General features: G+C 45.8%; 5 protein-coding genes and 1 long non-coding RNA gene across 9 annotated transcripts in view; 3 read left to right on the forward strand and 3 right to left on the reverse strand.

Annotated features, from left to right (window-relative positions):
- LOC147218065 (uncharacterized) overlaps positions 1-2,048 on the forward strand; it is a 2,836-nt gene extending 788 nt beyond the window's left edge. The window contains exons 2-3 of the long non-coding RNA XR_015108879.1: positions 1,304-1,394; positions 1,937-2,048. This is a non-coding gene — a long non-coding RNA (uncharacterized LOC147218065). The remainder of the gene's footprint in view (positions 1-1,303; positions 1,395-1,936) is intronic.
- The window catches only part of gpib (glucose-6-phosphate isomerase b), a 12,995-nt gene extending 2,767 nt beyond the window's left edge, over positions 1-10,228 (reverse strand). The window contains exons 1-14 of the mRNA XM_086174936.1: positions 9,968-10,228; positions 9,655-9,745; positions 9,494-9,562; positions 8,392-8,511; positions 8,172-8,255; positions 7,413-7,559; positions 6,726-6,797; positions 6,606-6,650; positions 6,465-6,518; positions 4,479-4,539; positions 4,228-4,271; positions 3,697-3,849; positions 2,584-2,713; positions 580-656 (exon numbers count right to left, since the gene is read on the reverse strand). Coding sequence (XP_086031062.1) covers positions 580-656; positions 2,584-2,713; positions 3,697-3,849; positions 4,228-4,271; positions 4,479-4,539; positions 6,465-6,518; positions 6,606-6,650; positions 6,726-6,797; positions 7,413-7,559; positions 8,172-8,255; positions 8,392-8,511; positions 9,494-9,562; positions 9,655-9,745; positions 9,968-10,086 — 1,266 coding nt within the window. The 5' untranslated portion in view covers positions 10,087-10,228. The remainder of the gene's footprint in view (positions 1-579; positions 657-2,583; positions 2,714-3,696; positions 3,850-4,227; positions 4,272-4,478; positions 4,540-6,464; positions 6,519-6,605; positions 6,651-6,725; positions 6,798-7,412; positions 7,560-8,171; positions 8,256-8,391; positions 8,512-9,493; positions 9,563-9,654; positions 9,746-9,967) is intronic.
- Positions 10,229-12,533: 2,305 nt separating this feature from the next.
- On the forward strand, positions 12,534-50,787 carry garre1 (granule associated Rac and RHOG effector 1). 3 transcript variants are annotated; one of them, XR_015108880.1, is made up of 14 exons: positions 12,534-12,573; positions 28,070-29,446; positions 37,058-37,270; positions 38,867-39,007; positions 39,328-39,423; positions 39,510-39,671; positions 40,210-40,368; positions 43,887-43,984; positions 45,266-45,391; positions 45,756-46,803; positions 46,895-47,060; positions 47,142-47,279; positions 47,441-47,516; positions 48,751-50,787. XR_015108880.1 is itself a non-coding variant. In XM_086174938.1 (14 exons), the coding sequence occupies exons 2-14, from the start codon at positions 28,937-28,939 to the stop codon at positions 49,114-49,116; spliced, it is 3,303 nt and encodes a 1,100-aa protein (XP_086031064.1). In that variant the 5' UTR covers positions 12,534-12,573; positions 28,070-28,936; the 3' UTR covers positions 49,117-50,787. The 3 variants fall into 3 exon arrangements, 2 of the variants coding, with proteins under 2 accessions (XP_086031064.1, XP_086031065.1); XM_086174938.1 differs by having other exon boundaries at positions 45,756-46,807; XM_086174939.1 differs by lacking the exons at positions 12,534-12,573; positions 28,070-29,446 and adding an exon at positions 31,435-31,501 and having other exon boundaries at positions 45,756-46,807.
- A 5-nt stretch (positions 50,788-50,792) lies between these two features.
- ss18l2 (ss18, like 2) lies at positions 50,793-52,484 on the reverse strand. Its single transcript, XM_086174945.1, has 4 exons — positions 52,326-52,484; positions 51,968-52,044; positions 51,321-51,393; positions 50,793-51,117 (listed from the first exon to the last, which is right to left on the reverse strand). The coding sequence occupies exons 1-4, from the start codon at positions 52,392-52,394 to the stop codon at positions 51,058-51,060; spliced, it is 279 nt and encodes a 92-aa protein (XP_086031071.1). The 5' UTR covers positions 52,395-52,484; the 3' UTR covers positions 50,793-51,057.
- Positions 52,485-53,743: 1,259 nt separating this feature from the next.
- On the reverse strand, positions 53,744-60,019 carry lsm14ab (LSM14A mRNA processing body assembly factor b). Of its 2 annotated transcripts, none has more exons than XM_086174941.1 (10): positions 59,696-60,019; positions 58,791-58,954; positions 58,127-58,280; positions 56,805-56,984; positions 56,623-56,697; positions 56,199-56,372; positions 55,833-55,992; positions 55,716-55,742; positions 55,366-55,606; positions 53,744-54,742 (listed from the first exon to the last, which is right to left on the reverse strand). In XM_086174941.1, the coding sequence occupies exons 1-10, from the start codon at positions 59,817-59,819 to the stop codon at positions 54,719-54,721; spliced, it is 1,323 nt and encodes a 440-aa protein (XP_086031067.1). In that variant the 5' UTR covers positions 59,820-60,019; the 3' UTR covers positions 53,744-54,718. The 2 variants fall into 2 exon arrangements, with proteins under 2 accessions (XP_086031067.1, XP_086031066.1); XM_086174940.1 differs by having other exon boundaries at positions 56,199-56,375; positions 59,696-60,018.
- A 5,577-nt stretch (positions 60,020-65,596) lies between these two features.
- LOC147218069 (transcription initiation factor TFIID subunit 4) overlaps positions 65,597-69,270 on the forward strand; it is a 91,062-nt gene continuing 87,388 nt past the window's right edge. Inside the window, exon 1 of the mRNA XM_086174937.1 lies at positions 65,597-66,987. Coding sequence (XP_086031063.1) covers positions 65,610-66,987 — 1,378 coding nt within the window. The 5' untranslated portion in view covers positions 65,597-65,609. The remainder of the gene's footprint in view (positions 66,988-69,270) is intronic.

The following is a 69,270-nucleotide window of genomic DNA, read 5'->3' on the forward strand; positions in this document are numbered from 1 at the left end:
AACAATTAGAAATAATTATTTGCAAAATGTCATCATAAATATTTATTTTGCCTGGTTTATGGGACTTCTGCACACAGCATCTGCAAATCTGGGCTATACTGGCTGCCGCGAGTGTGACGTTTATTTTGAGCGTCAAAAAATATTTTATTTTAATATTTCAAGTTCACCAATTTAGAATTAAAATTAAAAAAAAAAAAAAAAACTGACAAATAAAATACACTTCAATTTATTTTCCCAAGCCACTCTGAGCCGCGGGTCGCCGACCCCTGTGCTAGATTGTACTGTTTGACTACCGACGCTGCCTCATAACACAAAATACCGCTTTCTCTCCTTGAAGCACAAACATGTATTGGACTTTTCTCTTCCTGGACATTTAGGGATCATTTGTAATTCTCTATTACACTTGTTGAAAATGGCATTTAATGGCGGGTAACATGATCGGCATGAATGGTGGGAAATGTAGTTTTCTGATCGATGAACGCGTTGTTGTTACTTTTAAACAAGCCTTTTTAAAACGTTCTCGCCGGCCACATTTGGCCTTGAGTTTGACACGTTACAAACGCGGGTTTTTCCTCCTACCTTGTGGTGCAGGCTGTCTCGGATGGGGTGCTGCGACTGAGCCGGGATCAGGAAGTCACAAGGCACCATGCGGGTTCCTGAGTCCAAACACACCGAGTTGAACTTCATGCAAGCCACACTTACAGCAAAAAATGTTTGCAGATGAAATAAGGAGCACTCCTGGTTCTAGTACAAAAGATTTCAGTTTGCTTGCAAGGAGGAAGTTGGAAAAAAATGGATAAATACACAGCTCTCACATACAAAAAAAAAGAATGGTGTGTTGTTCCCCGAGTGAAACAAAAGAACATTAACAAACTGCCAACCTTGAAAACAACCCCCTCTCTGGCCTCTGGTCAACCCAAATGATTTGAGACGAGCCCTGCAGGAAGCAAACCACGTGGACCAACCCGACGCTTCATCACATATTAAAAATAATCCCGCCCAAACGTTTTATTTCCATCATGGGCCTGCTAAGTCTCATGCGTGACATAACTTTGATTCTATCAAATTAGCAACCTCCGAAAGAGGTCTGACAGAGGTGGCCTGGCAGCGATAGATGAAGAAGTTGATTTTGACGATCTGGCGGTCATTTTAAGCAAAGTCCTGCTTCCGTGCGTCGGATCCTGAAGTGTGACGCGTTCACGTCTTGATATATTTCTGCTTAGACGTCATTCTGGACCCTTATATTCCCTATTAGCACCTTCACCGCCTCTTAATTTCCATTCATTTCTGCTTTTTGGTGCAGCTTTCAAACCATCTCTCCATCGTATCCTGGAAAACCATCAACAATCCTCAGACAAGTTCCTTTGCTGTTCGTCTGCGCTCTTCGTACGATGGTAAGTGCAACCGGATTTTTTTGGGGGAAAAAAAAAAAAGAATTGCATTTTGCAAATGTAATAAAAAAATGTATGCATATTTTATTTGCATAGAAAAAGTAATATGGTACTCGGGATGTCTGTCAGATGGATACTGCTCATTGATTGGCTGAGCTGGCTGGTGGGCGGGGCTAGTGAGTCAGAAGGCTAGTGTGGCTCACGAACAGCTAAACTAGCTAATTCGAGAGAAGCGAGGAAGTGATGAAATGTCCCGAGTATTATTGTTTTCTTTAAGATTATCTAAACATTCAGATATACAAGCCTTCTCTTTAGGAAGTATCTGAGAGCGGCTTAAAAATTGTGGTACGGGTGCTTAATAGTCCAACCGTGCATTTGCTAGCTAACGTTAGCCTCGACGATTAGAGGCTATTAGCTGCTACGCAGCTAAATCGAAAACGTCTTTATTGAGTCGTATATCGCTTGAAATCAACTTCTACTTTATTTTTACCGGTATTTTATTTGAGCTACTGTAATGATGTCCCACGATTTCACGGGCCGTGAAGCTACCCGCGACAGATTTCCCGTCGTCTGACGTCTAACGGCTAACGGCTAAGCGCTACGGGATGACGCCACGCTGCCGGACAAGGCGCGCTCTCCCCGGCTTCATCCTGGAAGGTACCGGTAACTGTTTTAACTTTCTTTTTGTGGCAAGAAACCACTGCTGATTTCAATATTTGCCAAACTGTGTGCTTGTGAGTGTGGGTGTATTTAATGCAAATGTTTTTATCTTTTCAACAAAGACAAGCGCATCTGTTTTTAAACAATTCGGGGAAAGCGAAGCGATCTTACTGTTGAATATTACCCCGTTAAATTCATATTCCTTATTTTAAAATTATTTGAGCATACCTCTTGAACTGGCAGTCGTAAAAGTGCTAATCGGATTGAAGTTAAGATAAGTGCATTAACACTTTAAATTTAATAACTTCTTCCCTCGTTAGGTCCGGGATAATTAGCCTTTACCAGCTTTACAACGCAAATAGTAACAGGCCCCCTTTTTCCCCCCTCAGCAGCGCTTAAAGTAAATCACGGTGTAGTAACGCGTTAATCCGGTGACCTTTAACCCGCTGAAATGAGCATCTAATGGCGTCTGAACTTCTGGGATCATGAAGGTGCAGAACTTCTGCGTGGTGGCGGCGTTTAGTGACGGTACCTTGATGGATGAGCTGGTAAAAGGCGTGCTGGCCGTTGGTTCCCGGCTCGCCCCACACAATCGGCCCGGTGTGGTAGTTAACGCGAGTCCCCTGGTTAGTGATGTACTTTCCGTTGGACTCCATGTCGCCCTGGGAAACAAAAACACTTAAATGCAAGAAACGTCCCGGTGTTGCATAACAGGAGGTTTTTGCACAGATAGAGATTTTTCGACACAAATGCCCATCCACTTCCTTAGAATGATTAATAATCTATTTGTTATCTAAATAATATTGAATCGAAAGGTACAATGAAATGATCAGATGTCCTATAAAATTATTACGCAACAAATAAACAAAATGCTTCATATTACCTATAGAATACTCTTTATTAATGTATCACATATTTACTAATGCAATCAGGGTTTGATTGCAACTGTGATACCATGATTTATAAAAAAAAGTCAGAAAACTAAATAGGGAATAAATTGACAAAATGACAGGAATAATTAAGATGCATTAAATCAGACCTGGGCATTTAACATCCCGCCAAACTATTTTCTTTGGTTATTTTAATAAGTATTTTCATTCAATATTTAATTTAGAAACTCCTTATTTCTTCCCCCCATTCTGTTTAATTTTGTATAGATGATTGCATACAAAATAATGTCTGTACATTTATGTGATCGTCAACGATTTAAAAGTTGAGATAGAATGCTAAAACATTTAAATATTTCAATTGCAATTTTCATTTTGTTCAATTTACATGATACCTAGTTGGCCCGCGCTTAAAAATTAACTAAGAAATCTGGCCCATCGGCCAAAATAATTGCTAAACCCTGCATTAAATTGTAAACCATAAAAAGTACTGGACGTGTTTTTAAAAAAATAAAATAAATAAATAAATAAAAATTTTAATCAATAAAAAATAAATGCATTAGAAATTAAAATAAATAAATAAAAATAAGTAAGTAAATAAATAAATGAATAAAAATCGCCATTTTTCATTGGTGACATTTTACAAAAGCCTCAATATTCTAGCAGAAATGGCTCCCTGACACGTTTTGATGCGAGTCTGAGAAGCCTCTCGAGTTAAAGCCAAAAAACGTGACGTTAGCCCAGCGTCGGGCGCAGACCTGCTGGAAGTAGGCCGTGAAGCGATGCATGTACTGGTCGTAGGGCAGCATGGCGTGGGTCTCGGCGTGGAAGAAGTTGCCGTACCAGATTCCCAGCAGAGCCAGCAGGACCGGCGCGTTTTTTTCCAAAGGGGCAGTGCGGAAGTGGTTGTCCTGGGAGAGAGAAAGCGAAAGACGGTGGAATATCAACAGTAAAAGGAGCACGTCAGCACGGATGCTGAAATCCATAGCTATTTACCAATATAATAATCTTTTTTTTTTTTTTTTTTTTTTTTTTTTGTGGTGCATGGTGATAATTCTCAAATTCAACTTTGAAAATATTCTCAATAATGCATATAATTTTATTTTTGGTTTTTATTAGAGGGTTAGTTATGAAGCTTCTAAGAATTAAATGACACCATACAGATTTTGTAAAGGAATAAAATGAACACATATTACTCATGAATATTTCCTCTGGGGGAGTTTCCCAGTGAAGTCACTAACGTGTCTGGAAATGTCAGCTCAGTATCGTAGGCGGTGTCGAGTCCTTACCATCCAGTGAGCTCCTGAAAGAAGCTTCTCAAAGTTGTCAAAGCCTGATGAGGAAAAAAAAAGTTGCCATTATTTTTAATTCTCCCCTCCATTAATATCATCAAAATACACCCCCTCAGTCAAGTTATTAATTATCCTGGATGGGTTGAGTGCCGCGGCAGTGCACGGTATTTAAAAAGGTATTAAATGTGCTTCTCTAAACATTACTTTTTCAAGATTTGTTGAAACGAAAATAGTCTCCCGGTACGTACCGATGTGCAGGGCGATGCTCATTCCAATGGCCGACCACAGGGAGAAACGACCGCCCACCCACTGGAGGGGAAAAACAAACAAAACGCTGAAAATGGGGATTTATAGGGCACTTTTTTGATAATACCTCTGCACGTCTAGACTTATGCAAGTATAACTGATTCTAGGTGGGCAGCCATGAATATTCAGGACGCTTCATATCCACAATCCTCAGGCTTAGGAGTCTGATTATCTCCGTGATTTATAACAAGGTTATTTTTTGGAATAAATCAGTCATTTGAAAATGTACATTAATCAGGCAGGGTGACATCAGGTTTAGTCTACAGTCATTTTAGTCTTTCATTATAAGATAATGGTCTGAATTATAAAAGGTGAATGTCCATTACTCAAGACTTGCACCTGCATTTCTCTCCTGCTAAAAGGAATCAATTACTCTTAGGTTTTTTTTTCCCCACACAGATTAAATGAAACATAAATCACTTTATATAACATGTACTAATTTGGTTAGTTACTGCACTCATATTAAAGTTTTAAAACTTCCTGCATTAACCTTCTTGCTAAGAGAAAAATCCATACAATAACAACAACAATAATAATAATATTATCATAATATTATATAATATAATATTATATATAATAATAATAATAGCAACACATTATCCATAAGTGACCAGTGACAATAATGTCATAGCATACATAACTTTGAGGCATAATTGGCTCATATTGGGCAATAAAGCATTTTGAATCATTATTTATAATACATTATTACAAGGACATAATGTGTTTATGTGTTACAGCGATCCCTCGCTATAATGCGGTTTACTTTTCATGGTTTTGCTACTTCACGGATTTGCATGGTGCATTGTGTTCTGCATTCTGATTGGCTAAAAAGTCACTTCTTCTCTACCTGTGCGTCAATAACGTTGCAGTTTAATATGCACACGTACGTAAAACAGCTTGACAAATTTACATGACGCACGGGCAAATTCTCTTGCAATTTCCAGTTTCTTTAAAACCCAGAATGTTGACAAAACGCTCTGGAGCGACAAAAGGGCCCAAAAGGCAGCGGAAGATGCTATCTATGGCAGATAAAGTTAAACTTCTGGACATGCTAAGGGAAGCTAAAAGCTATGCGGCTGTAGGTCGGCATTACGGAATTAGCGAATCTTCCGTTCCTTCCATAAAGAAGGAAGAAAAAAACCTAAGGACGACAGCAGCGATAAGTTTTAATAAGGATGCAAAAAGGGTTGCAACTGTTTTTTCCTCATCATTTTTCATTTTCTCCCGTTTAATCCAATTCCTGGGGTCGCGGTGGGCGGAGCTAATCTCCGCCATTTGAAGCCTTCTGTTCACATTGATGATTAAAATTATTATTTGACAGTACAGTACAGAAGTTATTTGTTGAAAAAAACGTTTCTAAAGTACAGTACTTTTATTTGTGAAACAAATGATTGAGCCTGTAAAATGGTTTGTTCTTTCTTTTCAATGTATATTAGAGTATTCAATTGTATAATAATTGTAAAAAAAAAAAAAAAAAAGGTTTCTACTTCACGGATTTTGCCTATCACGGGTTCTTTTTAGAACGTAACCCCCGCGAAAAACAAGGGTATACCGTATATAAAAATATAATATGCTTTGCGAGATTTGTCTCGATTCGACAAGTCAGAAAAATCAGCGTAAAGTATGAGGAGCGAGTGTAAAAACACTGCCAGACGTATTTTCCGAGGTATAAAGGGCAAATAGTAGCCGTTAGTCTATAAATACCAACAATGTAAGTAAACGCAGCCACTTGACCTTTGATGGAACCCGGTCTCCGCTTTAACCTCCGCAAGAGAGAAGGTCACTACCAATAATAACCGAGAAGCGCGGCGCTTCTGATTTCCCCGCAGCTGCTGGTCGTGCAGCGTCCGACACAACCTTACTTCTCAGGTCAAAAGACGAGCGTAAATTTAACCTCGGCGTCCGTCGCTGAAAAGACGTGCACTCACATCCCAGAACTCAAACATGTTCTCCGTGTCGATGCCGAAGTCCTTGACTTTGGGCTGCAGAAAGAAGCGAGACGGTGAATGTCACGTGTCGGTTTGAGCAGAAGGGTGACGTTCGATGTCCGACGGTGTGTTTTGACTCACGCCGTTGGTGGAGAGGGCCACGAAGTGCTTGGCGACGGCAGCTTTCTGGAGAGACAGCGCTTTCTTTTGAATCGTCCCTTTAATTCAAACTACCGTGTCGTCGGGCGGCTGCAAACTCACGTCTTTAGCGTGTTCGAGGAACCATTCCTTAGCGGACTCGGCGTTGGTGATGGTCTCCTGGGTGGTGAACGTCTGGAAAAGGACATTTGTGATGGTTTAATACAGGGGTGGGCAAACTTTGACTTTTAAGATTTGACAAATGGGCCGGGTCAGCACATGATACGATACATATAAAAACAAAAAAATGCATTTGTTAACAGCACCTATTGGACTCATCTGACGTTGGACTTACATTTGCTTTGAAAATAAAACCGGCTTGGTTTTAAAGGCTCTAACATTTGCTTGCATTTTCATGCGCAAAGCGTTTTTTTTTTTCCCTTGTAGCTTAACGTCCAGCTCATTCATGCGTCAGTACGTCCACGGTAAAGGCTGAATCACAAAGCCAGGAAAATTCTCAAGTGTTCTGAAGTAGTTCCAGAAATGAAATAATCTCCACATTCATTGACCCAATCGTTCACATCAAGTATGAATTCTGTGCCGATCTTTGGCGGGCCGGATAAAAAAGACCAACGGTCCGGATTTGGCCCGCGGGCCGTAGTTTGCCCGCCCCTGCTTTAATAGAAGAAGGCGGCGTCAAGTTAAAGCGTCGTCACATGTCGGGAGGTGGACAACCAATGAAAATGCTCGAGCCGCAGGAGAGCGAGGTGTATTTTCCACCTGGAGATGAGGATGTGGAAGGAGGGTTACCTTAGAAGCGATGATGAAGAGGGTGGTCTCGGCGTTCAGCTTGGCCAGGGTTTTGGCAATGTGCGTCCCGTCGATGTTGGACACAAACCACACGTGCGGTCCGCCCTTGGAGTACGGCTTCAGGGCCTCGGTCACCATCAGGGGGCCCTGGAGATCCGGAAAATCCAGCTGAGCACTCAAACAGTCACTTCCTCGTCCTCGTTCCCTCTCCGAAGGGCCCTTAAGCGTCATTTGACTTGAACTTTCACCCAAAGCTTGAAGGTTTTGGTCTTTTGGTTACGTTTTTGTTAAGTTACGGTTATCAAAACGAGGAAGGAGCGGATCGATAAAACATCTCCGAAGGGTTTATGGTCAGACAGGTGGTTGGTTAAAGTCCAAACATCTATAAAACCGTCCGTCCATCTTCCCCGGTTTATCCCGAGACCTCCACGGCCACATGGTCCAGCTCCTCCAGGGGGACCCGAGGGGTTCCCAGGCCAGCCTGGAGACCCTCCATCGTGTCCAGGGTCTTCCCACATGGACAAACCCAGAATATCTCCTCGCCCAGGAGGCGTCCCGACCTGAAGCCACCTCATCCGGCTCATCCTGCAGGGGGAAACTCATTTCTGACGCTTGTATCCGCGATCTGGCTCGTAAAGCCAGGATGGGAACGTAGATCGACCGGTAAATCTGGATTTTTCCCGGTTGAGTAATCTCGAATTCGGAGGCGCCGAGCCTCATCTCGGAAACATGAATATTTTGGAAGTAAATATCACTTACCAGGTCGGATCCTCCGATTCCGACATTTACGACATCGGTGATGGCCTTCCCGGTGTAGCCCTTCCACTCGCCGCTGCGAACTCTCTACAACACACACACACACACAATCGTCAACAACATTTAAACGTATCTCGATTGTTAGATCGTACGTCTCGGTGTCGCTTTCCGGAACCCGAAGCTTCGCCGCGAGGCTCGTGTTTCCCGCCCACGTTTCACTCACGTGACAGAAGCCCTTCATCTTCTCCAGAACTTTGTTCACGTCCGGCATCACATCTTTTCCGTCCACCATGATGGGCTTGTTGGAGCGGTTCCTCAGGGCCACGTGGAGCACAGCACGACCCTGACAGAAAACACAACCAAGAGGAGATGGTGGACTTCCCATCCAGAACCCGACCGTCCTCACCTGTACGCATCCTGCTTATTTTTATTTATATTGTCGTTTCCTTCTGGTTGTGTATTTTTCAGTAAAATCATTACCTAGAAGTAACGCTAAGTCCAAATTTTTCCTTTGTTTTGGTGTAAAGGAGGTAAACAGGTAAATTATAAAAATCTTTATATGTCATGAACTGTTCCTCTAAAAAAAAAAAAAACATGACGAATTAATATTAAAAATTAATCATTGCAAAAGAATTGATGAAATTACAAAATGACAACCTAAAAATATTGTTGAGTTAAAAGAGAAAATTTGCCACTAGAATTTATTAGAAAATGGATTGGTAGCATGTACAAGAGGAGGTATAATGTTTACAAGGCTATTCATGTTATTAAATCAATCTTTTTAAATTTGCCGTTTTTTTTTTAATAGAAATAAGATCATTTTAACAATGTCACTAAACAGTTTTTTTTTGCAAAAAATCTTTTTTTTTTTCACATTTGAAGCAAAAAATCTCTTGCTTCTCTTGCTTGTTTTTTTTTTTTTTTAAACCAACTGTATAAAACCAACGGATGCATGAGAGAGAAAAAAAAAAAAACAGCACAAAGATTTAATTTCATGCACAAAATATCATTCTGCTTTATGTTGTCCATTATTATCCCTGATGTTGCTGCTGCTCATTCTAGATGTCTCGCCATCATCTTACTATTTATTTTACTTTTTTAACTGTCACTCTGCTGTGACAAAGGAATTTCCCAAACGGGGATCGATAAAATCAAAACACGGCGAGAATGAACTGATTTTTTTTTTCCAGGATGGATGTTTGAAAGCTCAAAATTTTCCATTCCTGGCTGCAGGTGGGTGTGTCTGAGAGCGACTCTGCCACATGATCTAAATGCTGTGTCACCCCTGCAGAAGCAAATGTCAGGGGGTTCATCCAGATAAGCACCTCCGTGAAGTTGATCTTCTCCCCGGTGAACATCTTCTCCCTGGCAGCTTCCATGCCTCTCGATTTGGCCTGAGAAGGACAATAACCGGTTACTTTTTTTTATCATTATTATTATTTTCCCTCAGATTACAACGAGAATAATAAACAAGATGCTAATTTACCAGATCTACCAGCATCTTCATGACTTCATCGGTGATGAGGTTCTTGGAATAATCCAGGAGAAGATCTCCATCTTCGGTTTTCAGCGTCAGGCTGCAGACACACGAACATGTCATAAATCAGCCGCCTTTAAATTATACTCCAATTTATTTCAACATCGTGGCTCTTTCGCTTCGAGCATTAGCTTCGAGCAAAAAAAAAAAACAAAAAAAAAACCCTGCATTTCAAATCCACGCCTGCGTGGATTTCAACCCGCGTACGTGCGCGTCTGCATCTCCCCACGGCGGCAGCATCCGCCCAGGCTTGCAGCCATACCTGAACTTGTTGAATCTCTCCTTGTCAGCCTCGAACATGTGCCTCATGTTGAGGCCCAGGGCGTGGGCGTTGTACCACTCCTGCAGCTTCTGGAAGATCGGGTCGTGGGTGAGTCCCATGGTGTCCGGAGGGTTTTTAATCTTGAACGCTGTGCTCCGACGTGTCGTGGAAAGCCTGGCTGAGTGGGACCGTGTAGGTCAGCGCAAGGGCTTTTTGAAGGGCATTCTTTGCTCACACGCTTTCGCTCCGCCTTCTTGATCTTCTATTCAGGACGTGATGGCGTCACAACCCGGCTCCTCCTCCTTCCTCTTCCTCTTCCTCTTCCTCCTCCCTCCGCGTCCCTGCAGGATCTCAACTGCGCTTGCTCTGCAATACGCCGCAAGTTGCACGTACCTCGGCCATGTCTGTTGCTTTCGCATTCATTCTTGCGCAGCCGTGCGGATTGGAGGTTAAATTCGACGTTAGTGTCATTACACATGTTAGGATGCAGAGTAAACAAATGCTGTTTGCATCGAATCCGATGCACACATTGAGCAGTATTTACAGATTCGAATAAGAATAAGAATAAAAACAACTTTATTTATCCCGAAGGAAATTGTCATGCGAGAGTTTCAAGTAAAACATAACAAATGTAGATAATAGTAGGAAGGAGGGAGAATAATATATACAAATAAAAATATAAATAAATATAAATATAAATATAAATATAAATATAAATAAATATAAATATAAATATAAATATAAATATAAATATAAATATAAATATAAATATAAATATAAATACATGCAGTGTTAAAGAATAAATGCAATTTTCATAACATTAACAAAAATAGATAATAGTAGGAAGGAGGGAGAATAAGAAATGCAAATAAAAATAGAAATAAATATAAATATAAATACATGCGGTGTTAAAGAATAAATGCAATTTTCTGCAAGTGCATGTAGAGGTGGATCCTTATTATATTACATTACATTACATTTGGCAGATGCTTTTATCCAAAGTGACTTACAATAGAGGACATAAGAACTGCAATACACTTGGAAATACAAGATACACAGGAAATATACAGAACAGTAAGCTTGGGTTAGTAAGTTGTTTTTTTTTTTTTTATATTGTAATATTGTAATAATTGTGAATATTGTAATAATGTAACTCTGGCACAACAATTTCCTTCGGGATTAATAAAGTTGTTGTTATCTTATCTTATCTTATCTTATCTTATCTTATCTTATCTTATCTTATCTTATCTTATCTTATTTTTAAGAATAAATGCAATTTTCTGCAAGTGCAAGTAGTGGTGGATCCTTATTATATGCAGATTATGTGTAAATTTGACCGAAAAGCTGCGCTTTGGCTGCAGCGTCAGGCAAAAGATACAGAAGACGGCAGCTCTCGGCGTTTATTTAGCCCCTATATTGATCATATTGAATCACACATTACATTTAAAATCCCTTGCAATGTGAGGAATAATCATTCTGCACATTTTTAACTGTTTCAGGCATTTTGCTGCTAGTTTTGAACTGCTGTTTTTTTTCCTTTAAAAAAAATGCTGATTTGTAGAAATATGATTTCTACCTATTTTGCTGATTATAGTTATTCCCACTGATTTTTATCAGTGTAAGATCAAGTCACACATGACACTCCAGCCCCTATAATAATTGTTTTTGTACGGCGTGATTTGCATAAATAAGAGCTAAAAGGCTGGAAAACTAGTACGGTAACCTGATTTCGTTTTCATACATGATAAATATCCAGCAAAATTGTGTTTTTAATGAAGTGCATCTTTCAAATTCCCCTCTCCGAAAGGAAACTTGTTCGTACTCGACTCAAGGCAGCATTCCGGTTCACTTTTTGTGCATTAGCGCCTCCGTGTGAGTGTGTGTGTGTGTGTGTGTGTGTGTGTGTTTACCCTTTTAAACATGGAGCTGTAACGGTTTTATTCCGACGTTAGAGGGCGACGACAGCTCAGGCACGACTGTCGGGTTCAGTCAGGCCGTTCAATGGGAACGACTGGAAAGACAATATGGCTAAAATTTGCCTTTTTAAAATTTACACACATATTTATCAGTCATTTGAAATGTGACAATTAACTTATTTACTTAACGAACATAGAGAACTTGTGGATTTCCAAAGGATCCATCGGGATTCAAGAGGAAAACGTGCACAAGCATGATATAGGTCAATTTTAGAATGCATCGTCTACAAATTAAACATAAAAACATGTGATTCCTTAAAAACTATTTAAAGAATGACTGATTTAGAGCTTTGTTTTTAATTCTTTATATATGTTAGTGGAAACATGGGGCTGAAAATTCTTCACCAGCTTTGTCATTGTCATAGAAATTAAAAACAATTTGCTTCTGTCTGTAAATATGATATATTTCCAATCCCCAAGTTGAATCTACTCTGTATATTTAGGCTCTAGGCTCAAACACACACACACACACACACACACGCACGCACATGTTGTTAGTTTGAAAACGGAAAACTATTTGATGGGATTTTATTTTGAAAGTTCCACCGGAAGTAGTTGTTTTAATTGCTTCTGCTTGACGCTCGCCGCACAGACGGGATTCGCTGTCAAGAGGGTGGATGCCTAGAGCTGGTAAGCGATGCGGTTATTAACTTAACCTGTCGTAACATTTTTCTCGGGTTTTACCCAAGCTGTTCGTTGTCCGCTCGCTTTCGCCGGCGCCGAGTGATGTCGATGCGCGGTATCCGGCGTTTTTAAGTTAGATCGCAGAGTCTCAGTGTGACTACAATCGTGTCGCAGAGAGCTAGCTGTTAGCCTAGCTACGTTGCCCGTGTAGCGAGAGCCCATGGAACATTGATGCGCCCATTATCGGACGCATCGTTTTGTGCACTCCTGACATGCCCGCGCCCGTTTTCGCCACGAAGGTACGCGGCTCTGAACACACGCCGTCGTTTTTGTGACACATCGCGTGGAAATGTAACCTCAGGTTTTCCTATTCAACCTCAATGTGGGGGTCTCCGATCCAGCGCATCCGCCTAACGTCGGGTTAGCGAGGGAGGAGCGATTGCTCGCTTTGGTAATATCTGTGTTCATTGCCCACCAAGTCGTGAGTCTGTGAGGCGATGCTTCGGGTCCGAACCAGCACGGATTGCCGGCGGTGCAGGTAAAACAACTAACTCGGATCCGGCGCTTGGGTGCACAGTCAGGCAGCGATCAGGCGGGTTGCACGTCCGATAATGGACCTAGTTAGTACGGCTAATAACTAATGCGCCGCAATCCTCTGCAAAAAAAAAAAGAACACTGTCGGCTAATACCTGATCGGGAAACGACAAAGACACTATTTCAGGTCTTTAGGCTGTAGGTTGGGTATTAGCTTGGTAGCAAGTGTGAAATAGTGCGACCGGTGAGCGAGTGTCAAAGTCGGGCATGCTGCGGTTTCAGGAAACCGGGCAACTGACGTCCTCGTCAAACGTGGTGAAATCGCATCGTCGTGTTTATTTCTTTCCGACCCGTAACACGTCGGCAGACTTATGCCGTGTGAGCGCCGGGTTTTTGGTGTGTGTGTGTGTGTGTGTGTTTTTTCGGCAACAGGGCTTTCAGGGCGTCAAACAACCGTATTAATAGCTGCGACATAGTGCTCCCGTGACCAGGGCCATGTCAAGCCGGATAGTTTCGGTGAAACCGGCTAACTCGGCTAGCGGGGATTCGGTTACAACTTCCTGCCAAATAGTGGTCTGCTTTTAAAATAGTCTGTGGAAGGGAGGGATTGTGTGTGTGTGTGTGTGTGTGTGTGTGTGTGTAAAAGTAGGAAACTAGCACTGTTTTCCATGATATTGAAGTTGTAAGATAAAATGCCCTACCGCACAGCTATTGTGTTAAATTGTGTAATCCTGGTGTGACCGGAGATGTGCTGTTTTTGCAGGGAATACGGTGGTCTCCTTCTCGTATTTTTAAAAACGGGTTCGGTCTACAACAGCCGCTGTTGAATTTCATCGCATAGGGTTTGCAGTGTCTGCAGGACGAGAGTCGGTGTGTAATTAAGAAGTGACATTTCCCACCGTCTCTCCGGTGGCGTCGACGTCTCGAGTCTAGCCGGGATCCGTCTTCTGAGACCATGTGGAATGCGTTTCCTGTTTTGGTCTTTGGAGTGCAGAAATCGAAGCGAAAGCCGACCACCTGGCTGTCAACAGGATTAGATCACGAAGAACAGGAATATTTCTAATACGCAGTCCCTTGACGCACGGTTATCGCTGAAATTGCATTGTTGCTTTGTATATTTTGTGTTAAATGACAAACGGTTGACACCGACAATAGTCGTACGATTTTAACTGAAGTCAATAAAATCCGGTGTACGTTTTCGACATCGATACTCCACGCGTAGAAGATTTCGCTCTTGACATCGATTTTTATCTGCCGTATGCTCCCGGCTTGATATTAAACCGAAAGTAGGTTTCGCTCCTGATAGTTGGTTATATTTTGTAAAGTTGTGCGGTTAACCAACCCAAAGTCAACATCAACAAACACGGGACTTTAGCGCGTTTCAACGCTTTTATTTTCGTTTTAATTCTGAAGAACAGTTTTACTGCCATCTTTGTTTCCAGCTGCAGTGCAACATCCGTCAAAACGTCTTCTGCGGGTAGTTGGGCAAATGAAATAATTCTGATGTTAACTTCATATCCAGTCTGTCTATTCACAGTATCTTGTGTTGACGTTCTCGTCATTTTCATTAAACTTAGCTCGGGCCTTTTTCTGGACGTCGGAAGTTCCCTCTTCAAAATATCGTAATTGTCCCCGATAGTCGTCCCGGGTAAACCGGCAGCGAGCGCTAATCCCGTGCCGTCAGGTTTGAAAGGGTATTATTTTAGACGGAAATGTTACGGCCGCTTTATTTTTATGTGACTTGGCTCGGGTTCTGCCCTTTGTTTCAAAAGAAAAGCGTTCTGAAAATGAAAGAAAGCAAACAAACAAAAAAAGCGAATGAACGCGGCACAAGTTTAGGCGTCCACTTTGCTGCTCGGATAATATTTGACGTCAAAACACACGACAGAGCGTGCATTGTCTTAGTGATTTGTTGCACCTGTTTCCCGTTTTTTGGGGAAGGTCCAGCACGTTAGATAAAGTGGGATCATCCGCCGTGCATTTTCAGCTGGATGTTATTTGTAACCTGGAACGCCTCGCTGGGAGATTTGTTTCGGTGTGAGTTAAGAAACCTGGAAGGATTTTTATTCAATAAAGATGACAAAAAGTGTTTGTGTATCCTGTTTAATGGGTTATATTTCGCATCGAGAAAGAGAACTGGATTCCATCTTTTAGGGAGGGGGGGGGAAAAAAAAAAAAAATCTGCATTTCCAATGACGGCGTGTCTTTTTCGACACGGTCCGGTTTAATCAAAAGCGCCAATCGTGTTCGACGGCAGAAAAATCTCCAGTGCAGAGCCTGCCGGAGGAATCCGTGTTCAGGTCGCGTCGTTCCCTTTATTGAGTTTTGTGAGCCCGAACAGCTTTGGTTGAAACAACCTCTCAACCTACTTGTTGACATTTGCCACAGCTGTGTCACTATGGAAGTACGTGCTTTGCTCTGCAAAATTCCTGTCTGTTTAAACTCATTCTCTCCGATGGCTGATTCAGCTGTGCATCTGAATGGCCATCGGTCTGCCCTCCCCTCCCCTCTCCACACACACACACACACACACACACACACTCACACACCCTTGTTTTTCCCTTTTTGTTTGTCAACATGTGATCTGACACACCTCGTACCGCTAAGCGAGGCAACTCCAGGTTCACTCCGGGACATTCGCGATCACCCGGGGCGGCTAGGTATTTTTCATCGGAAACGCGTCGCCATGGTAACCGCGGATCCGAGCCGTTCTGAGCGGGTTAAATTCCAGATGAGAGATCAAAACATATTAAATGTCAGCCTTCTGACTGATAAGTTCTTCAGAAAATCCCATCAACTTTCCGAAACGCGGTGCGTCAGTGTCGCCTCCCCGCCGGCCTCCAGGGCCTTTTCTTCTTCTTCTTCGCCTGCAGCTCAAATTAATCTTATCATTACTTCATTGTCGTCCATGCGTTTGAGTGGTGATTCAACCCTGTGTTTTGCAGGTAATATATTTACCTTTTAGAAATGTGTTTATTCCTCCCGAACCCCAGAAAGTCAGTGTTTGGGAGGGGCGTCGTGTTTGTTGCACAGGGGATAGGCGGCTAACGCTAAATGAATGCTAAGTTCCCGACTCTTGTTTGATATTTTCGGGCTCCGCCTCGCGCTTTTTCAGGCGTCTTTCGACGTTTCGTCAGCGTATTGACCGATCTCGGGATCCTGACCGGATGAGGACCACCCGCACAAAGTTCCTCGCCACCGCGTCTGTTTTGGGTTGAGTTAAAATCCCATATCTTGAACGCGATGAACTCCCTCGGTGATGCAGGGACAATTTTCCATAGTTCGGTCTCCAGATGAGTGTGTGAGAGCCGGAGCTTGAGGGAGCTCGTCTCTGAATGGCGTTTTCTTCGTCTTTCTAGTGACCCGCCGCCCCCCTCGCTCGCTCGCTGCACAGTTTTAGATTATTCACATGAATGTCACAGAAGCCTCTCTTGATGGGGGAAGGGGCGAGTTAACCCAGGCCGTGATATTATTAGATCCAAGGAATGCCGGCAATTGCAGCCGATTGTGTGTTTGTCTCGCTCTGGACAAACCAGTAATGACGCTTTTTTTTTTTTTTTTTTTTTTTTTTTTTGTGCTTTTAAATTTATTTTCTCTTTAAATAAAAAAAAAAAAAAAGGAGCTTGCCTTATCTATGATGTTCTTCTCGCCTTCCTGCAGATGAAGCCATTGGTTTGGTTTTCTTACCTTCCGTTTCTGCACTTTTGACATCCTGGAGATAAAATCGTTCGGTCGGTTTCTGATTCTTTGGTGAAGTTTCACGATTCGGAGACTTTATTTCAGGACTCGCTGTTGCTAAATGATCTTAAACGGCATCAGACATTCAGGTGAGTTGAGCATTAGCTTGAAGCTAATGCTAAATATTAGCTTTTGAGTGAAAGTTCAGTTCTTGGCCATTTCTTCACTCGACTAATAGAAACTTTAATAGTCAGTCGTCATTTGGTGATGAATTATTTTGGAGGTGGAACCAAAAGTTCTTTTGTTCAGTACCCGCATCTTGACGTGATCGCAGTGTTTTGCGAATCAGAGATGAGACAAACTTTATTGCTTACCAAAGGGGAAATTCATTTATCACAGCGGCGTAACAGTCAAAAAAAGGAAATAAATAGAAAGACAGGAGACAGCAGGTCAAAAAAAAAAAATATCCACAAATAAATAGCCAGCAGACAAAAACAACAACATCAGGGATGACAATGGGCAACAAACACCGGCGTGGTGTTTTCACGTCTGGTCCGGAAACAGGGACCGCAGATTAACGGCATCGCCGCTCTAAAATTAGGATTTGAGCGGAGATGCAAACAACACATCACTCTTTCCTCTCACAAAAGCAAGTTGCGGGCGAGAGTCATGATATTTATGGCGGGGGGGGGGGGGGGATTCTCAGAGACGGCCCGTGAAAGTAATATCGCGCTTCGGTATTAAAGGGCATATTGTTGAACCGGAGCCTAACAGTCCGCGACCGATCGCCGCCGTTAATGCCCTTCTACGGCGTGCGGATAGCATCTGCTCGCTTTCCGTGCATCAGCGAGACGCAGGTCGGTGTGTTGGGATTTTTAAATCTTGTGACAGGATATGCAATTGGATGCACGAAATTGACTATCCTGTTTGCACCGGCGGGGGCTTACTTAAACGAAATAGGCTGTTTTTTGTTGTTTTTTTTTTTAAATTTTTTTCCGGGCAGAGCAGAACAAGTAGCTAGTTGTCATTTCTGTGGCGCTGGAGCTCCTCGCGAGTTTACAGTGAAGCCCGAGAGGTTTTGGTAGCATGGGAAATCTAGCCGCCGTCTCCTGGGAAACCAGTTTAGCCTTAGTATGTGGTCAGCTATTTGCCCTCGCCGTCGAATGTTCCCAGTGAGATGCATGAATGCTCATGCGCCAGAGATCATCAAATTAAAACAAAAAAAAAAAAAAGGAAATTTAAAAAAAAAAAAAAAGGAACTCAAAGCTACTGTGAAAAACTCCCATGCAATGGGATACTTGTATTCATTAATCTCCGCAGGAAACATTGCGCTTGTGCTTTTCCAAGAAGGGAACAGAATTCATGGTCGACAACCAAATGGCTGAGAGGGAGATTTTCATACTTTTTGTTCCAGTGTTTTCCAGCAAAAGGGGAAAAAAAAAAGGGGAGGACAAGACGTATCGTTTTTATTCCTGTTTTCTTTTATAGAAAGAAATTACCCCGCTTAATCATTTAGGAGGAAATGCACGCAGTGTAAATTTGATATAAACCGTCACTTTTTAGAAAAGTGATGACCTATCACAAGGGTGAATCCGACAGACAGAAACGACGCATCTGGGTTTTTTGTTATTTTCAGTTTTAGCAGATAAGAGACATTAAAATGCTTCTTTTGAATTTAAAATTATAAATAAATGAAATTGATGGAAAGCATCTGCCGCCGCTGCTCCCCACATATAAATCTACCGAAGGGAATCAACAAAAACAAATTTAAGAAATAGAATATTCCTCCAAGAGCGTTTGGAAGAGATGGATTGCGTGTCCTACATTTTGCTGTCGTCAGAATTGTGGTTTGCGCAGTTTCATTCATGTTTATTATGGTTCGGTTCTGCGTCCCTTTGGTGAAATTCTGCAAACTTTGTTTTTTTTTGTTTTTTTTTCCTCTTGGTTTTCTACCCCTTAATTATAGCATAAGAATAGGTGCATTTAAAGCAGCTTTACAGCCGTTGCCACTTAGTATAGAAAAAAAAAATAAAAATAAAGGACCAGAAGGAGATTTATGACGTTAAACTGCTGCACCTCAGCTGAAGACCCAAACATGGTGTTGGCAGGGTGGCCTCTTCTTTTTTTTTTTTTTTTTTCTTTTTCACAGGAATCAAAACATGAACGTAGTTTATAATAATAAATGTTCTGCCGGGAACTTTGTGAGGCAGGGAGAAGCTCTCGCAGCACTCCTCACCTGAAGATCCTGATCACGAGGTCGTTTATGTGCTTAATGTTGATCGACGTGGAGTTGTTAACCACCAACCACCAAATATGTTTTTCTCTCCAGTGTATCTAAGCTTGATTTTGTTTTCTTCACATTTAAAAAAAAAAGAAAAAATGAAGTTATCCACATCACGCATGCTAGTTTAGGCTAACGGTCATGTACGAAGCGCTGAAGTTACGCCCTTCATCCGGTCTATTCAGATGTCTCCACCCGCTCAATATTTACAAACGCATCCATGTTTACCCAAGTCCTGTTACCTCGTGAGCAGGATCCCAAACACCGATAAGACGGGTTTCCTCTTGTTCCCGCCGGGGGTTGTTGATTTACGAACCCCCGAGGCCGCGCACCTCCGCGGTATCCTCGCTCTGGACATACATGTCAACGCATAAAGCGCTAGAAGAACGACCGATCGTGCGATCCCAAGTTGACGGTCGCGTTTCCGTTCGAACGTGCGGCGCCCTGGTGGCCGGTATGCTCCACAGTCCCGACCCGCCGTGAATATATAGGCGTCCCATTATAGGCTGAGGGAAGCATTTTCCTCCCCGCAGGTCGCCGCTAGCCTTTCACGAGTGCGACCGACGTCAGCGCCTTTCATCACTTGTTGAAACCCACTGGTTGGACGTGCTAAACACCCTCCATTGTACACCTCTATTCTGGAGAGGATATGTGAGCTTATTCTGTTTGCTTTCAGCCCCGCGCTGACTGGCAGGTATGCTTTTGTGCCCCGTGGCTTCGATTAGACGGAGTCAGATGGGACTCGGTCTGTCGGCATTCGTGCGTCCATTGTGATTTCCGTGGGACGCGAATGTCATTAGTGATTTTGTCCTTTTTAGGATTTCAGTCGCTTTTGTGTCTGCAGAGAGACGACGCTTTCCTCCTCTTGAATTTGGATTCCTGCAGATACCGATACCGAAGCTCCTTTTTTTTTTTTCCCCCATGATGTTACTTTCGCAGCAGGCAGACGTTATTCGCCATATTTGTTTCAGCAGACTCTGTTTGAAGCCCACCGACGTCTATTCATATATACCGTAATTTCCGGACTATTGAGCGCACCTCAATATAAGCCGCACCGGTTAGCCGATCGCTATCTCGGGCTAAGTCGTCTTCTTAGGTGTCGGAGTCGAACGGACTCAGAATTTCCCGGTCATTTCATCGGTCCGATGTGACGCGGATAAACGTTTTAGCGGCGTGAAGCTCGTTAGCGCCCAAAGTCCATATAATAGCCACATCGTTGTTTACGTGAAAAAAGTCGCGGCTTATCGTGCGGAAATTACGGTATATATCGACGTGCTTGTGAAATGACTTCCGCTGACGTCTTGGAGTAAATTTGGCCTCAAAGATCTCAAAAAACGAGCCGTGAGGACCATCAGATGCGTTCACCTGACCCGGCTAACCCAGCTTGCGTTTCGATTAGCGGCTAACCCGGCGACCGTACCTCAGCGCTTCCGATCGTCCCGCTCCCCCGCCGCTCTCGGGAAAGTCGCAATTTTGCGGTATGCGTAACGTCAGTCCCAAATGAACGGATCTCGACCCAACGCCGAAACCGTCCGTCTTCGCGGTATCGTCTCGGCGTGGGAGAATTGGGCGTTTAAGCGTCGGTTAGCAAAGGTGACACGGGCCCTCCAGTATGTCCTTTCTGAGAGTTTCCTGCCTGCTATTTTTATTGGAGCCATAAGCTCCTTAGAAAGTCTGTTATGACATTACAGGTTAGCCTAATATAATCCGGCCTGGTCACCAGCAGGGGTATCAGTGTCTCCACTAATACACGGACCAGTGGGTATTAGGATTTACTCCATCGTGCTCCTCAGTGGGTTTCTTCTGTGGCCGGATACTAGCGCCTTGGAAATAGATGCAGTCCGGCAGAAGTGGCTACAACTTCACGGAAGGATGTATTATTTATAGCCTGTTATAAGAACAGTTTATCACACTAAATGTATTTTTAGTCTCAAACCAGAGCTCGGCAACATTTAGAAACACTTAATCTCTCACACGTCCGTCGGTTTATTTAATATTTCCCCTCGTCGCGTCCTGACGAATGTCGCTCCGCGAGGCGAACGACGGAGATACATCTACAAACCCTCTAAAACCCCCCAAAAAAAAAAAAAAACGGGATCGGAGCGAAGACCCAACATCGGCGACAGAGAAACCTATTGTCGCGGCGAACATTCAAGTGCAGAGAGACTCTCAGTCTTCCCTTTCTCACAAGTCATACAGCTGCATGTGTTGGTGTGTGTGTTCCTGTGTGCTGGTATGTGGAGATCCAGGGCCTGCCACAATACACTCCTTGTGTTGCCCGGCTCAGCCCCTGTCACACAGTTGCTCCCGGCACTTGTCCCGTCATTCGGACCGACCCGCCCGCCTCCCTCCCTCCTCCACCGGCTTCTCAGACTTTCGTCGAGTCTGCTCGGCGCTCGAGCGGAGCATCCTCCCACCAGAAAGTCGGAACGGTTAAAACCCCCCCCCCCCCGGCTCCGATATCGCGATGGCTTGAGGAGAAGTTTGCGCAACGACGGCTCTGCTTTTTTTTTTTTTTTCGTTTGAGCCCACATTAAGACGGTTCTGGGGAAATGCATTCCTTTGCTTCATTGGCAACAGATGTAGAGGAGAGCTTTTTTTTTTTTTTTTTTCTTCCCCCTTTGAGCTGAACCTTTTGGAGTTTCTAAAAACAGTGCGGTGCGCGGAGCGTTATGGCAGCTGTTTTTGCCCATACAGGCCGAAATAGACTTCACGAGCGAGCTAATGCCGGTCCTGCGGCCGGAGCGTCAGAGGGCTTGCGTTAGCTTCACAGCGGCAGATGGATAAGAAGCTGTCAGCGTGGGGAACAGCTGCCTCCGTCCGCGGCTATTAAACTACCTCGCCGTGATGCGACAGCCACGCAAATACGGGCACATAAATGTAGCCGCTATCGGTATCATTTGGGACGGCGTCCCCAAGGTTACAGACGCTGAGTTTGTCCAGTTCCCTATGGGTCAAAAACAAAAACAAATGCCGTTGAACAAACTAAAGCGCGAAGGTACCGGTATGTGTCGGACCAGATGTAGCGCTCAGCGTGGATGGATTCAAACGTTCATGTGTCGGGACGTGAATCGGGGCAGGGACCGATCAATTGTTACGATAAACGCTCCAAACCCTCCCGTGCTATGAGTTGTTCACATTTTATTTATCCTTCATCTGCACTTTCACATGAACGTCTCCATAGAGGAACATGGGTTCTTTTGGCTTCTCCGTCTTCCATTCATGTATTTGTTCACCTTTTTAAATAAAAGGTTAAACCTGAGCCATGGCTTAAAAATTAATGGTTTCATACCGACAATGCCGGAGGGTTAGTAGGTTAGTAGTGACAAAAATAACGTGTTCATTCTTAGCGCTTGTGTTTGAGCACATTTTTTCACCCAATTTAATTGATAAAACTCGGTATTTTTGCCCCTCATATAATAATAAGAACAGTATATATATTATTATATTATATCATATATTATAGATATTATTATTATTATATATTATATTGTAATATTCTGTGGTGGAAAAAAAAACAACTCACTAACCCAAGCTTACTGTTCTGTATATTTCCTGTGCATCTTGTATTTGCAGTCCTTATGTCCTTTTATTGTAAGTCACTTTGGATAAAAGCGTCCACCAAATGCAATGTAATGAAAAGAAATTAGAGATTATTAGATATTATTAGATATTTAACAGAACCTATCGATCGCCTTGTAATAGTAGCGTTCCCATTCAGGCCAAGCTTTTTTTTTTTTTTTTTTTTTACCCCCTTACGTTAGTTTTGCAGCCGATTGTTAAAACATAAAGGTAGGTTAAAACATAGCCCGCTCCACATTTAGTGCCAGACCCGATGGCATACTTGGCTTTGCATTTTTCTAACTGGCGACAGGGAGCTCGCTCCAGGAAACCTAAACCCTTTTTCCTGTCGAGGCCGAGCAGCTGACATGAGCGGCGAGCGTGTCGGCGGAGCTAACATTAGCCGGAGGACGGACGTTAAAGTGGGCTGGCCGGGTTCCAGCGCGTCCGCAGGGACCGTCCTATCACATGCGTTTGTTTGGGTGCAATCTGGGAGTACAGCGCAGCGGGAGGCTCGCGGCCAACCCGGCCTCTCGGAGAAGCATCATTAATAGCCGTGCCGTGTGTGGCTCTCCTGGGACAATCTCTGCTCGCAGATATAGCCGCTCTCCAATAAAGGTGCGCGTAGAAATGACTGCCGGAACATCCGCCCGACACCCCGGATAACCCTCTGTTTTTTTTTTTTTTTTCTTTAACCCTCATATTATGTTAAGGGTCAATTTGACCCATTGGGTCAATGGGTGAAATAGGTCAAATTGACCCTAAATGAACAACATCCGGCGTTATTTAGGCCGACTGGCCTGTGACCCGCCGTCCTCGGCTTGTTTTGCGTACAGCCGAGGAGAGCGGGGAAAGGGGTTTTTTTTTTAACTCGCCAACGTGAAAAAATAAACAGTAAACGAATTTCTCTTCCCAGGAAAATTCCAGTCCGGCCACATATTTAATCATCCGCGCACGCCGGACACGCAAGCGCGCAAAACCGTAAGCGCATTACTGAAGATTTTTACCGCCGACATTTTAACCGTGTCGTTGTCCGACAGCGTGAAAGTAGGAAAACAAACGCGAGGTAGCCTGGAGGGTAGCTAAGGTTCCGGTTTCCTGTTTACTAATGCGCTAATAAGTGTGTCAGCTAGCAAACAATGTGGGCCACCTGGCAGCTCCTTTCCCCTCCCCCGACCCGTGATTTCAGTTTATCGCTGCCGTTTAAAACACAACACACAGCCGTTGAACGTGTGTTTGCCGGCGTAAACCGGTATGGCGGCGATAGCATCTTGGATAATAATTGCGCGGCGGCGCGTGTCAGCGCTACGGCAAAGCTCCGCGTCCTTCCGACACGCACGCAAATAAAAGACGTGTCGCAACACATTTGCCTGTCCGGCGTCACGACCGACAATGATTAACCGGCCGGTTCAGAAGCCGCGACGTCTGAATGGCCTTTTTCATGATGACGTCATGGGATTTCTTATACTCCGAGCCAGCGGGGGTCAAAAGGGAGGCCGGCAAGCAGAAACAGCCGGAGAATCTCCACGAGGACACGTTTCTTTTTGAATTTTTATGATTGCGAATTGCACAAAATGCAAATTGCAATTTTAGAAATTATTTTAACTTTAAATCTAAATGTATAAATGTACCGGCATTATTTTGTTTGTAATCATCCATAAAAAAAAAAAAACAAAGGAAAACATAAATATTGATTGAAAAAACTTCTTAACCCTCATATTATGTTAAGGGTCAATTTGACCCATTTCACCCATTGACCCAATGGGTGAAATTGACCCTTAACATAATATGAGGGTTAAGAAGTCTTTTCAGTCAATATATATGTTTTCCTTTTGTTTTTTTTTGTTGTTTTTTTTACATAGTTTTTACATCGTTTTTTTTGCAAGTTTTTACATTTTTTTTACATTTCTTAACATAATATGAGGGTTAGAATATTCAAAGAAAATAGTTTGATCCCCAGGTTTTTCCGTCGCTACCGGTTTTTGTTTACCTTGCCGCTCTTTTTGGCTTTTGGAGATTTTCGTTAGCAATGCGACAAGAAAGCTTTTATGAAAAGTCGTCCCGATAAAGTCGTCGGCGCTGACATATGTCCAAATCCACACCTCATCGTTCTTCTGGGATATTTTTACAGATTTTTCCTGGCACGTTGTGTCGTGCATCGCGAAACGTCACTTCCACGTTGTTGTCGTATATCCTGAAGAAATACACTACCGGGCGAATAAAACCGATAAAATCATATTAGCAGGTTTTTTAACATTAACTTTCCCCCCCCCCAATAAAACCCTCCACTTCGCAGGAAGCACGTCCCCTTATTTTTTTTTTTTCCACCCGGCAGGGGACTGAGGAGGGCTGATATATATATTTTTTTTCCCCCCGGTGCGCCGCACTGTTTGTGAAAGGAAGTGAGGTCTGAAGGTCAGGAGAATGTTGGCGGGGATGCGGTGTGTAATGGAAGGTATGCATGTAAGGCCGCTACACGACACAGCGACAGCGAGCCCAGATGGTGTTATCTATTTGGCGGCGTCTATGTATGTGTGTGTGTGTGTGTGTGTGTGTGTGGGGGGGGGTGTTTTTGCTTCTTCCCCCTCCCTTCCCTGCAAGTTTCATCCCAAAACACAGCAGCTTTCAGCGTGGAGCTGGAAGATTACATCGTCAGAATGATCTCCCCGCTGTTTATCTAACAGATAAGTCCGCCAGTGTTGATGTTTGGTGTTTTGTCACATGTAGCATCAGCGGGAGTGTGTCGGTATCAAATTCAGTGGAAATGAGACTCCGTCGCTTCGGAGGAGTACGTCATTTGCGCGACACGAAAACATCGTTTTTTTTTCAGATCGTGTGTGTGTGTGTGTGTGTGAGGCGGAGGCTCTGTGTGTGTGTGTGTGTGTGTGCTACTTCAGATCACGGTCGGATCTGTATTATTCACAACAGTAGCACCGGATGATATTATGAAAAATATGTCAAACAAAACTGCAGCCTTTCATTTTTGACTAACAGGGCTGTTAGCGTTGATTTGTAGCCGCTCGCGCTACCGTCAGGAGAATATAGAGTAATAGAAATAAATACATTTTAAGTGTTTCCATGTATGAAAGACACTGGGAAGATATACAGGAAAAATGTTCAGCATGCCATTTGTCAGAATACTAATAAAAGTTGGGAATGAGTTAGCGTCAAATTACTTTGTGTCCACGCTGGTTGTAGTTTATCCATGGTTGTGATATAAAGTCTGAACCGCGAAGAACTTCAATCCCGCCAAGGTGTTTGAAGTATCTACACCACACGGAAAAAAATAAGATATCTGGAAGCGGGTTATCAAATTTACCCCCAAGCGCTCCCCTGCTCCCGATGTAATACCTCTATTTACGTTTACCCTTAAATGTTACTTTGTAATGAATCCACTCCTTCGCGTCGCTCGCGTCGGACGACGTCTTTTTTTTTTTTTTTTTTTTTTTTAAACCGAAACGCGTACATCACGACTATATCTCGGTGATGAAATCCATCGTTTGTTTTTCGAGCCAGAGCTTTCACCGCAGCGCAGCTCCCTCGTGTCGACGGCCGGCCTCTTGGCTAAAACCCTCGGCTAAAGCGCGGCGGCGTCAACTTGGCTTGTAACTCAAGGAGGGCTGAAATATTTGTTTGCTGCCAAACGGCCCAAACCGTACGCGCAGCATCGCAACATTATTATTAACTTCATTCCCGCTGTCACACACGTGCTAACTTGACTCGCGTTATATCTTAATCGGCGTTCCCCGGAGTACTTTTAACGCAAGCGAGCGTTTCTCGTAAGTATACGAAGTGTTTCTAATGCAATTTTCTGAGACGTCAAGTCGGTCGTAAATTTAAATCAGTCATTTAAGTAACCATAACCGGCCTGTCGCTATCCCGCCCGTTGATAGAGTTAAAGCTAAATATTTAAGTCGTAAAAAAAACGGCTTAAACTAGCCGTCCCGACACCCGGCGTCGGGTAATCATTCAGGTATGTTTGGAGGAAAACGGATCCTCGCCGTCTGGAATAAAAGCCCCGCGTCAGTTACATTTACAGCGACGCATTCCAGCGCGCCGACGCCGCTTTCGTTTCCCCACTCGAACGACGGAACAAACGCTCTTTCCCGTCGTTTCACTTGCGAATCACGGATTTTCGGTCGTACGCGGAGGAAGCGCCGTCAATTACCAGCTAGCCTTTCGCCTCAAACAAGAGCCGCGTTCAAACCCTTCCCGGATTATGACAATGATAGATTTATAATCCAGTTAGCGGGACGAGTCGTATAATAGCCGAACCCGGTGAATGGGAGGATTGTCACTCCTGCCGGAGCCCGACAGTCGAACCAGTGTCCTCCGACAATGCGGAAATGTGTCTTTTTGGAGGTGCGTCGGTCCAAACCGGACCTGGACGGAGATTCCTTTCCCTGTGAGGCACGGCGTTAGTAAGCGTCTGGAAATGTACGACTTTGAACCTCAGCCCGGCGTAACCAAACGCTGATAAATGCGGCTTAAATCATCAGTTTCTGTGGCCGTGGTTCGGTAGTATCGCGTTTTTTTGATTTAACAATAAAGAGCGGGGCGGCAAAATAGAGCCAGAAGAAAAACAGTCTGACATAAAAAGTTTTTATGTCTCCTGTAAGACCTGAAATCGTGCTTTTTTTTTTTTTTTTTTTTTTTTTTTTTTTTTTTGCCGAGATGGTTTTGTCAAGGTTGCATGTTTTTCAAAAACCCACTGTGGCTATAAAACAAAAAAAAATCATTGAATAACAATTTTTTTTTTTTTTTTTTTTTAAAACAGTCACATCGGAGGGAAATCCGTCTCCGTCCGACCACATTCGCAGCTCGGATGCAACATTTGTCGATGTGTCACTGATAAATTTGGTGGCGGGTGTTACAAACGCAGAGCGAGGCTGCAACTGTCAAATTCAACAACGTGTGTGTGCGTGTGTGTGTTTTGATCCATTTCCAAAACACTAAACGGTAAATCAGTTTTGTGCTTTTCGCTGCACGTGCACCACGTGATAACGAAACAGCGACGGCAGCTCGCGTCCCCGCGGGGTCAAGTTTGGAACGACCCGGTAATAATTTCAAGGCTTTCGAAATCCCTTTTTGAAAGGCGAAAAAAAAATCGTCGGAAGGAGCCGGGAGCCGATTCGAAAATGATCAAACCCACATGGTCTCAAAAGTGGCCCGATTACCCGGCGTCTGCAGGTACGCTCAGCATTTCTGCGGGAATTTTCCAGCATTATGATAATACCCTTGTGAAATGGCAGCCCGCGCTGACGTTCGCTGAAAAATATTTTCATAAATTACCAGCGTCGGTCCCGCTCGCCGTATCTTAATGAATTTTCACGTCTCCGACGGCGAGCTTCTCCGGCCGTCAGCCTTATTGTTCTTGGACCTGTTGTTTTGGAAGACAGGTAGATTATTCATCTCTGTCCCCTTTTTTTTTTTTTTTTCCTCTTTTAGGAAATGACCTAGAGGCCTTACAGATACATTCGTGCTTTTCGTCGCTCCAATCTGCACCCGCCGAGAGCGGCTCGATCCGCGGCGGGAAATATCTACCTCAGCCGGCGGACGGCGAGGGACTCGCCGACGGGCGGACGGGCGGATCAGCCGGCCGCTCGCTCGCCGACCCGCCGAGTCCCGTTTCGTGAAGAGGACCGGAGACAGACTGGATCTGTCCGCCCCTTCGACGCCACGGTTCCAGCATCTACTCGCTTTATTTTCCCTTCCCTCCCCCTCCGTGCTGTTGACCAGTGTTTCCTGAAAATCCTTTTCTACTTTTTGAGTCGTGCAGGCCGGTCGAGCGTTCTAGACGTACGTACGTTCACGTTTCTACTGCACAACGGTTGTTGTTTTTGTTCCCGCTCTGAAGGACAGGCGACGCACTTTAAAACCGAGCTGTAGTCAAAGTCAATGAACGCCCCCTTCTTATTATGATTGGTTCGCTCGAGGCCAGAAACACACCCCGGAGGTCAGCCTCTGTGTTTTTTTTTTTTTTTTTTGTTTTGTTTTTTTACGCCGGGCCTGACGACTCTGCAGCGGGGCTGCATGTGATCATTTCGTTTTAGCCTAGCCGCCGCCGTCGTCGCCGGTCGCCCCTCGACCTCGCCCGCTTTCCGCCGCCTCCACGAGGCGCACTGAGATGAGCCTCCGGCAGGCGAAATCCCATCTTTTTACGTGACTTGAACATTTCGAGTAGCGTTTTGGTTTTTTTTTGGGGGGGGGGGAAGGGAAGGGAAGGGAAGGGGGGGGAGTTTGTGTTTTTTGTACCGACGCCGAAAGCACTTTGCGGGGAATCAGAAAGGAGCTTCCGGTGCTGTTGCACCACTTATGTATTGTTGCAGCGCGCAACAAAGTAAAATGGACTACAAGCGTCGCTTTTTGCTCGGCGGGTCCAAGCAGAAAGTGCAGCAGCACCAGCAGTACCAGATGCCTGAGTTGAGCCGGACCCTGAGCGCCTCCCTGGCCTCCACGTGCTCGGCCTCTTCGCCGATGAGCGCCGGGGGGGTCGGCGTGCCCGGCGGCTGCCACCCGCCCCCTTCCTCCGCCGCCACCACGGCGGTGGCCGACATCCAGCAGGGTATCTCCAAGTACCTGGACGCCCTCAACGTGTTCTGCCGGGCCAGCGCCTTCCTCACAGACCTGTTCAGCAGCGTGTTCAGGAACTCTCACTATTCCAAAGCAGCTATGCAACTGAAGGACGTGCAGGAACACGTCATGGAGGCGGCCAGCAGACTGACTGCAGCAATAAAGCCCGAGATCGCCAAGATGCTGATGGAGCTGAGCGCCGGGGCCGCCAATTTTAAAGACCAGAATGACTTCAGTCTGCAGGACGTGGAGGTAAGCGTCTCGCCGCCGCCGCCGTCCAATCCCGTATTCGGAGTCCTGACGCAGGGGTTTGAAGTAACGCCTCTTCCTGCGGTTCGGCGGAGTTGCGAAGATGTTCGGCCGCCCTCTTGTCTGCGGGTCGCTCTGCGACGCGGTGTTTCCGAGCGCGGAAAGAGGATTTTCACGCCCGGTATCAAGCGGGTGCGAGGATCCCGGGTCGAGGTGCGAAAAACATCGGCCGTGCGAGAAGAGAAGCCATCCTCTGTCGCCGGACGCGATCTGCCGATATGGAAAACAAACACGGTAGCTAAGGTGTTTCCCCGCACCTTGTTTGTTTACGCGCGGGGTTTTCGAGGGCGACACGCCAAACGACGACGCGAAACTTGCCGAGACGCGCGCCGTTCCCTCCGCTCGTCGTTCCTCGCGCAGCCAGAAGTTTGGACGCCGAATTCTGAACATTTTAAGACCAATATTTCCGTTAGCTCCTCCGGCGCCGGGGACGCAAATAGCCGAAAGCTAAACGGCTAAATGGCTAAAAGCCCAGCTGCACCCGAAAGCAGAGCGGAAACACAAGCGTTTCACCCGTCGCGACCCGGTTTTTCCCCCCCGCTTATATCAATTTTTCTTTTTTTTTTTTTTTTTTGAAGCAACGCTAGCAGGTCACGGCCAAGACGCAAGCGGCGGCTGGACCTCGGTGGATGTGGCTGAGCCCAAAACAGGAAACTCTCTCGCACCACAGTCGGTAAATCTGACTCCCTGTGGTCTCAGACATGCACCGGTGAATATTAGAGGAAGCCCAAGTCTGTGAAAGTTTATACCGCAGAGCTTGGCACCTGATTCGGCGTCTGGCCGCGGGCATAAAGGGTGCATTTGTTAAAGCAGAAAAGGGGAACTCGCGTCACACCGCGGCGGCGGCCTCCACGCGACGCGACGTCTCAGCTTGGAAGTACAAACGCAGGCGTCAGCGTTATTCTGGATGAGCTCAGGCGAACGACGACATTGTTATTGTTGTTGTTGTTGTTGTTGTTGTTGGGGATCTATTATTAAGTTCATCTGGATTTCGTATGATATTTTGTGATGACGCAGCAGCGACCGGAGGCAGAACGGAGGTTTATAGTTTGAAGTTTTCTTCATGTCATCCATTGTTTGTTTGTTTTGCGCGCAGACCGACATAATGTTAATAATCTCCGCTAATCCAGGCAGGCAGTCCTTAAGTGTTTTATGCTTTAAAAGGGATTTTTTTTTTTTTTTTTTTTTTTTTTTTGCCTGCGCGAGTCGAGGAATGCTGTTTGGCAGCTGCGTACGTTATGAGGTCTTCAAAAACAAATGCATTTGTGTGTTCGGGGAGTTGCGGTATGCGAAGCCCCCCCCCCGATCTCCTTCCCCGTCGCTCACATCACCTCGTTTTTTTTTTTTTTTTTGTTTTTTTTTCCCTTCTTTTACCTCCCGAGGTAAAAGTTCAGGTCGTGGCGATCCTTCCCGTCCGTTCCAAGCCGGGCTCTCTTGCAGCTCCGTGTGTTTTCATTGTTAATCGTGCATGAAAATGTCACTGTTTGCGGAGCGTCTAGCGCCTTAAACGTCCCGCAAGCCTTTTTTTGCTTTACAACAAGTTCAAGTTAGCAACCCGGCTAACTAGGCTCACTAGTTCAAGTGTGGGGGATAGACGACTTGCACGGGAAGCCCGTGCACGATTCGCCAGAAACGGTTGTAAAAGGTCACCGCTGACGGAGGAGCTCGGCCGAGAAGAGCCAACGATTGTCTGCCTCTCTTTGTTTTTATTGGTTCCCCGCGGCCCGGCGGTCGGCGGGCAATCCAATAATCCACAAGGGGGGGATTGTTCGGTCCCAGTCGGCCAGCGGGGGAACGGCAGTCCCCGGTCGTTTTGTTACCAGCGTGAGATATTTAATACGTCTCACAGCGCCGATGTAGTCGACGTTTTGACGCGGCGAAAAAGAAGCAAATAAAGGTTGCGGACGCCGATCCTCCGGGTCGCACCGGGACGCGCGTAGTGAAACTTTTCCCTTTCTTTGAATTCCTAAACCGATCCGCTTGGAAACCGCAAGTCCGGTGAGTCACGTATTTATTCACCGAAGTTCTCTAATTTAGTCTCGGGCACAGCGTCTCTGACTCACTTTGTCTGGCTGCGTCATGGCAACGACGACGGCGGCGGCGGCGAGGACGGCCCGGTGCCGGAGCGGAGATTCATCCACCTGTCAGAGGGGATTTTAAACAAAAATATGAATAGAAAAGAAGGGAAAATATACATTTATATAACATTTTTAGGCGTCAGTTTGTGAAAATGAAGACGCGGGTCAAAGGTCGGCCGCTGACGTCAGCCGGCGAAGGCCTCGGTCCCGCTTCGAACCCCCTCCAGGGGATCCCAAAGAGGTGTAACACGACGTGGACATCTGTTTCCGATAAAAAAAAAGTCTCTCCCCGCGAAGACGTCCAGATCCAGCGCCCTGATAATGCAGGTGCTCTAGAAATGTAAAAAAAAAAAAATAGGAAGCGGTTTAAATGTTGATTGATTCACAATTCCCCTTATTTGGGCCTGCTAGGGGCCCATTGTCTGCTTGGCCGTGCCGCTGTTATTCCTCATATTTTCCATGAGTGTGGGATACTACGCAGCCAATCACATGTGTTATCCATTATCTGGAGCTGCAGCCGTCCTTTTACTTTTTTTTTTTTTTTTTTTTTTTTCTTTTTCTCCACCCCTCTTTCACTCCCCTCCTCCCACTGGGTTGTTGTGGACGAGCGTGAAAAGGCCGGCGGGACCTTTTTTTTTTTTTAGAAAGTAATAAACCGCACCGGGATTGGAATTGTGTATTTTGCGGTATTTCGTATTTGTGGGTCCCCTCCTGAGTGCCGGCGTCCGGTTTTGACAAACGCGCTTCGTTTCCAGCGGATAATGGAAATGTGATTTGCCGGCGACGGCCGGAGCTGGAAAAATCCGTCCGCCAAGTGCGTTTATATCCGCGAACCCGCTCGCAAGTTTGCGATCAAACTGGCCTGCTGCACACGGATGTTTTTACATCGTCACGCAAACGTGGAGAGAATTTGTAGTGTGAGGAAATGTGTATTTATTTATGGAAAAAAAAAAAAAAAACTTTTTGGAAAAGGAGCGTTGCTAGTTCTGATTGCAGGGGATTACTGGGATTAATTAAGTATCTAAATCTAAAAAAAAAAATTAAAAAAAAAACCTCCAGAAAAATAAAGTAAACCAGCAAAGGATTGTTCAATTTTTTTTTTTCAAAATTAAAAAAAAAAAAAAAAAAAAAAAGCCTTTTTGGAAAAGGAACGTCGCTAGTTCTGATTGCAGCGGTCACTCAATTTCCACCGGGATTAATTAGATATCTAAATCTAAAAAAAATAAAATAAAATAAAAAAATAAATAAATTAAAAAAACTCCAGAAAAATAAAGTAAACCAGCGAAAGATCGTTCAATTTTTTTTCTAAATTAAAAAAAAAAAAACAACAACCCTTTTTGGAAAACGAACGTTGCTAGTTTTGATCGCAGCGGTCGCTCAATTTCCACCGTGATTGATTAATTATCTAAATCTGAAAAAATAATAAATAGATTAAAAAGAAACCTCCAGAAAAATAAAGTAAACCAGCAAAGGATTGTTCAATTTTTTTTCTAAATTAAAAAAAACAAAACAAAACACATTTTTGGAAAAGGAACGTTGCTAGTTCTGATTGCAGCGGTCGTTCAATTTCCACCAGGATTAATTAAGTATCTAAATCTAAAAAAATAAAAAAAATAAAAAAAAACTCTAGAAAAATAAAGTAAACCAGCGAAAGATTGTTCAATTTTTTTTTCTAAATTTAAAAAAAAAAAAAAAAAATTTTTTGGAAAAGGAACGTTGCTAGTTCTGATTGCAGCGGTCGTTCAATTTCCACCGGAATTAATTATCTAAATCTAAAAAAAAAAAAAAAAACTCCAGAAAAATAAAGTAAACCAGGGAAAGATTGTTTAAAAATGTTCTAAATTAAAAAAAAACAACCCTTTATGGAAATCGAACATTGCTAGTTCTGATTGCAGCGGTCGCTCAATTTCCACCGGGATTAATTAAGTATCTAAATCTGAAAAAAAAAAAAAAAAAAGTAAACCAGCAAAGGATTGTTCAATTTTTTTCTAAATAAAAAAAAAAAAAAAAATCCTTTTTGGAAATCGAACGTTGCTAGTTCTGATTGCAGCGGTCGCTCAATTTCCACCGGGATTAATTAAGTATCTAAATCTAAAAAAAAAAAAAATTAAAAGAAACTCTAGAAAAATAAAGTAAACCAGTGAAAGATTGTTCCATTTTTTTTCTAAATTAAAAAAAAAAAAAAAAAAAAAAAAAAAGAGGTACAAAGGCCTTATTTAAATGTTTTTATTTCGCTTATTCCTTCATTCTTATCCTGTCGGAATACAACCAGTTGCTGTGTTATCAAACGTTTTAAAAATAAGTTTTCATTAGATGATTCAATTAGTTTTATATCCCGTGTTCACTTTGTCTCTTGATTTTTCCTCCTGTGTTTCAGCTGCAGTGCAGCGTGACACGATTTCATAACCAAAATAAAATCAATTCAATCAACTGAAAGTGACCTCAGTTGGTAGAATTATAATATAAAATACCGTAAACTGGAAGGTGTTTGACGCCCAAAGACGAGCAGCAGCGACGGGGGCGTTCTAGCTTAGTTTAAAATCATTTTATTGCGTCTCCACGAGACAAAAAACGCGCCCGATCTCCCGAAAGCGACGGGCTTCACAGATCTTCCACCAGGACGACACTTTGGGTTTTAATTTTAACGCGCACGTCGACTCAACCGACTTGTTTTTCCAGTACGGCGGCGGCGAGAGCAAGACGCCGCTTCAGGGATCGCATTTCGCCGCCGCCGGAAGGAAAACGCACACGTTTGCGTGGCGGTGGAAACTAAAAAGAAAAAAAAAAAATGCAGAAAAAGAGCAAGTAAACACAACTTTATTTAGCTTGAATCAGGAAATCCCCGAATATTTTGGTGCAGCCATGAAAAACTTTTCGTGCCGTGGACGTGAAGAAGGAACGACGCTCCTGTCGGGCGTCGCAAAATGAAAACAAACACACACACGCAAAAAAAAAACAAAAAAACATGGCAGCATATTTACTTGTCCTCACAACTTCCCCCCCTTTTTCCTCGGGGATATTTTCAGCAGGTACCTGAAAAACAAAACCCTGTCGCCATGGCAAAGCTTCTCTTATTTCCGAAACTATACGACAAATAGCCCAGAGGTTTTGGCGTTCTTCTCACCACACACACACACACACACACACACACACATGCATAACCGGCAGGTGTTAAGCAGTGTGTGTTGCATTGTCGTCCCTTTTTTTTTTTTTTTTTTTTTTTTTTTAAATCTCCCCTTCTGCTGGAATTGAGCAAAACTGTCATTAAAAAAATGTAAAAAAAAATAAATAAAAATACAACAAACAGGGCTGTGCACCCTTGAACTCCATTTCCAGAAACATCTATATTAAGATATCGTCAGTAGATTTTACCTCAGCGGACGTGCGTGCACTCGAGTGTTTTATTTTGAAAGACACTCGCCGTTGATTTATGCCTCCTGACACGGCCTCGGCTCCCGGATTCCCTCGCAAAGGCTCCGGCCTAATATGGCTCCTTGCAAAGGCAGAAACAAACGTGTGATAAGGACTTCATTGTGCAGGCGACGCCGTCGTCGACTTTGTCCTGCCATCGCCTTATTTCAGGTGTTCTCGTCGGCCGGTGTCGTAAAGCAGTGTTTCCCGACCTTTTCTGAGCCACGGCACGTATTTTACATTAGAAAAATCCCACGGCACGCCACCAAATAAATATGTCATTTTTCTTAAGAGTTAGAATGAAACCGTAGTCTCGATTTACTTAGTGTGAAATCTAATATATCTAATATCTGTAGATTCGTCGAGTTGCAATGCAAATTTCCCACTGATGTGCAACTTTTCCAGAACACTTTTTTGCAAATGTCCCAAGACATGTCATCAATATGTCTGAAAATGGTATTATTTGAGAGAACTGGCTATTTCTTTATCAACGCCAGAGCCGAGCATTTCTTCTCCAATGATTTTGCCGGCAGGTCGTATTAATGTTTAGCTGTTTGGATTTAGAGACGAGTTCAGCAACTTTATAGCAGCTTTCACTGCTTTCTCACTCGTCTTGGTAGTTTTCAACAACGCTGCCTGTTTGTTTACGCAGATACAAATACCGTCATTTCCGGACGTAAACACGTAAACAACAATGCGGCTAATATATGGACTTTGGGTGCTAACGAGCTTCACGCCGCTAAAACGTTTCTCCTCCTCGCATCGGACCGATGAAACGACCGGGAAATTCTGAGTCCGTTCGACTCCGACACCGAAGAAGACGACTTTGACGGTTTTAGCGCGCAGGAGGAAGCCCGAGGTAGCGATCGGCTAGCCGGCGCGGCTTATATTGAGGCGCGCTCAAAATGACGGTACTTTTTATTTTAAAAATGTATCACGCAAAGCGTCGCTAATCACTCTGATACACAGACGCACGGGTTCATTCACCAGCCGTCGCCATGGAATGGAAACGCTGCCCGCATAGACTTAGGAAGACACATTATTTGCGTCGGATAAATAATTTTCGGACCAATCAGGTGAAAGTGGGTATTTTTCCACGGCGCACCTGATGATCTCTCACGGCACAGCGGTTGGGAAACACTGACGTAAAGTACGGCTGTATCTTGACTCGGGAGTGGAATTCATCCATTTATTTGGATATCAAATGTAATGTCCCCATTCAAATGAATTGAAATGGTAAAGCAGCTTGAAAATGTACTTTTAAAAATAAAAACACGTGGATAAATTGAATTTTAATTCCCCTTCCCTCGGCCGCGGGGAATGTTCAAATCTTTGTAGTTAACGGTTAAGACAATTTATATTTAATTGTATTTCTTATTCTTCCTCCTTCCTACTATCATCTGTTGCTGTTATGTTTTTACTTGAAACTCTGGCACAACAATTTCCTTCGGGATTAATAAAGTTGTTCTCATCTCAAAAAAATAATAGGAGACCGTAAAGAAATAAATTGGCTCTATTCAATGTGTTTACGAACACACACTTGATGCTACCATGCTATGCTAAATGTAACACTATGCTACACTTTATAGCTAAACGTCATTTATCCAGCCTTCCCCCAGATGATGCTCTCCACCTCCAACAACATCTCCATCTCCTCCACGACACACACACACAAACACACACACCTCGCTCGTGATTTCCCATGATTTTCCTAGCGTCGGGCTAACGCTCAACCCCGCCTCGAATCACAAAAAAAAAATAAAAATCCACCCGGCGACGTCTCGTACCTCCGAAACCCCCGAGCTTCGTTTACAGGAGACACACAGTAGCAGCGCTGCAAGGTTTTGACATTTAACGTCCCAAAATGGAGCCGAAGGAAGTGAATCCTGATCTCGCCGCGTTTATAGCCAAGTTTCCGAATAACAGTTTGGATAACGCCTGCTTTCAGTCACACACACACACACACACACACACACACACACACACACACACGAGCGCGAGTCCTGATCCCGACTGTTTCCGCCGCTCGCTTTGACCTCCTCTCTCCTCCCCCGCGGCGTTCCAGGTCCTGGGCCGGTGCTTCCTCACCGTCATGCAGGTCCATTTCCAGTTCCTGTCGCAGGCCTTGCAGAAGGTGCAGCCGGTGGCCCAGTCCTGCCTGGCGGAGGCGCTGGCCCACGCCCAGGAGCGCTGCTCCGGCGCCCGAGCCCAGCGCTCCGAGCCGGGGCCGCTCACCGAGCTGGAGGAAGCCTCGCGCTCGTGGAAAGGCGCCGCCGAGGTACGTTCACCTCCGACCCGGCTCGTTAGACAGTCATTACATTACATTTGGCAGACGCTTTTATCCAAAGCCGCTTACAATAACGATAATAATACATGGGATTTTTAGCGCGCTTTTCATGACACTCAAAGACGCTTCACAAGTAAAAAACAGAAGGAACAGAACATACACAGAATTATTGGGAAGAAGTCCATAATTTGCAGAGTGTGGCGATGAAGCGCCAGTCCAGGGACGAGCTGGAGGAGCTTCGCCGGTGTGCGGCTGAGTGTCGCGCTGCTGTCAGGAGGCAAGTGTTGGAGCCGGATGTCGGAGATGGATTTTTGGTGGAGGGAGAGATGGTGGAGCAGGAGGAGCGAGAAGATCTCGGCCGATGGAAATGCCGTCTTGCCAGGCGCCATGGGGATCCGGAGTTTCGAGAGGCCGGCCGGCTAGCTAGCCAGCTAGCTAGCCAGCTAGCCATCCATGAGGGATGTGTGAGCTAGCCAGCTAGCCGGCCAGCTTAGGTCAGCAAGCTAGTTTGGTAGCTTGTCCGGGTGAGCCTTTGTCTTTGGTTTGGTTGATTGGTTGGAGAGGGTGAGGGTTAGATAGAGGACAATAGAGGACATAAGGACTGCAAATAACACTTGCAACGGAGAGTGCGGAAAAGAGGTGAAGAGACGGTCCAAGCAGGTTGGAATGGGTGGAGAAAAGTGTCAGGGGTACCAAGAGATGGAAGAACATCAGCCAGAAGGAAAGGAAAGGTGTACAAGACAGTGGTGAGACCAGCCATGATGTTTGGACTAGAAACTGTTCCAATGACCAAAAGACAGCAGGCAGAACTAGAGGTTGAAGAGATGAAGATGTTGAGGTTCTCTTTGGGAGTGACCAGGATGGAGAGGATCAGGAATGAGTCTATCAGAGGAACAGCACATGTTAGATGTTTTGGAGAGAAGGTCAGAGAAGCCAGACGGAGATGGTTGGGTATAGTCAATATATTGGTAGACGGATGCTGGAATTGGGGCTGCCAGGCAAGAGGTCTGGAGGAAGACCAAAGAGAAGATTTATGGACGTAGTGAGAGAAGATATGAAGGTAGTTGGTGTGAGAGAGGAGGATCCAGAGAATAGGGTGAGATGGAGAAGGTGGATTCACTGTGGAGACCCCTGAAGAGAAAAGCCCAAAGGAAAAGGAGAATTTGTCACAGGGGTGCAGGACACGTATGACCGAGACAAAGTGATGACCGAGGAGGATCCAGAGAATAGGGTGAGATGGAGAAAGTTGACTCGCTGTGGCGACTCCTGAAGGGAAAAGCCGAAAGAAGAGGAAATACAAGATGCACAGGAAATATACAGAACAGTTAGCTTGGGTTAGCGAGTTGTTTTTTTTTTGACAAAGACGTACACAAACGTACACACACACACTGCATAGCCTGACTTGGTGCCTAACCTGATCTGGGGCAGCTCAAGCATCAGCGCAGTAAATAGTCCCGCAAGAGAAAAGTTTTTACCTGTTTCTTGAAGGAGAGAACCGAGAAATACCAGCCGTTTACCCTTCCCAGCCTCCATTTCCTTTCCGAATCCATCGGTTTCACGGGTTGACGTACCTGCGTCTCCCCTCAGGCGACGGCGAGGCTGAGGGAAAGAGGTCACGACGGCTGCCTGGCCGGCATCCAGGTTCAGCAGCTCTTCTGCTCCAACAACACCACCATCCCCGAGCACCAGCTGAAGGAGCTCAACTTGAAGATCGACAACGCTCTGCAGGTGCGGCGTCCAATCCGACCCCCGACCGGAATACGCTTGTTATCACCTCTGAGAGAAAACATCTGTAAATAAGTTGAAATGAATCCGACGGCTTCATCCATTCAACTTCATTTTATTTCATTCTGTTTCCAACTCCTGGACTTTTTTTTTAGTAAGAAAAAAAATAACGCAAAACAAAACAATAGACCGGACCTCAGCGATGTGGACCGTCGGGGGTTGGTGGTGGTGGTGGTGGGGGGGGGGGTCGTCAAAATACCCCGCCGGCTCCCGTCGACGAGGGAAGGGGGGGGGAAAGTGATTCCAGATGTTTTGGTCCGCAGGCCTACCGAGCTGCGCTGGAGAGCCTGGGACACAGCGAGTACGCCCTGAAGGCCGGCTTCCACCTGAACCCCAAGTCTGCAGAGGCGGCCCTGCAGGTGGGATCCCCGCTCCGCCCTTGGCGTCGATGTCGAGGGATTACGAGGAGTGTTTAAAGTGTGTGTGTGTGTGTGTGTGTGTGCAGGGTTGCTGCAGCGAGGCGGAGGCCCAGCAGGCGGGCAGGATGCAAACCACCTCCCAGCCCATCCAGTGCGAGCTGCCCACCATCCCCGTGCATATCGGCTCACACTTCCTCAAGGGGGTGTCCTTCAACGAGTCGGCGGCCGAGAACCTCAAGCTCAAAACGGTACGGCCTCACACACACACACACACACACACACACACCTCGGGAGAAAAAGGATCCGTCTCACACGTGCACCGCAAACCTGAAATTATTGCGGCTGGCCTCTCTTTGTGTGTGTGTGTGTGTGTGTGTGTGTGTGTGGAGGCGAATATCAGGGGAGGTCCAATCGGACGCCGGCTCCGCCCGCCTTATCGCCGATCGTCTTCCACGGCGCAAATTTCTCCCGCGAGCGAAGCTACAAAATGTCACAAATGCAGGCGACGACGACGACGACGGGAGAAAATTCACGCGTTTTACCAACGAAACTCCCGTCTCTTCGTATTCCTCCTCCCGTTCTTGCACCCGTCTGTTTTTTGTTTTTTTTTGACACGATACACACCGGGAAGGTCTTCTTAAATCGTTCGTACGAATCGCCGCTTCCGAAACGGTCGAACGGATCCCGTTTAAACCCGAAGCGAATAATCCCCCCCCCCCCCGCCGGAGGATATATTCCCGTTTTCCATCCAGATGGTTGAATTCCTTGTGTGTTTGGTCTCCTCAGCACACGATGCTGCAGCTCATCAAGGAGGCGCTGGGACAGAACGGCGTGACGCCGCGGGACGACTCCCCCGTCACCGAGGTCCTCAACCAAGTGTGCCCGTCCAGCTGGAGAGGCGCCTGCAAGACGGCCGTGCAGCTGCTGTTCGCCCAGGCCGGTCTGGTGAGCGGGTCCCCCCCCCCCCCCCCCCCCGATGCGTGAATTCTTTGTTTTGTTTTTGTTTTTTTGAAGCGCAAACGTACACGGACGCCGTCGTTTAAATGGAAACGGCGAGATAAGTCGTGGGAAACCCCCGATCCCGGGGAGCCGAGGGGTGAAAGGAGACGATCGAGCATAAACAGTAGCAATAACAATAGCGGACATATGATAGAAGACTATATTATTATAATAATAATAATAAGACTTCCGGTCATTTTATTGGATACGTTTGAGAGCAGATTGTTTCCTCTGGGGCTGTGACTGAGTTAGCTTTAAGATGTGACGATAAAATAGAACATTATAGTGTTATTTCAGCCGTTTTTTTTTTTTTTTATATTTCAATGAGTGGAGATCAAGAAGCTGGAGGATTTCAGGTACTTGGGGTCAACAGTCCAGAGCGTAGGAGAGTGTGGAAAAGAGGTGAAGAGACGGTCCAAGCAGGTTGGAATGGGTGGAGAAAAGTGTCAGGGGTACCAAGAGATGGAAGAACATCAGCCAGAATAAAAGGAAAGGTGGACAAGACAGTGGTGAGACCAGCGATGATGTTTGGACTAGAAACTGTTCCAATGACCAAAAGACAGCAGGCAGAACTAGAGGTTGCAGAGATGAAGATGTTGAGGTTCTCTTTGGGAGTGACCAGGATGGAGAGGATCAGGAACGAGTCTATCAGAGGAACAGCACATGTTAGATGTTTTGGAGAGAAGGTCAGAGAAGCCAGACGGAGATGGTTGGGTATAGTCAATATATTGGTAGACGGATGCTGGAATTGGACCAAAGAGAAGATTTATGGATGCAGTGAGAGAAGATATGAAGGTAGTTGGTGTGAGAGAGGAGGATCCAGAGAATAGGGTGAGATGGAGAAGGTGGATTCACTGTGGAGACCCCTGAAGAGAAAAGCCCAAAGGAAAAGGAGAATTTGTCACAGGGGTGCAGGACACGTATGACCGAGACAAAGTGATGACTGAGGGGGATCCAGAGAATAGGGTTAGATGGAGAAGAAGAAGAAGAAGAAGCGATAGCGAACAGAAACAGGCGGGAAGCGAGTCGGCCGAGACGAATGGGGTTTAAAAAAAAAAAAAATCGAGGAGAAAGTGAATGAATGGATGAGGCGGTGAGGCGAGGAAGCGATGTGGCGTCCAGATTGATGTCGTAGCATCTGAAGCGCTCGGTTCTGCATCAAGGCGGGATGAAGCGTTAGCTAACGCGCTAGCGGCGTTAGCTAACATGCTAGCGATGCTCGGCGTCTCGTCGGAATGCACGTCTGAACCAACTGTCGCATCAAAACTGCAGCTGTCGCTGTCGAGCCTCCTCGTTTAATCCAGCCGGCGTGGAAAAAGCGAATCTAATCGCTTGGTTTTTACACCGACGTCACACTGAAAAGTGTGAGATAAACAAATGACGTGCGTGCGCCGGGTTTTTCCTCACTCCTGCTCCTCCTGTATTTGAAACCGGAGCTCTTTCGTCGCTCCGTCTTCACTTTCCAGGCGTTTATCGATCCCTCATGTTTGGACCCCATTGTTCGCGCGAGTCGTAACGGAGATGGCGAGATCCTATCTGACCGCTCGAAGGCGGCCGAGAGGCGTAAACAAACACCAAAGAGGAAGAAACATTCCTGCTGCTGCGGGGCGAAGGATGGGCTCGCCTGGGCGTGCCCGCAACACACACACACACACACACACACACACACACACACACACACACACATTGCAGCTGAACCCAACCCCCACATGGACCGTGATGTATCGTCCATAAGAATATCTTGAGTATTGTGTGTCGCAGATCCTCTCTTTCTCGCTCCACGCCTTCAAATGCAAGAAACTTGATCCGGCGCCGGCTTATAAATGTGCGCGTTCTACCGAGGGGCTTCGCCATGTGTCGTTCGGGCGCCGTCACGTGCCGCGTTTTAGAGAGGGGGCGGCGCCGACGTGAAATCGTCTTCATTTTCCGACGCTAATCTGCAGGAAATACTGCAAGACTCACCAATGCGCGGATTCTCCCAGATACGAGCTGTGGCGCGGTGGATTTTTATTTATTTTTTCGTGATTTGAGGCCAGATCTGAGCGTGGCGGGCGTCTCCAAGCTGCGTTCCAGGAAAATCGTGGGGAAAAACACGAGTCGCCGATAAATTACGGACAGAACACCAAATAAACGCCTTCATTTTCGCCCGACTTTCAAGGTAAATACACTGTATTTACAATTTTTTTCTCATTACGGAGTACATTTTTCTCATTTAAAAAAAAAAAAAAAAGCAGGCGGGCCGGAACGGATTGAGCGTTTCGGTTAACTTCAATGGAGAAGTTGAATTTGATACGCAAGCAAATTGAATTACACGGTCACAGAATGATTTCAGCTCCCGAGTCAAGGTATCCTTACAACTGTACGTCACAGACATCAACGGATATTTTAAAATCTCAAGTGCGGAAAGGGATTTAGTGTAAAGTAGATTCGAAGTCCAGCACTCGGTCATAGCAGGCGGCTGGATTTAATAATAAAGCTAAATGCTAACGTTATCGACGCACGTGAGGATAAGCTAACCGTGCGTCTGATGCTCCGACGTCACGTCCCAAATCGTCTTTTAAAAACCCCAACATTGTCGGCCGCGCCGCGGAAAACGGCAAACTTGCAAAAGAAACAACAAAAAAATAAAATAAAATTAGAGTCAAAGTAAGTCCTGGAGCGCAAGTCAAACAAAATCAAATGGAGGACACACACACACACACACACACACTCCTCCTAGAAGACTGTCCAGCACCCCATCGGAGTGAGATAAAGTATGTGTGTGTGTGTGTGTGTGTGTGTGTGTGTGTGGAAACACACACGTTGAGAGCGGGGGAGTCTGCAGTGGGCTAACATCAGCCTGTTTACGCTACACTGTTTATTTCCTCTGTGTGGTCCGCCGTGTGTGTGTGTGTGTGTGTGTGTGGAGTGTTCCCATCCGTTCGGTCATCACCGAGAAACACTCCCACAGTGTGCGGACACACACTCACACATGCGCGCCCTCCTCCCTGTTTTATATCTTCCTAAAGTCCAATAAATCCTCTAAAAATGGCGTCCCAGCCGTCCTGCCTGGAACCGTTACTCATCAGTCCCTCCCTTTTTCTTTCCTTTTCGTTTCGTACTTTTATTTTTTTTTATTTTTCTCCCGGTCAAAAAAAAAAAAAAAAGTCGACGTCGGCTGTACTTCCTGCCCCCGCCGACCCCGCCGCTTGTTTCCAAACGCCGTCCCTGCGTCGCGCGGCGCCGAACCCGCCCTCGGTTTCCAAGGATACACCTGCTTTTTTCATCACAATGGGTCCACTTCCTGTCGTACAGGAAGTGGGCTCCTCCCGCCGCTCCAAGGCCGCTTTCAAAGAACTCGCACGTCGATTTGACCTCGAGACGCCTTCCGCCGCCTGGAGGGCTGCGTTTACGCGACGTGTTGTATTTAATTTTATTTATTTTTTTCCCCCTTCGCCGTGTTTTCCCGCGTCTTTCCCCGGCAGGTGGTGGTGGACACCGCTCAGATCGAGACCAAGGAGGCCTACGCCCCGCAGATCACCCTGGAAGGATCCAAGGTGGTGGTCCATGTTCCTTCCACGTGGTGAGTCCGGATCAATGACTGCCAGAAAAATAAAAATAAAAAAAAATAAAAAAACGGCACAACGGTGTTTCCAGGCCAGAATATAAGATGCACTGGCTGCAAAAAATAGCTTAATTAATATGTATACAGACCGCAGGTGTCCACGTTGTAACACATATTTACTTTTTACTTTTACTTATATTTACATTTGTTTTTGTTTTTTTTACTTTTTAATTATATACATAATGGTAACATAATAATAACACCATCGGGGAAATTCATAACAACATAAAATAGATATATCGTAAGATAAGATAAGATAAGAACAACTTTATTAATCCTGAAGGAAATTGTTGTGCCAGAGTTACAGAAAATATAACAGTAATAAATAATAAAAAGAAAAAGGCAGAATTAGAAATAAAAATAAACTACAAACTATAAAGTGTCTCAGTGAAACTATAAAGTGTCTTAGTAACAAGTGAGGTAAGGAGTGCACAATAGTAAATGTAATAATGATATAATATAATAATATTATTATAATATAATATAATAATATGTTATAATAATATCATAATAATAACTGATACCAACAAGGAGCTCCACTGAACGCCACAGGAGGTCTTTCCTACCTGAGGCTATCAGACTTTTTAATTCCTCTTCCCTCGGCCGCAGGGAATCTTCAAATCTTTGAAGTTAACAGTTAAGACAATTTATATTTCTTTGTATTTCTTATTCTTCCTCCTTTCTACTATTATCTATTACTGTTATGTTTTTACTTGAAACTATTCTGGCGCAACAATTCCCTTCGGGATAAATAAAGTTGTTCTCATCTCATCATCATCTCATAATATAATTCACGATAATATATAATAATAAAAGAGGCAATTAAAAGACATGCACAGAAAATCCATAAATATGTACTTGAAATGTTTCCCAAACAGTGCGTGAAAAAGATTAATAATAAATAAGTTCCTTCCATTTTTGTATCGTCTTCGGTGTCGAACGGGCTCAGAAATTCACGATTATTTCATGGGTCGGACGTGACGCGGGTAAATGTTTTGCCCATGAATTAAAAATCAAGGCGCCTCGAAAAAAAAGTATGATGTTTCGAAAGAAAGGCCCGAGAATCTCGACCCTCCTCGACCCCGGAGAGGCAGGAAGCGAAAGTCGCTTTTTGGGAGAAAAAAAAAAAAAAATGCTGTAAAAGACGCTGGAGGTTCTCGGAAGAAGCGGGAAGTGAAACTCGGGGATCCAGAAGGATGAAGTCGAAAACACGCGATTTTTCCCTTTTCCCTCCCTCAGGTGTCTGAAGGAAGACCCGGCGACCATGTCTCTGCTCCAGCGCAGCCTGGACCCGGAGAAGACCCTCGGCCTGGTGGACGTCCTCTACACGGCGGTGCTGGACATCAACAGGTGGAAGGAGAGGAAGTGAGTTTTGGTTGTTTTTTTTAGAGAAGCGACCCTCCCTCGTGACGGGAAATAAAAGAAATCCGGCGTTGCTCCGGCTGACGGCGTCGTGACTCAGCGCCTCCCGCGTTATGATGTTGCGGTTTCCACACACACACACTTTTCCCTGTTTAGTCATGAGATCTATCAGGTCTATTTCTGTGTGTGTGACATTTGGGTTTAGCAAGCAGGGAGCGGAGCAGCGCTAACACAAAAAAGTGAAAGTTACCGCCGCGTTACCGCCCAGAAATGTGCGCGGGACCTCCTCAGGAGGTTCGCCGACCGCAAACATCTGCAGAAGAGGTTGTTTCCGTGATGTCACTAATAGATGTCTTGGTGTCCAAAGAGAGCAGGCCCTGCCCACCATCCAGATCCAGCTGCATCGGGAGAGCGCCGACTACGGCGGCCAGGTTGAACTCCCGCCGGGCGGCGGCTCCAAGACCTCCGGCGGCTTCCCCAAGACCATTTCCAAGCTGACGTCCAAGTTCGCCAAGAAGGTCTCGTCCAGCTCCAACAGCGGGGGCAGCTACTCCATCCCCGGGACGCCGTCTCGCGGCGCGCTAGCCGCCGCCGCCGCCGCCGCGGACAAGGCGAAAGGCCTGGGCCACGGCGACGGGAGGCTGCACGGCATCCTGCAGCTGGGCGGCCTCTCCTGCGCCGCCGAACCCTCCCAGCACGGCCAGCTGGCTAACGGCTCGGCGGCCGAGGACCAGGGGATGAACCTCCCCACCGACCAGGAGATGCAGGACGTCATCGACTTTCTCTCAGGATTCAACATGGGCAAGTCCCAGCAGGCGTCGCCGCTGGTCAAACGCCGGAACTCGGTGGCGTCGGCGAACCCGGCCGAGCTGAAGCCCCCGAGCGGCCCGCCGCCCTCCTCCCAGGCGCTCTCCCACGGCGCCCTGCAGCCGCCGGCCCAGAACCTGGCCCAGACGCAGACGCAGAAGCCGCAGCCGCAGCCGCAGCCGCAGCCGCAGCAGCCCTCCCCGCAGGCCCTGCAGTACTACCAGCACCTCCTGCAGCCCATCAGCCAGCAGCAGCAGCAGCAGCAGCAGCCGCCGCCTCCGATGCCCCCCCAGCAGACCCCGCCGCAGGTCCTGCCCCAGCAGAGGGTTACCAACAAGTGGCTCGGCGCCTCCGGGCAGCAGCCCTCGCCGCAGGGCCCCCCCGCCGGGCTGTCGCCCCTGGGGCCCATCGGGCAGTGGGGCTCCCCGGGGCTCCCCGACCTCAGCTCGGACCTGTACAGCCTGGGGCTGGTCAGCACCTACATGGACAGCGTGGTGTCCGAGATGCTGGGCCAGAAACCCCAGGGCCCGCGGAACAACACCTGGCCCAACCGCGACCAGAGCGAGGCCGTGTTCGGCGTCCTGGGGGACGCGCTGCCCTTCGACCCCGCAGGCGAGACCGCGACCGCCGTCCTCCGTCTTCGGCCCGATCCGTCCGGCGCGGTTTTGACGCCCCTCTCTCCTCTCCCTCGCCGTGCAGTCGGATCCGACCCGGAGTTCGCGCGTTACGTGGCCGGCGTCAGCCAGGCCATGCAGCAGAAGCGGCAGGTGCAGCACATCCGTCGCCCTAGCAACCCACGCAGCAACTGGCCAATGCCGGACGAGCAGCACCGGACGTGGTCGCACCCCGAGTACTACAGCGAGGGGTGGGTGTCTCTCCACTTCCTCCTTCTTCTTCTTCTTCTTCTTCCACGCTAACCCTCTTCGTCTTCGGTCGGCGTCCGCAGGGAGGCGGTGGGCGGCAGCTGGTCGGCCAATCAGGGCGACTCGGCCAGCTCCAGCGACGAGACGTCCTCGGCCAACGGCGACAGCCTCTTCTCCATGTTCTCCGGGCCGGACCTCGTGGCGGCGGTGAAGCAGAGGAGGTGAGCGACCGCCAGAAACGCTCGGCGCCGCTGCGAGCGGGTTACAGCCAGCGAGGGGAAGGAAAAGCAAATAAAAGCCAAGACCTTCTTCCACGCCGCTGAGATGTCCACTGTCAACGTTCACCTTGTGTGTGTGTGTGTGTGTGTGTGTGTGTGTGCAGAAAACACAGCTGTGGAGAGCCGGAGGCGTGCACCCTGCCTTCGCCGCCGCTGCATCACATCGGGGATGATAACCAGGTAAAAAGCACGCCGCCAGGGATGGAGGCGCATGATTGGCTGCTGGAGATCAGGGTCACGGAGACGCCAGAATGCCAACTTTCTAGCGTGGTCATAATAATAATAATAATAATAACAATAATAATAATGGAGTTTGTTCTCAGTGGTTGGTTTTCCTGCAGCCCGTTACTGGTCTACCATGGTTTAAGATAAGATAAACTTTATTGATCCCCACAGGGGACAGTCTTTGACACAGAAACGCGACAGTGACAGTATCAATAAATATGAGTATAAATATAAATAAAAGAGACCATTAAAAAACAGCAGAGTGAAAAACAAAAAAAAAAAGATCTATTTTTATTACTATTTATTAGTATTTTTATTGAATTTATTTGTAACTTCCATCTAAATCTAGTTACTAGTTTTGCATTTTCACAAAGAATGACGACTTTTAGTAAAAATATGACTGTTTGTGTGATGGATTTTTCAACATGGATTTTTAGAATTTCTTTACTTTTCAAACTGGCCAAAACTGACCTTTCATTTTTCCATGACATAGTGAAACCTCCCGTCCTCAGAATGACCTTTTCTTCTGTAATGCAATTAAAAAAACTAAAAGTACTTTTTCATGATATTCAAATATTTTGAGATAGGATTTTTCTTAAGATGCAAGCCATAATCAGCAATATTAAAATAATAAAAGGCTTGCAATATTTCAGTTGATTTGTAATGAATCCAGAATGTACGACATTTTTGTTTTTGTCATTACATCACGGAAGATAAAGAACTTTGTCACAAATCTAATTTTCTGAGACAGCCCTGCATTCCACAACCCCGACAAAATGATTAATAATAATATTATTATTATTATTATTATTATTAAATTATATATATAATTACATATATAATATTATATATAATTAATAATAATAATTTAATTATTATTATTGTTGTTGTTATAATAATAATGATAATAATAATAATTTTGTTATTATTATTAGTAGTATGATTATTATTATTATTATTATTAAAAAAAATAAAAATTAAACGTCTCACCTTGGTTAGCTTTTGCATCTTTCTGTTGAACCGACAACAAAACAAGGGAAAAATAAGGGCGAGAATAAATCTGCCGCACTCGTGGGGCGACAGGGGTCTCGACAAGGCGCCGAACCCCAATCCCCCCCCCACAAGATCGCGCATCATCTAGCGTTGCCGCCGCCTCTCAAACCCCGTTCCGTTCCCTCGCCGCCTGCAGGACAGCAAGACGAAGACCTGGCCCCCCAAAGCGCCGTGGCAGCACTCCACCCACAGCCACGCCAACACCATGCCCAACCCCGGCTCCTCCCTGTACCAGATCAACCTCCCGCCCTCCTCGCAGTGGAGCGACTCCATGCAGATGCTGCAGTCGCCGGTGTGGTCCACCGCCGGCGACTGCTCGCCCTCCGCCGGCTTCCCCTTTGCCCAGCAGCAGCAGCAGCAGCAACAACAACAACAACAACAACAACAACAACAACAGCAGCAGCAACAGGCGCCGCCGCTGCAGCACAAACCCATGACCAAGGGCTTTAAATCCTTCCCCCTCAAACACGAGCACCGGCCCTCCTACCTGCACCAGTACTGACACGGGATTGGCTGACGTGGCAGAGTGGGCGGGGTTTCACCTGTAAGCCCCGCCCCCTCGCCCCTTTCCACCTTCAGATTTGGAAGATATCACAACCCCCCCCCCCCTCCCCAACCCAAGAGGCGAAATTTTAAGTACACACACTGGTTTTTGTATCTATATTTTTCCATGTCGGACCCCCCCCCCCCCCCCCCCCCCCCCCCCCCCGCATTTAGGAAAGACGGATTTTGAATTTTTTTTTTTTTTTTTTTTTTTTGAAGTGTTTTAAAGTACAGTGGACCGGAGGGAGGGGAGACGGCGGCGATGGGAACGGCGCCCACGTCAAGCCCCGCGAGGAACTATACTGTGTCTACGTAGCTGTAACTGCCAAAGTGTCAGACTCGGGGTTGGAAGGGGGGGACCCCCCCCCTTCCTCCTCCTCCTCCTCCTCCTCCGGGTACAGCTGGTAACCATCTACTGTTTCACCGCTTGTAAAAACCCAACCCACGTTTGAAATACGCCAATATTTAGTTGTTTTTACCAAGAGAGGCTTCGAGCAGGCTCGGCATAAAACTAGCACGTCGGCGCGGAGGCGAAGACGCGACACTACTCCTCCTTTCTTCCTTCCTTTCTTTCTTTCTTTCTCGACAACCGAACCGAAGTTCTCGCAGTAAGTTGATGTCCAACCCGAGCGCTGTTGAGACGAGTGGTGCTGAGGAGACGTTTCCTCCTCTCTGATTGGTTGGCTCCAGATTCGACACTAACTCCCCGTTACTTTCACCCCCCTCCCACCCTCACTTTAGTAATACGATATTTTTCTTGTACAATTATTGACAGTATTAATCTTATTTTTGTATTTTCTTACATGTTATACCATGACCGTATGTTAGTATTCTTCTAAGGCATATTTACATAAAAAAAAAATTATTTTCCACCTCCCAATATGTGAAAAAGCACATTTCCTACAGAGCTGAACATCACGAGTCTGCAAAGGTTACCAAATACGCCACGCTCAACACTAAAACATTGTGTGGTGAGGGTCTTTCTCCCCCCCTTTTCTTTGGTTTCTATGGCGATGGGCTGCATTTAAAAAGCCCAGAATGTTCTTTTCTTTTTTTTTTTTTTTTTTCTTTTGTGATGTTTGCGGATGCCAATGTTGCCTGTATTTATGAAATGACACCATGTTTTCAGAAAAACTAACATACTTAACATGTTTACAGAGAATTGTTTGCTGTATATACATATAAGTATATATATATATATATATATATAAATATATATATATATCTTTTTATAGTTAATGTGCTTTGCACAATCAAGATAGAGGGTTTGTTGCTTTTTGTCCGTGTTTCTTTCCCTAACTGTCGCAGCCTCCCCTCCCCCTTTCTTTTCAAAGACGTCATTTACAGACCCCCGGACTGTAACTGTTAGCTTTTCAGCTGTGTCAAATGGTTTACTAGTGGCTTCTACAAAAGAAAAAAAAAAAAAAAAAAAAAAAAGGTGATTAAAAATAAAACTAAAGATAGAAAGACGTCGCCCTGATTGAAGGTATGACGGGGGACCGCTCGGCTTACGTTGCTTCTTGTTCTCTTGAGCTGGCAACCGAATCACCAAGTGTACCAGCAATGCAAAAACTATTTAAAAAAAGAAAAAAAAAAAAAAAAAAGAATAAAAACAACTAGCAATTGGAAACGGTGTTTGAATGTCTGTTATTTTATTGAAGTCGTGCATGTGGATCCTGCAGGATCAGAGTCCCTGGTAGTCCTTCAACCCGAGCATCCTCTTCGGGAAAAGTACTTTTTGTCCATTTGCTCTTGTTTTTTTCCGTCCGGCCGAGGAACCTTTGCTCACTGGAGGGTTTTAAAACCTGCCTGGGTTCTTTGGATTTTTCCAAAAACACTATAGATCCAGAAAACCTGGAGATTCTGATGTTACGGGAAAATAGAGCAGGCGGCGGTGCCATCACGTCTCTCCAGGCGCCGTCCCGGGTGGATCCGTCGCCATGGTAACCGTGGGAACAGCCTGCCGAGGGAAGGAATCGGAAAGACAACGGTATTATGGGATGTCCTATATTCGGAGCGGGCGAACCAGGTGTAATTAATCCCCGTAATTAGTCCCGGTTAACCGGATTAACCACACCTGGGGCGCCTGGAGGGGCTCCCTGCTCCCGCTCAGCGGATTATTTCCCCATCCCAGATTAAGAATCAAAACAGGTGTGTGTTTACGCTCTGCTCGTCCGGGCTGGTGTCCGCGATGGTGCCCAAGTAGACGATATTCCGGTGTAGGATCTGCTGGTACCTGGAGGACGTGGAGGAAGATAAAAACCAACAGGAATTTCGACTGTGAGTAGGCACTTCATAGTAATCCAGTCGGATTAACAGGCGGCTGAACGCTTTCCGGATTAAAGAGTGAAATTCGTCACAATCCATGATTAAATGCTAATAGTTTCAGGCGTGGACAGGGAACTGTCAGACAGAGGTTTTCCCCAACACCTATTAAAAATGAATTTCCAAACTAAACCCTGCATTTGTGGAGTTACACTGGATTCTGTAAATGTTGTCCAGTTAATTTTAAGGAGCTAAAGACACTAAAAATGTATGTGTTAGCGTTGAGACAGGCAGGATTTCCATTTGTGCCAGTAAAAGACCACAGAAAGGTGACAAACTTGCACTCTGTCAATGACAACTACTTTATTTTATTGACTTATGAACACATTTATGGGGAAGATTTCCAGTAAACCCGATAAAGTCAGATTAGCTGACAGCTCACAGGAGTCTGCAGCTAAACTAGCTGATGATATGTAGCACAGCAGGCTAACTGTGGATGATCCACGCCACCCAGTGTGTGTGTGTGTGTGTGTGTTCGGACTCACTGCACACACTCCACGGCCCGGCCTTTCTGCATGTACTCGACGATGCACCGGATCAGCTGGTCGTTCTCGTCCAGCAGCTGCAGGAGCCGGGAAAGGGTTAGCTAAATACAGCGACCGTAGTGTGACATGGTTAGATTTTTCTATTTTTATTTTCGAGGATCGACGTGATCAGTTCCCCGGGTGAATTTGTGAATTAGAAAGCGGCGTGGTCGCGTTGGAAACTGGCAAGAGTGTAAACAAACCGACCGGAAGAAGGAGCTAGCTAGTGGCTAATGCTAGCTGTTAGCAAAGGGGTGAAAACTGAAGCTAACAGCTAACTAGCCGCTCCGTTCGCTTGCCGCTATTTGTGCTGACCTACCCGCTGGATGGTTTCCTGGTTTATTTTCGCTTTTCCGCGAAGTTTCCGCGGTACGAACACGATCGACATCTTGGTTAAAATCTTAAAGTTGTGGCCGACCGCTTCTTCCTCTTCTTCGCGGATGATATCAACGATAGTCGTGTACGACTTCCGTTGAACGAGCGCCCTCCTCTGGACACCTTCGGTATTGCAGTCAGACTTTACAGAGGCGGATTTAAAAAACAAAAACAAACAAAAAACAACAAACCCCTACATGGCTTTTACAACTCGGAATTTAAAAAGCCATAATAGAAAAAGACAAGCTCAACCGTGATTTTTCTTTTTTTTATAAATTATTTCCTGTATTCTTCAGAGGTATTGATCCCCTTAAGGGAAATTCTTTTGTCACAGCAGCACAATTTATTTTTCATTGTATTTCTTATTCTTCCTACTATTATCTATTACTGTTATGTTTTTACTTGAAACTCTGGCACAACAATTTCCTTCAGGATAAATAAAGTTGTTCTCATCTCAATTCCTGTATCACTAAATATGGGTATAGAGAAACAATTAAAAGCTAGCAAGACATCTGCATGAATAACCGATTTATTTCTTATATTTTTCATTAAATTTGTTAGTAACATCATCTAAATCTAGACACTGGTTTTGCATTTTTTCCCAAAACCGTTAAATGCTGACTTTGTAAAAGTATGACTATTTTTTAATGTTGGCATGAACAATTTTTCTTAACTCCTCAAAAGAAACCAGAGCTTACCTTTCATTTCTCCATGACAGTAAAACACCAGCACACCTTCTCTCCTCATAATGACCATCTCAAATATTACATGACCCTGTATTTCTGTTGTCTGTCAACATTACAATAATTGTCTACAGCCACAAAAATAGCGTGGGATCATCAGAGGAAGGGATGTGGGAATTCAACAATTTATTAATAATGTCTATTGGAGCATAAACTTGCATTTAATCTCCCAAATATCCATTTAAATTGACTTCCCTGCACCTCATCTCAAGCGATTCTTGGAAAGATAATGGGATTACTGGAGGGGAGATGAAACCGGCTTGAACGCTGGCTGTAAACAGTGTCCTCTTGACGCTTCTCCTTCTGATCTGACTCGGTGATGTTCTGTTGCAGCGAGCAGATGGTCGTCCAGAAGTCTGACCGAGGAACCTCGTTTTCGGCTCCCTTTCGCTCTACTGGCAGGTAAGGACGCTGAGTGAACTTTTAATTTATTTTTTATTTGAAATTGAGGAAAAGTGTGGGATTTTAGGGGTAAAATAATGAGTCAGCAGATGCTGAAAATGAGGATGAATTGATGCGGCGCTTTAACGCCTCATGGAAAAATCAAACTGGGATCTTGTCAAAATGCCCCCCATCCCCCCCTTCAACAGAATAAATAAATAAAAACACAAGACGTGGATATTGTACAACTCTTTATCTTATGTAAAAATTCAATTTTGCTGATATTCAAGAAAGAAAAGGGGAAAAAAAAAATCCTGGTTTTCCGATTCCAGTGACTGGAAGGAGTAACAAACATATCAAACGCAGAGTTCATGAATCCCTCCTCTCTGTGTCCCGCTGGTTCTTCTTGACCCCCCCCAAAAAAGAGCGACTGTCCGTTTCCAACAGGACGCTGGTTGTCGGGGTCGACTTCACCTCGTAGTGCTAGCGATCCTCTCAAAAGACGGTGACCTTTAAGTTAAAGGGAGAGCTGTGTGGGGAGGAGAAAAATAACCGCCCCTCCGCTGAAGGCACTCCCTAAGTACTAAGAAATAAAAAAAAAAAAAACGAAACTCCCTCGGAAACGCTGGCGCCTCGTCCAGTTTGTCCCTTTTGATTCCAGTCACCTTAAAAACAAACTAAGTGGGCTAACGATGCTCGGAAAGCGGAGAACGGACCGACAGGAACAAGGGGGGGGGGGGCAAAAAAAAAAAAAAAACAGTTCGAGTGCGGCGGTGGACGAGAAGCAGGTCAAAAGTCAAGACCCTTCACCCCCCGCTGGGTTTGACCTGGAGAAGCACCTTCCATGTGGATGAATCTAGCGGGGCGTGGTGTTCGCGCTAAGGATAGCAGCTGGGGGGTCAGGGGTCGACCGCTGCGTCAGTGAAAACAAAAGGATAAAGCTATCGATCGTGGGGAGGGAGGGGCAGTGATCGGCTCACAGTGGCTCTGCTTCGATATCAAACACGACTCCGGTACCAAACGATGCAAAAATACGGCGCTGACTCAAAAACAAGGTATTTACACGCTTTCCTGTCCGACCGGCGAGCCGATCGGATGCTGGGGGGGAGGGGGGGCAGGGCTGCGGGCCGGCAGCTCGTCTTCATTCTGTCTGTCAAGAAGGTCTGGACCAAAGACGTGTCTCCTCGGGGACGGCGGCGGCGTTTCGGGGAGACTATGCCGCCACCTTGTTGTCCTTCTAGAAGAGAGTGAGCAAAGGATATAAGACAAAATAAATTGTATTGATCCCCATAGGGGAAACTGCAACGTAACAGTTATAGTGTCAATAAATATAGAAAGACAATTAGAAGATAGCAGAAGACATCCACAAATAAATAGAAAGGAGAAGATAAAAATGAACAACAAAATGGGGGGGAGGAAAAAAGACAGCAAGGGTGAAAATAAGTGGGGATGAGAACATAAACAGTGACAACAGCAATGACAAAAATAATAAGTATAATCAGGATGCGAATTGGCTGAGACCTACAAGGATAAAATAGTTAGTGCATAACACATGTGAATGGGTGAGGTAGTGAGGAGATTTAGAAAAATTAAGACTAATTAGAAAATAGTGAAAAAAAAAGACAGCAGAGGAAACAGCAACATCAAGGATAAGAATGGACAACAGAATGGAGAAGGGGGAAAATAGACAACCTCAATAACAGGGATAAGAACAAACTGTGACAATAGCAATGACAAAAATAAACAAAAAAGTAAAAATCGGGATGCAAATTTGCTGAGAACAACAAGGATTAAATAAGACAGTGAGGGCATGTTTCATTTCGGAGGGGTCAGAGTGCGAGCGCCCGTCCGTCAACTCACCCCATATTCAAAGTCGGAGAAATCCCGTCCTCCCCTGCCGCCCCTGAAGCCGCCCCTGAAGCCGGGCGGGGCCCCCCGGGGGGCCCCGAACGAGCCCCTGCTTGCTGGCCGGCCCCGCCCGCCGCGGGGACCCATGAAGCCCCGGCCGCGGAAACCACCCCGCCCGCGGTTCTGCCTCAGCGGGATCCCAAAGGTCTCGGCATTCATCCTCCTCTCCTCAGCCCAGGTGGGCCTGCGGTCCCTACACACACACACACACACACACACACGTCAGGACTCGTTTCTTCTTTGTCCAGCGTGAAAATGCTCCTTCAGAGATCTACGAAGGTGTGTGTTCTCCTTCTGCTCACCTGGAAAAGCCTCTCTCGGCTCCTTTGCTGTGGGAGAGAGCAGAGTGTGTCAGAGTGTGTGTGTGTGTGTGTGTGTGTTGCTGGGTTGCGGGTGAAGGTCAGGAGGTCGGCAGGTACCTGGAGTCGTTGCAGGACAGGTTGTCAAAGAATGACTTGGACTTGTCGTAGTAACAGGTGTTGACTCCCGACTCTTCGTCCTCGGCGGCGGCGGCCTCGCTGGCCGGATGCTCCGCCTCCGACGCCTCATCGCCGTTCACCGTCTTCTCGGCCTTGTCGTCTGTTAGAGGAAACCACACAGGAAGTGTTTCACAGAGGAGCTCCAAGAGACCTGGACGCGGACCCTTTAAGAACGGGTTCAGGTTTTGGACGGGGACCAGCAGCTCTGATAAGAGACACCGAGGACGGTCCGGTTACAGGTTCCTACAGAACGGAGGCTCACGGCAGCTCCGGATCTGCGGGATCTCCAGCGAGGACCTCCCTCACCTTTGAGCTTCAGCTTGGTCTGCAGCTCCTTGTCGATCTCGTCCTTGTGGAACTGGGCGTTTGCCGTCTCAAAGTCGAAGTCCTCCTCGAACTTCATGATCCCGTCCCTGCGCACGTTCACCTTGCCTCTGCTGCGGTTTCCTCGGCCGCGGCTGCGGCGGGCAGGCTGGGAACCTGCTGAGGAGCAGCGCGCACGCACACATGCACGGTCAGTCAGCCGGCCGCTCGTCCACAGCGGCGTGGAATGTGCAAACCAAACAGTGATGAGTGTCGTGGCATCGACCCTGCAGAGAGAACTTCACGGACTCCTCTGAGTAAACAGGTCCTGGCTGGAGTCCATGAGCGTCCTGGACCTTCTGGGAAGCCTGGCGGTGGCGCCGAGTCCTCTCGGGGTTAATGATTGGCGGACGGACGGACGACTCACCTGCTTGACGCCTGTTGGGATCCCGGTTCTCTCCTTGCTCGTGGTCCTGCTGAGACACTTTCTGTGCTTCAGGACCTGGACGGGAGGGCAGAGTCCCCTTACACTCGGCTCTCCAAGTGTAATCCAGTTATGCACGCAGCCGCATGAACATCTGAGACCATCACGCGAAGCTTAGAACGTACCTCTTCTCTGTTCCAGCAGGTCGGGTGGCTTCTCGCCGCCGCCGGGCCGAGGAGGCGCCGCGGCGTTCTGACTCCTCTGGCCTACGGGTGCAGGCGGGGCCGAGGCGGCGGAGGCTGGGGGCTTGGCGGCCTCCAGGGGGGGGTTCTTGTTCAGAGCGTCCTGCTGGGGACTCGTACGAGCTGCGAGGAGACATCGCAACCGTCAGATGTATTTCCAAAAAACAAAAACCCCAGCGGGAGAGGGCTGCAGGTGCAGCGGGTTCCTGGAAATCTGTTGCATCACTTTCTAAACTGTTCGGCAAACAGCGGGGGCCCGGCTCCGGGTCGCAAACACACACTGAACGTGATTTCGAACAGGATCTGGCGCTCTCAAGGTCGCACTGGTTCAAAACAAGCTCACGATAATTACGATCTTTTTCCCCCACCCTTAAGAATCCACACACACTGGTTGATGGGGATTAATTTGCCAAACGTTAATAATCAGACTTCAGTTCTCCCCCGTCGTGTTCTGCTGTTACTTCTAACCTCTGCTCTACTGTTTTTTTTTTTTCGTGGCAAGTTATTAGCGTTAATGCTGCTGCCAGGCGACGCTCGACACCTGGAGAGACAGGGAAGGCGCTCCGGAGCCGCGCACGGTTAACACAACAACCGAGATGTAATTGTAAAACAGCAGCACTCTCGTAAAGGTTAATTTATGGTTACCGCAGGGTGTCGAGGGCGCGGGGACTTGGGAGTGTGTGTGTGTGTGGGAAGCCCCCCCCAACCCTTTACGTGAATGTCAATTCATCTGGCGGTTTGTGGCAAATGCAGTGGTTGTTTCTGGGCCCGAAGCCGATCTGTCGTTTCCGTGTTTACTGAAATGAAGTTTTAACCGACTGAGGTGGATCCACCGGGGATCGTCTGTCAGCCGGCGTTCCTGCTGTGAGCACAGCTGACACCAAACACACTGCGGTCGCCATCAATTAGGCAGCAAAGGGGGGAGGCAACAGGCTGAGGTCCAAACTGGCAACACGTATATAATTATTAGAGGCTTGACAGACGGAGGCATTTTCCTCTCTGGCTCATGGAGAGCAGCACCCCAGAATGACGGCGCTGAGCTTGACAAGAAGGACTTTGCTTAAAATGTTCAAAATGAAATCTCAGATTATGTAAAAATACTTTTTTTACATGAGGAAACTACATTCAAGAGTGAGCTGGGTTTAAGAGGAAAGATGGACTTTACGTCCAAATGGCTCCGTTTGCGTTCTCTTGTAGCAGCTGGGTTAGTCACACCGGACCGGTTTGCGCAAATTGTTATAACCCCGGTAGGAGAAACACCTCACCTCCACCAGCAGGTCCAAACTGCTGAGCTGCGAGGGGCGAAACCCCAAACTGGCCATAGGACTGGACAGGTGCCCTGCTGAAGGGGGCGTACGGGCCTGCAGACTGGAACGACGCTGCCGCAGATGAAGAAGAGCTGGAGGATCCAATGGAGGACTGGGGAGGGAATGGGAAAAAAAGAGCGCTGCTGAATGATTGTGCCCACGAAAGACTGTGAGTTTATCCTGAAAAGACTAGTGCTTGGGATTATTGCCGACCTCCGCACACTAGATTGATAAATAACACACTACGCACAAATGATGCGGTGTCCTGGCCAAACTGCTGAGTAGACTGGCGGGGACTTGTTAGTTTTACAGCAGGATGGGCTGAACAACAGCACACACACATTACATTTCTGCTGGTGAAATGTAATTAAATGGCTAGCGTCAGAAAGCTTACATAACAAGAGCATTAATAACAGGTTGGGTTTCCCTGTAGCCCGGGGCTAATGTTTAAAAGGGAAAAGCACAAGTAGAAGAGGTCACTGAACTTCAGTGTACCAAACCAGGATCACATCACAATTACATTTATTTAACTCAGACTATTTTTCATGGTTAGAATCTGACAAGATATACATTTAGTATTTAAATATATCGTTGCCAGAGAGGGTGCCCCTGTGTGACTTACTTGAACGATGGCAGGGTCCTGAGGCAGGCTGCTCGTGGCCTTCGGGGGCTCGCAAACTGTCAAGTCTTTAATATCGCTCCCGCGGAAGATGATGTACTCGAACACATCCTCCCGCGGTGGAATGGGACGGTCGGTTGGCCGGTCTTCGGTGCCAAACGAGCGAACTGTGTGAAGAAGGGGTTGGAGAGAGTTACACCGCCACTCCAATGGATGCACTCCTTGGCTGATTTAAATTGGTTTGCACCACCCACAAGTCCTTTAGGGTAAACCTTTGTCATTTTGACGGATAAATATCAACTTGACATGCAGAATACAGCATGCCCTTCTGTGAAATGTTACAATGTCCAATTTAATAGGAAATTAGTACGACTGGGGCTCATACTTATTATTTAGTGTGCAAAAAGTCTTACCGGCTAAAGATTCCGCTTTGAATTGCCCGACAACTTACATAAAATCACGAATAAATGGATAAACGGCGGATCTTTCCTCTTCACATTATTTCAGCAACTCATTGAAAACTTAATGTAAAGTAAGTTAGCATCAGCGCTCGGGCGTTAAGCGTGAGCTCAACGGCGACTTTCAAATCGTTAATTTAATACGCGTGAATCCTCGTCGAGTTTGCTGATTGTACACGCGTTCTGAATTCGAAATGACAATGATGTGTGTGTTTTTGCCGTTAGAGCAAAGGGTGTGTGTTCAACACTAGACCACAGAACGTAAACAAAGGACAACTAGCCGAAGCACCCGTTAGCCAACGTCAGTGCAAAGTCAGCTAGCAGGCTAGGTTAGCAATAACGCTAGCATCGACGGATTTAATTCAAACTCGCCATCGATTATTCTTTTCATACGCGGCGTTTTAGCACTTTGAGTACCAAAAAAACAGGATCCACGGTGTTAAAACTCACCTTTGGCGAGAGCTACCGTCGAGTTTTCAGTGTCAATCGTGTATAAAATCCCCTCATAGCGAATCTCGGCCTTAGAGATGAGGCTAATCTTGCTGCCGATGTACGGCGTTCCTCCTCCGCTCATGTTTGTCCTCCGGTATTGATACTCACTTCGACTGGATAAGAGTTTTTTTTCTTTTGTTTTGTCGATCAGAAAGGAAGACAATACGGGCTGTTCTGAGAGGTCTTAGGCTGAAGTCTACATCACATGAGCCAGCGAGTTGCGCCTGACTTTGCACTCGGCCGTTTTTCTGCTCTCCTACCACGACATGGCCGTTTTGCTCAGCTCGCCGCTAAGGATGTTGGGAGAAAGGCTGTGGCTCAGTCTCTTCGGATCGGAGCCGCTTCTTGTCGTTCAAATTACTATTTATCTATCGCGGAATGTGTCAAAACAAACAAACTGATTTAGTATAACAGCGCATACAACCGCACCTCGGTCCGCTTTCAAGGTGTTTCATAAAACTGGCGAGTTGAGAAATAATGGAACGCATTAAGAATGGATTATTGTATTCTCGCGATATTTCGCGGGATCCCCGCTGTTTACCCTCCCCCATAGCGCCACCTCGATTATTGTTATTATTATTATTGTCATTGCTAATAATACTAACGTTTATATCAATTTTCCCGTTACTTCATACGGTTCAAACTTATTTCATATTATTATTTGTACTAGAACAGTGAGAAATAATACGATGTGATCTAATCATGATATTTGTCCCGCACAACAGATAGCAGCAATAGCCATAAACAGCAAGCAAAAAGAAGAGAATAAAATGTTGAAATATTGCATTTTCTTTTTGAAACATTAAAAGTTCTCTCATGCATTTTTATTCTGAAACCCAAGTAGGATTTGGAGGCAAAATGAGACCAGAGTTTGAAAAAAGTTAAATATGGGTAAAATTACAATCAAACACACAATTAAAATCTACATTCAGTTGATTATCTATCAGGTTGGTGCCTGATTTTCTTTTAAACAATGTTCAGTTGAATATTAATATGGACAAACATAGTTGTTCAGTTTGCTTCTTTGGCTATAACAAATGCTCAATTACTTTTCTTCTTTACGAATATATCACCTTGCCTTCGCACTCCATGAATTGAGATTCAGTTAAAAAAAATAGGTGTTCAGTCATAAAATTAAGTGTGACCCCTTTATGTTGCAGTAACCTGCAGTAGAATATTTTTATCTTTAATCACCTGTTGATGCACTGCTCCACACAAGAAAAGTAAATTATTAAATGCCACTGGGGTTTCCTGAAATGACCTGAATTACAAAGTGTTTTTTTTTCTAAATTAGCAGGCATTTAGTCTGAGAATCATCAAAAAATAATTTGAATATGAACTGGAAATCATAAAATGGGATAAAATGTTTTTTTTTTATTTTTGCACTGGAATGTATTTTACACATCTCCTCCTGGAAGGGACCTCTGGAACATCTAAGTCGCACAACAAATCAAACTAATGTTTCTGAGAACATACTTGTGCAAGCAAACTAAAGCCCTCATCCAATATAGCACTGATATGTGCAAGCCTCCCTTTGACCTTTGACATCACTTTGTTAAAATAATATATCCTCTCATTGCAATGTGCTTTTAAATATAAATTGTACCAATAATTCTTGTTGCACTAACAACCACAAGTCATCCGTTGTTGTTTCCCTGTTGAGTGAACGCAGGAACAATCCTTGCAAAATCTCCTTGGGGGCCATTCAATATTGCATATGTGTATTTTACAATACACATATTTTAAAAAGGAATTCTGACTCTCACTCAAGAAAATAAATGAAATAGGAAAAAAAATATACATATATACGTGTGTGTGTGTGTGTGTGTGTGTGTGTGTGTATATATATATATGTGAAGAGAAAAGCCCAAAGGAGAATAAGATGTATATTATTAACCCACTTAAAAAAAAGAACATTACAATGACCTGTAAATCAAACATGTGTGATACAACTATTTTTTTTTTTTTCATTTTTATTTTTTTCCTACTCTATTTAACTTACAAAACATGAACAAACAAACATGGCTAAATCTAAACATACTTCTATAACATCTAGACTCTATGAAGGAACACAAAAGGATATTGTTTTCAGATAAAAACGTAGAACTGCAAAAGTAACAAAAAAGTGGAACAGAGGGGAAAACAAATGTACATTTTTAGAGGCCAAAAAAAAATAAATACAAGGGGAGTGTGATGTATATTTGGGTGGAATACCATTCATAAAAAGTACATTTTTATATTTTGGGTCTTTTAATAAGGTTAACAGATTTTTATTCAATTCCAAATCATTTTTAAGAAAATTCAATTTGGGGGACATTTTTATGGGACAACCATTTTTTTTCCCCACAATTTTATTCAGCTTATAAATCATGGAAAAAAAGTCGTAGCTAAATCTAAAATACATCGATAACATCTACATGATGGTACGTAAAAAAAGTATCTTGTTCTCGAATACAATTGTAGAAAAAGGGAAAACAAATTTACAATTTAAGAGGCCAATAATAAGTAAATGAATGCAAGGCGGCACAATGTGTACTCAGCTTAATGCACTGAAGGGAATTCTTTGTCTTCTTTTTCTTTCGGCTTTTCCCTTCAGGGGTCGCCACGGCAAATAAACTTTCTCCTTCCAACCATATTCTTTGTATCCCCCTCTCTCACACCAACTACCTTCATATCCTCTCTCACTACGTCCATAAATCTTCTCTTTGGTCTTCCTCGAGACCTCCAAGTCCAGCATCCGTCTACCAATATATTGACTATCCCTCCTTTGTCCATGACCCAACCATCTCTGTCTGGCTTCTCTGACCTTCTCTCCAAAACATCTAACATGTGCCGTTCCTCTGATAGACTCATTCCTGATCCTATCCATCCTGGTCACTCCCAAAGAGTGACTTTCATTCCTCTCCTTTCCAGAGCATACCTCCACCTTTCTAGATTTTCCTCCCCCTGTTTTCTGATCTCACTACACATCACAATGTCATCTGCAAACATCATGGTCCATGGAGATTCCTGTCTAACCTCATCTGTCAGCCTGTCCATCACCATTGTGAACAAGAAGGGGCTCAGAGCTGATCCCTGATGGGGTCCCACCTCCACCTTGAACTTCTTTGTTACCCCCACAGCACACTTTACTTCTGTCTCAGTGAGCATACATGTCCTGCACCAGTCTAACATACTTCTCTGCAACTCCAGACTTCCTCATGAAATACCAGAGCGCCTCTTTTGGCACCCTGTCATATGCCTTTTCTAGGTCTACAAAAACACAATGCAGCTCCCTCTGGCCTTCTCTGTGCTTCTTTATTCGCATTCTCAACGCAAATACTACATCTGTAGAACTCTTTCTAGGCATGAAGCCGTACTGCTGTTCACAAATGCTGACCTCTGCTCTCAGTCCAGTTTCCACTACTCTTTCCCATAAATTCATTGTATGGCTCATCAACTTTATCCCCTGTACTCCTGTCTGTTCTCTTCAGTCCTCTCAGTATCCCTCGTCTTCTTTGCTTACCGCTTTCTCTGTATATTCTCCTGCACTTCCTCATTCCACCACCAAGTCTCCTTATCGACTTTCCTTCCAGATGACACACCAAGTACTCTTCTACCTGTCTCCCTGATAACACTGGCTGTAGTTGTCCAATCATCTGGAAGCTCACCCTGACCACCCAGACCCTTTCTCAACTCCTCCCTGAAAACCATGCAACACTCCTCCCTTTTCAGCTTCCACCATTTTGTCCTCTGCTCTGCCTTTGTCCTCTTCATCTTCCTTGTCACCAGAGTCATCCTACAAACCACCATCCTATGCTGTCTGGCTACACTCTCACCTACAACTACTTTGCAGCCACTGGTCTCTTTCAGGTTACCTCGTCTATACAAGATGTAGTCTACCTGCGTGCTCCTACCTCCGCTCTTATAAGTTACCCTATGTTCCTGTTTTTTCTGGAAGAAGGTGTTCACTACAGCCATTTCCATCCTTTTTGTAAAATTTACCATCATCTGTCCCTCTGCATTCCTATCCTGTATGCCAAATCTGCCCATCACTTCTTCATCCCCTCTATTGCCTTCACCAACATGTCCATTGAAGTCTGCACCAATTATCACTCTCTCATTTCTGGGAATATTCTGCATCACTTCATCTAACTCATTCCAGAACTTCTCCTTCTCTTCAGATTCACATCCCACCTGCGGGGCATAGCCACTAACAACATTGAGCATCACACCTTCAATTTCCAGCATCAGACTTATAAGTCTATCTGACATTCTTTTCACCTCTAGGACGTTCCCAACAAACTCCTCCTTCAAGATAACTCCTACTCCATTTCTTTTCCTGTCAGTGCCATGATAGTACAACTTAAAGCCTGCTCCTAAGCTTCTCGCCTTACTACCTTTCCACCTGGTCTCCTGGACACACAGTATATCCACCTTCCTTCTCTGCATCATGTCCACCAACTCTCTACCTTTTCCTGTCATAGTCCCAATATTCAAAGTCCCTACTCTCAGTCCCAGACTCTTGCTTTCCCCCTCTTTCTCTGCTTCCAGACACGCCCTCCTGCTCTTATTCTTGTTCTTTGACCTACAGTAGCCCAATTTCCATTGGTACCCTGTAGGTCATCAGTACCAATGGCGGTCGTTGTTAACCTGGTCCTCGACTGATCCGGTACGATATGGTTATGGTTGACTCGCATGTTTGGTTTTTGCAAAAATATTACGTCGGATGCCCTTCCTGACGCAACCCTCTGCAATTATCCGGGCTTGGGACCGGCTCAGGGAGACACTGCACCCCCAAAAGCAGGGAGGCTTGGGGAGACACGGGCCAGTGCCGCCCTGAGGCTGCATTAATGCACTGAAGGGAATATAATTCCTAAAAAAGTACATTTTTTGGCTTCTAAGACTTTTCACAGTTTCTAATTGATAACATAAATTAGTTTTAAAGAAAGTAAAAATGTGTATTTCTATTGATTTTTTTCCCCCTTTTTCCACCTTCATTTAACTTATAAAATATGAACAAACAAATATGGCTAAATCTAAGTGTACGTCGATAACGTCTAGTCTACATGAGAGGAACGTAAAAGGATCTTTTTTTCAAATAAAATTGTAGAACAGTGAGGGAAACAAATGTGCAATTTAAGAGGGGAGTTAAAGAAAAGTCACAAGGGAAGCACAATGCATATTTAGCTTTATGAATGGATATCATTCATAAAAAGGTAAATGTTTTGGGTTTAAGGTCTTTTCACAATTTTGATTTTTTTTGTATTATTCGTGTTTAAAGGATCTTGGGTACAAATAAAATTGCAGAACAGTGAGGAAAACAAATGTGCAATTTAAGAGGCCAGTAAAAAGATGAATAGGGGAATTAAAGAAAAGCTGCAAGGGGAGCACAATGTGTATTTAGCTTCATAAATGCCTAGGGATATCATTCATAAAAAAAGTAAATGTTTTGGGTTTAAGTTTTTTTCACAACATTGAATTTTTTGTATTATTCAGATTCATTTTTAAGTAAAACTGGAGGGGTTCCATTTTATTTAGCGTATAAAACAGGAACAGTTAACGTGACTAAATCTAATCGTACATCGATAGCATTTACATTACATGAGGGGACGTAAAAACGATCTGGTTTTCAGATAAAATCGTAGAACACAGAGCCGAATAAAAAAGAAGTAGAAATACGAAAAAAATATCATCCTTTAAATCTTTTCATAATGTTCCCAATATTTATTTTAATATAATTCCAAATCCTTTTTTTTAAAGCGAGTAAAAATAGGGATGCGAGCAGGGTGCCCCCTCTCCTCCCCGCCTGATGACGTCAGATTCATTCCCACAATGCCTAGTAACACGCATGCGCAGTGTGCAGCTATAAGACGGTCTTCAGTGATCAGAGATGGCGGGCGCCTCCGACCCCCTGGAAGATATGCTCTTTTCAGAGGTGGACGAAAAAGCCGTGAGCGACCTGGTGGGCTCCCTGGAGTCGCAGCTCGCCGGCCAGAGTACCGCGGCGGGCAAAGCGGACGAGAACGGAGGCGCTGGCTCGGTGCCCCCCGCCAACCATCACTTGGGAAAATCGCTCCCAGCTCCGGCGGGCTCCACAACACTGGAACAACAACAACAAGGACGGCGGAATAAACCCGAAACGCGCCGGGACGCGAACTCCACGGCCGGCAGCCCGGGGGAGGCTGTCACGTCCCCGGCCGCGGCTCGCAGCCCTTCCCCCGGGGAGAGCTCCGCCGCCCCGGAGCCCCCCTGCGCGAACGCCACCGGCGGCGGCTCGCAATCACATGGATCATCCATCACAACACTGACCGCATCCGGCGTGGCAACTTTGGCACCGCCGGCCGCCAGCATCAGCACCGCGGCCGGCCGGGCGCCCAGGGCCGGCCCCGGCTCGGCCGAAGCGGCGGCGGACGCGAGGAGACGCGTAGCCGCGCCGAGACGCAGCGCCTCGGCGAGGATCAAGAGTTTCAACGGCGCATCCGTGACGACCAGAAGGACGAGCACCACCGCTACCCCCGCCGCCGGGGCGGCCGGAGACGGAGCGACCGGCGGCGGAGGCGACGCGGTAGCCAACTGCGCCCCGCCGTCGGTCACCGCCCCCATCAACGCGGCCACTTTCACCCTCTCCGCCGGCCAGTCCGCCATCGCCCTGGACCGGGGGACCCCCACCATCGCCCTGCGGAGGCTACCGAGTCACATCGTGGCCAGCATTGCCCAGAACGGCAGCGGGACCAGCGCGTCGGCCCTGGCCCAGCAGGGCGCCCGCGGCGGAGCAGTGTCCCCGTCGCCGCCCCCGCCTCCGCCTCCACCGTCGCCGCCGCCGCCGCCGGGGAACCCTGGCAAGCCGGACGCCGGGGCTCCCAAGGCGGGCGAGTGTCAGTCCAAAGCCGGCGTCAACTCTCTCTCCAACCCCGCCACTACATCTTCTACTACTACTTCTACAACTTCTTCTCCTCCGTCTTCTGTCGCCACGCCGACCACCACCACAGCGGCGGCCACCACCACCACCACCGTCACCCAGCCGCCAGGCACCACCACCGCCCCCGCCGCCGCCGCCGCCACCACCGCGGCCCCCGCCTGTGTCACCGCGGCGACCCCCAGCTCCACGCCGGTGACCTCCACGGTGCGACCCGCGGCCCCGCAGCCGCAGCCCCAGCCGCGTCCCGGACTTCCGGCCCCCCAGCGGATCGTGACGCCGCAGCTGATCGTCAGGCCGCCGCAGCAGCAGACCACCATCCAGCTGCCCCCGGGCTTCACCATCCCGCCGGGTAAGGCTTGTGGGCGGGCGGCGGACAGGGAGAGGGGGCGGCGCCTCCGCCGGAGCCCCGGTCCCCCCCCAGCTCTGACTCCCACTCACATCCAGGGTTTAGCATAAAAACACAAAACTGATTGAATTCAATTTTCTCCACAGTTTAGAACCTTGCCCACACTCCCACTGCAAATATTACAACCGAGCAATTTTTTTTTTTTTTGTTAAAAGTCCAGTTTTGGAAAAGTAGCAGCAGTGACTTCATGCACCGCTGAAGGTTTTATTATTAGAAAAACTGTTTGTATTTTTACATTTTTGTGACGAGTTGGGAATAAAAATCCAGAAGCTGGTATTTCGATATGGCTATAGCTATGTCGTCATACAGCCGGGGAATCAAGGGAGAAAAAATAGATTTATATAATAAAAGAGACATTCTCATTTGAATATTTTTTTAGAAGCATCTCACTTTTTTTTTTAAATAACTTACCCAATTAAAGTTCTTTTTTTTAACTGTACTTTACCGTAAATTTTTTCTCCACTAATATATTGGTCATTTTATTGGATTATCTCTTTTTGGTTTGTCTTTATCAAATTTCTGCTGATTTTTTTTTTTTTTTTTAATGATATTGACTCTATTAAGCTAAAATTTAGCAGATAGTTTCTCCTATTTTCAGGCTGATTCTAGAAACAAGCTGAATCATTTTCTGAAACCAAACCAACAAAAACAAAACCAGCAACCGTCAGTCAAAACGTCCAGATGAGAATGACCAAAAACAACATCACACCTTTTTATTTTACATTTTACATTTCAAAATATTTTGAATTCATACATTCATTCATCCATCCTCCATATCACTTATCCTGGAGTTAGAGCCTATCCCAGCCGTCATCGGGCGAGAGTTGGGGTTCGCCTTGGATCGATGACAGGGCCTCATATAGATACATGCAACCATTCACCTCCTGCATGGCCTGTTTGAGCAATAATGTCATTTAGTTTGTGCTGTTCCACAACATAAACCCAGTGTTTGGAGTCTTGAAATAATCATCCGAGCCATTCTGGTGGTCAGTATCACGGGCAAGCCGTTGCTGGTGCCGTCTTTCCTCCCCACAGGTTCTGGCCCACCTCTTGTTTTGCAGACCGCATCAGGCCGCACTTGACTTTTGAGACTAAAATAGTGGTCGGTGATTCTGCGTCTGAGTCGCGGAGGCCAAACTGAACTTTCGGGGGAGAAAAAGTGCTTTTTTTTTTTTTTTTGCAAATTGTCCTACAAGTTGGAATAAGATCATGTTGGTGAGGAAACACACTGTGAGGCGTTCAGGGGCCACAGCCAATCACCTGCTTGCATCTAACCAACAACCAATCACCCGCCCCCTTCTAACCCGCTCCTCTCACATTGTCTAACTTCCTGTCCGCTTTCCCTCCATCCATAATCCTCCTCTCTGGTCTTCTAGACCTGCACCCTCTGCATCTTCACTCTGTCCCTATCAGTCATCTCAGTGTGACGTTTATCTCCAGAACATCTAACATGTGCTGTCCCTCTGATGGACGTTCTCCATCCTCCTCATTCCCCCAAAGAGGACCCTCCATATCTTCACCTCTGGTGCCTCCTGTCTTCTCAGTGTCTCTAAACCAGACACCACGTCATCTCTCACCTCCGTTTTCTCCACCTTTCTTGTCCTTCTGGTTCTTTTCTGCAGGTGTTGCACATATGTATCTTCTCCTTTGGTCTTTCCCCTTCAGGGGTCTCCACAGTGAATCCAACTCCTCCATCTAACTTTATTCTCTGGATCCTCCTCTTTCACACCAACTTCCGTCATATCCTCTCTCACTTCATCCATCAATCTTCTCTTTGGTCTTCCTCTAGACCTCCAATTCCAGGATCCGTCTACTAATATATTGACCCTCCCTCCTCTGTTTGCAGACCATCTCACCTCCATCTCCTCCACCTGTCTTTTCATTCTGGTTGATAGTCTTCTATCTTGTCGTATCCCTCACACTGTTACCTCCTACTAATACTGCTACCTGTAGTACTCATTATTATTATTATTGTCATTGTTATAGCTCCTAAATCCACAACTTGTACCATTACTACTCCTAGAACTTATAGTAGCTATTTTTATTGCTGCTACGTCATCAACAACGTGTACTACTACTTTGATTTATTATTATTGCCGCTATAAAACCAAGTACTCGTATTAGTAATTATTTCTACTACACCAATAACCACTGATACTATTACCATTACTACTACTTTTTATTATTACTGCTGCTGTTACTATAATAAGAACAACAACGTATACT

Source organism: Fistularia commersonii, chromosome 27 (assembly GCF_037954325.1).
Source record: "Fistularia commersonii isolate RoL2024-O1a breed Wild chromosome 27, RoL_Fcom_v1.0, whole genome shotgun sequence".
Lineage (NCBI taxonomy): Eukaryota > Metazoa > Chordata > Actinopteri > Syngnathiformes > Fistulariidae > Fistularia > Fistularia commersonii.

What these genes read in the sequence shown, in the direction of transcription:
- garre1 (XM_086174938.1), top strand. Translation starts at nt 28,937, where the DNA reads ATGTATTGTTGCAGCGCGCAACAAAGTAAAATGGACTACAAGCGTCGC. An exon ending in AGATCGACAACGCTCTGCAG is followed by an intron (nt 39,008 to 39,327) that starts GTGCGGCGTCCA and finishes TTTGGTCCGCAG; the next exon opens with GCCTACCGAGCTGCGCTGGA. An exon ending in CTGCAGAGGCGGCCCTGCAG is followed by an intron (nt 39,424 to 39,509) that starts GTGGGATCCCCG and finishes GTGTGTGTGCAG; the next exon opens with GGTTGCTGCAGCGAGGCGGA.
- ss18l2 (XM_086174945.1), bottom strand. Translation starts at nt 52,394, where the DNA reads ATGTCGATCGTGTTCGTACCGCGGAAACTTCGCGGAAAAGCGAAAATA. An exon ending in CGGGCCGTGGAGTGTGTGCA is followed by an intron (nt 51,394 to 51,967) that starts GTGAGTCCGAAC and finishes CACGTCCTCCAG; the next exon opens with GTACCAGCAGATCCTACACC. An exon ending in CCAGCCCGGACGAGCAGAGC is followed by an intron (nt 51,118 to 51,320) that starts GTAAACACACAC and finishes TTCCCTCGGCAG; the next exon opens with GCTGTTCCCACGGTTACCAT.
- lsm14ab (XM_086174940.1), bottom strand. Translation starts at nt 59,819, where the DNA reads ATGAGCGGAGGAGGAACGCCGTACATCGGCAGCAAGATTAGCCTCATC. An exon ending in GACCAAGCTGAAGCTCAAAG is followed by an intron (nt 55,993 to 56,198) that starts GTGAGGGAGGTC and finishes TTCCTCTAACAG; the next exon opens with ACGACAAGGCCGAGAAGACG. An exon ending in TCTCCGACTTTGAATATGGG is followed by an intron (nt 54,743 to 55,365) that starts GTGAGTTGACGG and finishes ACTCTCTTCTAG; the next exon opens with AAGGACAACAAGGTGGCGGC.